Here is a 72089-nt window from a genome sequence, read left to right as displayed (position 1 = left end):
ACAACAATGGTGACGTGACTCTGTTTCATCCTACAGCGGTAATCAGTCTCGTGCGGAGATTCAGTGATCCATTGTTGTTCATGCAAGGTAGGGTTGCATATATTAGGGTTGGGCTCATGGACGTCCAAAGGAGCGGACCAGGTGTCATAAGGAGTCATGAGAGCATCCGCCCCAATAATATGTGGATGACCATAGGGTTAGGGAGTGGAGTATAACAGCGATAGCCAGTCCGTGAGGGTTCTCATTCCTAGGTTGTGAAGGATACTGAACCGAATTGGTTGGTACCATAGGGGAAGTATCTGGACTTCATATAGTGTGTTACCAATATGACCTTGCATTGGATTAGAAACCCCGACATGCGCTAGTACTCATGCTAATGGTCTTGGTGGGAGAGTGTTGACTAAAACCCCAGCCCTGGATTTGCCTAGTGTGGACTTACCCCTTTACCCAGGATCCCAACAGAGGTAGCCAATCCGTGAGGGATCAGAGTGACTAGACCTACCTAGAGGAGGGCTGGTGTTATATCTTAAAGCATGTCAGCTATCTAGAGACTTGCATGGTTAGATCTTAGTGGTATACATACTATTGGATATCATTCATTTCATATATGCATTGTGGATTGTGTTGACATATATATGAGAATTATGTTATCCTTACTGAGTTCCTCAAAACTCATTCCTTTCTTTTTATGTGTTATATAAACTATACAGATGGAAGCCTCTTGCGGATGCTTGGTGTGCGCTTATAGCACCCATTGATGCTTGAAGAAGACAGATCGTCAAGCATTTTGAGAAGTCTCTGGAGAAGAATTGGAGGACTCCCCATCTTATCAAACTAGAAGCACAGGGCTTAGTTTTAGAAAAGAAAATTGGAAAGTAGATTATTTAGTTTGCTTCCACTGAACTTGATATTATTTTGATTCATGATTCTTTCAGTTGATTCATTCTTTTGACATTTATTGAAGTATTTAGACTCTTGTAATCCTCTTTATTATTTATTAACCTTACTGTTGTTCATGATTATCTATACTTGAATTTATTATTATTGTGGATAAGACCGTGGATCCTGTGACTGATCGCACCCACGGGTTGTTGGGCGGGTAACCGAGACCGGCGGGTGGGGTATGACAGCAAATGTTTCCAAACTCAATGTATGTTCCATGCCGTTACATGGCTTGCGTGTGTTACACAACCCTAACATACATTCTCATTAAAAAACACAACTACCATCCCATATGCGTACATGGTCTAAGGTCAATAGGATGTTCCATGCCATTACATGGCTTGCGCACGTTACACAGCCCAACATCCATCTACCTTAACCAAATGTAAGGGTGTGAATTCGGTACCGAAACCGTATAAACTGAACCATTTAAACCACACCATACCTAACCGTTTCAAAATTCGGTACGGTTTCGGTATACAGCATCATACCGTTGGTATATACCGTATACCGTACCACCATACCGAATACTGCATACTGTTTTTTGTACCGAATTTGGTACCGTATACCATATAACTATAACCCTTAATTCTAATAACTTTAAACCCTAAAGGACCTAAACTGACAAACTTTCCCCTATTGTTCGTCACATTCAAAGAGAACAGAGAGCAGCAAGACTGTGAGAGCTCTCATCTTAATCCTGATGCCTCTTGATCTTCCTTCCTCTCGTTCTTCCTTCCTTCTTGTTTAGTTCCTTCTTCTACTCTATCCGCTTTTTCTTTTCTACAAATCTCGTTCTTTCTTCCTTCTTAAATCTTACTGTCTAGGTAAGGACTACGGGTAACTAGGTAAGAACCGGCACATTGCCTCTCATTCTTCCTTCTTCAAAGTTCCATCTGGTTGGGTAAGGCCGTAAGGTAAGCTGCAGCCTACAAGCAAGCCTGCAACTGCAAGTCTGCAACTACGTCGCCTCTCGAGGTTCTCGTTCTTCGTTCTTCCTTCTTCTATCTGAGCAAGTCTGCAAGTGCTCTGTTGGTCGAACTCAGGTGGAAAGCCCATCGTGCAAACCGGGTGTTGATTCTTTTGCATAGATTACAGTTGATTCCCAGATTATTATTTACTTTATTAGTTTGTCAACTGAGGTATTGTGAACTGTCCCTTTACTTACATTTTGTTTAGTGTCTATTTCCATAAATTCTCTTAGTTTGTTGTTGGTAAGAAAGCTCAACGGTGTCGATTGTTCTGCAATTTTTATTCTCTTCTATTTTATTTGTTGTTGATAAGCAAGCTCAACTATGCTAACTGTTCTGCAATTATTTTCATTCATTTTATGTTTCCTTTCAGAATCTATCCAAGAAAGAAGTAGATGGTTGGTGGGATACAACTCGGAATGGTATTTACTGCCTCGACAAATGCCAAGCAAGGTGTTGCTGCTTTTCACTTTAGTAGGCTTCAATGTTTCTAGGACATCTGTATCATTGAAAAACCCAGAGGAGCTGATACGATCAAAAGAAGAGGGGTAGAATGTCAAAAAGAAAGTTAATCAAGGAATGGCCACTGTTTTGGTAAACCCCAAACTCAAAATTATTTATTTTGTTAATTAAAACAATGAGTGTGTAATTTTTAAACACTTTATAATGATTAATCACCTTTTCCAAAAAAAAAAAAAGTAAGAATTAATTTTGTAATTTCCTTTTCATCATCAGATCAGTCACAAGGACTTGGGCCAAGGATCTTTCATAATTTTCTTTTTATCATTAGTCATAAAAACTTTGATTTTAAATGGACTTATTTTAATTTTCTTTGAATTGTTTTAGGGCCTGTTTGGTTACATGAGTCTGGAGATTTCAAATCTATAAAGTTATGATTTATAAAATTAGATGTTTGGTTGTGGAATGAAATCTGTGGATTCAACCTAAAAAACTATTTGATCGACGTGATTTTGTGAATGTGCAAATGTATAGCTTTTTTGAAATCTCTGGATTTCATCCCTTACCCATAAATCTACAGATTCACGTTTTTAGTATAAAAAGGTGAATCTCTAGATTTCACGAATCTAGAGATTTTTACAACCAAACGGGTATAATTCTCAGATTCATGAATCCAGAGATTTCAAATCTCTGGATTCATGTAACCAAATAGGCCCTTAGGTTTTTAGTGAAGCAAAGAACCCTGTGAATCCTTCAAAGCATTTCTCCCAATCTTTACCTAGGTAAGATTTCTAAATTGCTCCCTTTTCTAAATTAGGAATTTGAGTTCACTAATTAGAACCAATAGTTGTCTGATTCTCTACATAATGAACCGCTTTTCTTATGCCACTTGTGTAATGCAAATTGAAAATTCGATTTGGGTTTTTATCATAGTGGAAGCTTTAGGTTTAACAAATGGAAGACATGATTGGCTATTGTCTTTTGTTTTTCATTTCCTTTTGGTCTTCATTATTCTCTTTCTTAAACTTATATATTTGGCAAACCTATAAAGCCAAATATCCTCTAAAGTTTCTGTTGGTAATACTTCAAAAGTAATTCAATTCAATTAATTGATGGGGGAAAGATTCCTTACCTGGATTCGCTTTCCCTTACTTGAAGTTTTCGCAGCGGAAGTCTAGATCCACGTTCTCTTTCCACCACCAAAGCTTTACCGGGGAGATTCCACAATCACTGGGAAAGGGAATAATATCCACAACCCAAATGCCGTGGATTAATGGAATGAAGATCAAAAACTAGGAAAGGAAAAATTTCCAAGCCTGCGATTCTAAGAGAGAGGGAGAGAGAGATGGAGCCGCCGTTTCTCAGAGATAAATCTCGTGCGAATGAATCACTCAGCTACTCACTAATGTGGTGGTTACCAAAATATATAACCCTATTTTGGAACCGCCCTAATAGTGAGTTTCCAATATTGCCCTTGGGCATTTAATTTATTAATCATATTAATAAATTCCAACAGCTCCCACTTGCACAAGGGCAAGTGTTAATCTTTCAATGTGTCCCAGACACACTTGTATATCCCAGATATACACATTCAATCTCTCTGCTATGTATCCCAGATACATAGACCTCTTGTGTCCCAGACACACATGTATATCCCAGATATACATATATATTGATCTTTTCACTATGTATCCCAGATACATAGACCACCTGTGTCCCAGACACTAATATCCACAAGTCATACTGGCAAAATGGGTTGTGCGACCGGTGATATACCTGCACGCGTGAGCCCCAAACTAGAAACCTTCCCAGAAGGCCAGAATGGCACATCACTCATAGAAACAAATCAAATAAGCATTAGTATAACACAGGTGTCCTAGGTTTATTCAAACTCACCCGGACTAAAGGTATCTCGATCCCTTCGAGAGATCACCTTCTTGTCCTTAAAATGTTCACTACTTGTAACACATACGGTTGGCGCCAACAAACACTTTTTAGGGTGCGGTTGAATCAAACCTTTCCTTTCGCCCTGAGACCATCACTACACTTAGGATTGACTCCTTTCCCGGTAGTGCCCCTTTAGGTCGAATCTATCATGACCATAGGTAACACCCCAAAGTAGCCACATCAACCCTTCGTTTCATGATGTCGTCGAAAGTCACTAAGAACACTAATGGACCATAAGGTCCAGGACTCACACAATGAGAGGAGCAGGGATCCATCCTCTTATTTCCAATGATCGCTAAGCACACATAGTATGATATATGTGCAATGGTGGAGCATTCTATATACAATAGAACGTATGTCCATCTCAACACCATACAGGTCTTAGTCTAGTCGCAACCTCTTGCGCCTAACCCGAGTTTCTTTATTGTCGCCACCCTAGCGCCACATAAAGTACTAGCACCTGGCTCCTATAGGCAACATGAATAGTGGGAACATTCATGTCGATTCTCTTCACAATAGAGAAACTCATCTTGATTCCAAATCAAGGCGACATCACGATTATGAATTGATCTACACAAAGTCATTCACAATCTGTCTCATCTCTGCTCGCCTCTAAGGCGCCAGAGGCGAATGCTCGTGTGAGTGAGCCATTCTCTTGCCTATTGACATATCTTGTTTTATGCTAGCAAAACACAATCACACAGAAAGTGAATAAAAAAAATGCTGGAATGAACTCATATTACTCATTAATAAGAAAGTCTCAGTACAAAAATAAGTCACAATCTACGCAAGCCCAAGGATTTTACATGAGAAATAAAAACATCCTTGGCTATAGGTTTGGTAAGAGGGTCAGCTACCATCTGACTAGTAGATATGTGCTTAAGTACAACTTTCTTCCTTGATGTAATGTCTCTAACAAAGTGATATCTCAACTGTATATGTTTGGTCTTCCCATGATACTTGGGGTCCTTGACATAGCTAAGAGCTGCCGTACTATCACAGTAGACAAGGGCAGCCTCTTTGGATGTCATCACAATCCCAGTATGTCGAAGGAATCTCCTCAACCAAACAGCCTCTTGAACCGCAGCTGAGCATGCCACATACTCTGCTTCCATGGTCGAGAGGGATATACGAGCTTTGCTTCTTGCTACACCACGAAATGGCCCCGCCATTCAGCAAGAAAGCATATCCAAAGGTTGATTTGCGCTCATCGATGTCTCCAGCCCGGTCGGCATCACTATAGCCAACTAACCGCAAATCCGATCCTTGGTAACACAACATGTAGTTACTCGTTCCTCCGAGATATCTCAATATCCTCTTGCTTTGCTTTCCAATGCTCTATGCCCGGGTTTGATTGGTACCGACTAACCAAACCCATTGCATAACAAATATCCGGCCTAGTACACATCATAGCGTACATAAGGCTACCCACTGCACTGGAATATGGAACTCTTTCCATCTTGGTTTTCTCCTCTGGAGTCTTAGGACCCATATCAAGGCTCAAATGCAAACCCTTCTCCTTTGGAGTATCAATTGGTTTGCGGTTGTGCATCAGTATCTCGTCAAGACATTGTCAATATAGGTCTCTTGAGATAAACCCGGTAATCTCTTTTGCCTATTTCTGACAATCTTGACACCAAGCACATAGCTTGCTTCACCCATGTCCTTCATATCAAATACGGAGGACAACCATTTCTTAATGGTTTCCAATAGCTCCTTGCTATTGCTAGCCATAAGTATGTCATCTACGTACGGTGTCGTCGAATGACATAATTATTATCGGATCTCTTGGTGTAAACACGGTGGTCTTCCTCAAGCATGGAAAAACCATTTTCCATCATAGCTTGGTGGAAGCGCACATTCCACTGTCTAGATGCTTGCTTTAAGCCATATATGGACTTCTTAAGCTTGCACACTTTGCGCTCAAGTCCATGTGCTTCAAAGCCTTGAGGTTGATCCATATAGATCTCTTCCTCAAGTTCTCCATTGAGAAAAGCAATTTTTACATCCATCTGATAAAGCTCCAAGTCCAACTGAGCAACAATGGCTAGTATGAGGCGAATTGAGGCAAACCTAACCACAGGGGAAAAAGTTTCCTCATAATCAACGCCCTCTCGTTGGGTGTAGCCCTTAGCCACTAAACGAGCCTTGAATCTCTCAATAGATCCATCCACCTTTCTTTTGATCTTGAGAACCCACTTGTTCCCAATTGCCTTTCGGCCTGGCGGCAAGTCAACCAAGTCCCCAGACATGATTAACTTTCATCGACTCCAACTCTTCCTTTATTGCCTTTAACCATTCCTTTGAGCTTGACCCCGCAAGAGCTTCCTGCACGCTCTTTGGTTCATGCTCATCGACTGAAATCATCTCACAGTCGATCTCTTCAGGAGTTACCATGTAGGCTTCATCCTCTATGTCGAAACGTCGACGAGGAACTAGCCCGCGCCCACTACGGCGCAAGTGCATGTCAGATTGCTCACCGTCTAAGGTAGCTATCACATCTGCACTCCCACTCCCACTAGGATCTTCTGGATGAACCCCAGGTTCATTATCCAGAATCTGAATCCCTGGAGTGACAAGACCACTATCTTGTATCTCAAAGAATTCCGATGATTCTTTATTAACTCCTGAAAGAGATGGAAAATCATTCTCCAAGAATGTTGCATCCCTAGACTCAAGTTCCGTTCTCCTCTCACTCTCATCTAGTCCAATGAAGACATGGCCCTTTGAGGGTTCAGAATATCTCACAAAGATACACTTTCTTCCTCTGGGTCCAAGCTTTCCATATTGGTGAGAAGTAGAGTGAACATATGCTGCACATCCCCATGCGCGCAAGTAACTCAAATCTGGCTTCCTTCCGGTCCACAACTCATATGGTGTGGAAGGAACTGATTTGGTTGGAACTCTGTTGACGATATAGGCCGCAGTCAGCAAAGCATCTCCCCAATAAGAGATGGGTAGATTTGCCTGTGCCATCATGGATCTCACCATGTCTAGCAAGGTTCTATTCCTCCTCTCAAGCAACCCCATTTTCTTTGTGGAGTCCCTAGAATAGTAAGTTGTCTAGATATCCCCTTTTCATCACATAACCCTTTGAACATATCGGAGAGATACTCTTTACCTCTATCCGTTCTAAGAGTTTTAATCCTTTTATCTAACTGATTCTCAACCAAGCTCATGAATTTCTTAAAACATTCCAGAGCTTCTGACTTATGAGAAATTAGATAAATGTGACCATACCTTGTATAGTCATCTATGAATGTGATGAAATAAGATTGTCCTTTTCTAGTATGCACATTCATGGGTCCACACACATCTGAATGGATAAGTTCTAAAGGAAGAGAGGCTCTCAAAGCCTTTTTAAATGGTTTTCTAGTTGCTTTTTCTGCTAGACATGACTCACAGGTTGGCAAATCAGATAGTGAACCTTGGCCTAAGAGACCTTCTCTTGCCAACCTGTTCATCCTATCTAAGCCAATATGTCCTAGTCTAGCATGCCACAAATTAGAATCAATACACACAGTATTTTGGCAAACAAAAGCACTACTAGAATTAAATGAATAATCAATTGTATCCAATACAATGAAACCATTATCAAGAAAACCATAACCATAAACTGTATCACCCAGATACAAAACCAAAGAATTGTTTTCAAATACAACTCTAAAACCATGTCTTAAAAGATAAATAACAGAAACAAGATTTCGCCGAATGTCTGGAGCATACAGCACATCATGGAGTAACAGCGTCTAGCCACCTCGCAAAACTAATTTGCATGCGCCTATGCCATGAACCTCCACGCTTGAGCTGTTCCCCATCGTTATTCTTTTGCTTCCTCTTGGAATACGACGGTATTCCACGAAGCTCGAGCATTCCCTTGTTATGTGTTCTGTCGCACTTGAATCAACAATCCACAAAGGATTTAGTTCAGCAAGCATAGTAGAACTTGTTACATAACAAGATGAGGTATAACACACAGTACATACCTCTTGCTCAGTGCAATCACGAGCAAAATGACCAGGCTTTCGGAACTTGAAGCAAATCAAAGCTGATTTCTTCTTGCCAGCACTAGTCCCCCTTGAACGCTTGGGGCCACTCTTGTTTTTGTTCCCACCCTGGTTACTTTGCTTGGACCGCTGAGGTTGAGCTTTCTCTCTCTTGCGCTTGAAGCTTGCACCCTTACTAATGCTAGCTTCAGCAGCAAATACATCAGTTTGAGGGGCATCGGCCAACATCTGATCCTCATCAAGCTCAAGGTGCTTGGCAGCTTGATCGAAAGTCTTGACCTCATCAGCATGAGTCAAGAAGATCTTCATATGCTCCCAAGTCTTTGGCAATGACCTGATGACTGCGGAGACTTGCTCCTCATCAGTCTTCTGGCGCCCACATGCGCTCAACTCACTAATCATGTTAGACATGATGGTTATATGCTGCCTCATGGTGTGACCCTGGCGCATCTTATAACCGTCAAAGGTGAGTCCGAGCTGGCGGCCTCTTGTGGTGGAAGTCCCTCCATACTGGAACTTCATGAGCCTCCCACAAAGACTTTGCAGTCCTATGCTTCTCATAACGAAGCATCGGGTCATCCCTCATGGAGCTCAGGATTGTAATCCTGGCTACCCGGTCTTTCCTCTTCCAAGCATTGTATGTATCAAGGTCCCTGCGATGCTGTGCAGTGGTACCTTCCTCAGGTGGGTTCATGGTCTGGTTTATGGTCTCCAGCATATCCTGCTCTTCCAAGAGATATTGCACCTTTCGGTGCCAGAGGTCATAATTCCTCTCATTCAGCTTATCTCCTTTAGTGAGGTCAGCAACAATGCTCTTGGTAGCAGCCATTTTTTCTAGAGATATTACATACAAGAATGAGTTCAATAAATCTAGCATAAAACACAACTCATGCAACAACAAATCACACTAGCATAGTCAACCTATGGGATAAGCACTTAAACCAAAAGAGATGCTAAAAAACATTCAATCAAATTCTCATGCAAACCCACATAGACTTATACACTAGCTTCATTATGTGCAAGAAACATGATTGATAGACCCATAAATAAAAAATAGTTTTATTAAAATAAAACATGCAATCATGTTCAAGCTATGAGGTGGTTCACACGAACACTTCTACCTCATTAGCTCCCACTAGGCCCCATTAGGCCCTCAATGCCCAAACACCACACAGATTGTCGGGCCATTGGTGTCCAATAAGTTAGAAACACATTCTGAACTGGACAGACCAATATCCAAAAAATCCATCTCCCAGACGGATTGCCCGTCCGCCTTTATGCCCCAGACGGAATTCCGTGCGCCTTTTATGCCCAGACGGATGACCGTCGGCATTCGTGACGGACGGATGACCGTCGGATGACGCAGACGGACGAGGACGGCCGGCCCCAGACGGATGACCGTCTCCCAGACGGACCGTCTCCGTCTGGGTCAGACGGGTGACTACTCCGTCGATAATAGACGGACGACCGTCTAGTCAGACGGTCGTCCGTCTGGTCCACAGTGACCAAAAAACGATGATTTTTCAATTTTTCTTGAACGAAATTTTTTTCAAAAAAACGAAAAACACGTTTTTTCACCCAAAAAAAATCATCCAAAAAAAATACATGAAAAAATCCAGCATTAATTATTAAACAAAAATAATTATCATCATGGATTATCAATTCATGCAAATCTTCATTAGAGAAATTCACAAGGATCCTCCCACTCGGATCCGAATCAAAATTAAGGGTTTCCAAAAACCCTATCAATTCTCCCATGGGTTTCGTATTAAACCCTTGATCCTCCCATTGGATCCATACAATAAAATTAAACAATGGGGAGGAACAAAAAAAACGTGGGAACCAATGGCTCTGATGCCAATGTTGGTAATACTTCAAAAGTAATTCAATTCAATTAATTGATGGGGGAAAGATTCCTTACCTGGATTCGCTTTCCCTTACTTGAAGTATTCGCAGCGGAAGTCTAGATCCACGTTCTCTTTCCACCACCAAAGCTTTACCGGGGAGATTCCACAATCACTAGGAAAGGGAATAATATCCACAACCCAAATGCCGTGGATTAATGGAATGAAGATCAAAAACTAGGAAAGAAAAAATTTCCAAGCCTGCGATTCTAAGAGAGAGGGAGAGAGAGATGGAGCCGCCGTTTCTCAGAGATAAATCTCGTGCGAATGAATCACTCAGTTACTCACTAATGCGGTGGTTACCAAAATATATAACCCTATTTTGTAACCGCCCTAATAGTGAGTTTCCAATATTGCCCTTGGGCATTTAATTTATTAATCATATTAATAAATTCCAACAGTTTCCTAGATTATTGTCATGTCTTTTGATATTCTTCATGGAACATGAGTTACTTTTGTTTTTATTCTTATTGAATATAATATTTGCTTGCAGTCATACTTTCAGCATATCTTATAAAACTGACAGAAATTAATTTTGCTATCAACTGATTCTTTTGTGACTTCATGTTTATTGTTTTTGCTCTTGTTTCTATTTTTTATAAGAGTGTAAAGGTGAATTCCCTTGTTTTATCATTTTTTCAATTACTATTATCTTTGTTACTCCCACAAAATGAAAAGGGGTGTGTTTGAGATTGTCGAATCACATGATTTTTCTATTTTGAGTCCGGAACCTTCTCAGATTGAAAGACCTATTGAGCAATCTAATATCCAACAAGTAGAGACCCTTTCAGAACCAAATCAACCATCCAAAAGGGGCAAAGTTAAAACATCATTATGTTAGACAAGTAATTGGTTCAAAATAGTTGATCCTAATCCCAAGAAATATCAAGATGGAAGGCCTAGAGCAGAATGAACAAAATGTGGGAAGATATTTTTGGCTAATGAGACCACTAGTCTCAATAATCACATGAAAAAGTGTCCTAAGGTAGATAACAAGGACATAAATCAAATGATGTTGCAAAAAGTGATGGGAAGTTGGGGATGAGAAGCTTGAAAATTGACCTAAATGTAGTGCGTGATTTGGTCTTGGAGTTGATTGTTAAGAATGAACTCCCTCTAAGATTTGTAGAATATTCAGCATTTAGGAAATTGATGTTATATCTCTATCCTGAGTATTCTCCTATTAGTAGGAATACTCTTTTGAGTGATATTCATAGAATCTTTAAAAAGGAGAAAGTTGCTATTAAAGAGGTAGTGAAGATGTCATCTGGAAGAGTGTTAATCACAACATATTTGTGGACTTCAATAGCTAATGATGGGTGTATGACACTCACTGCTCATTATATTGATAACTCATGGGTTTTGCAGAAGATATTGATCAAGTTTTCTATATTAGCACCTCCACATTTGGGTGTTAATATATGTGAAGGCTGTTCACAAGATTTTGATTGAATGGGAGATTGAACAAAAATTATTTTTATTGACAGTTGATAATGCAAGTTCCAATGATTCTAGGATTAATTATTTGAGGACCACTTTGAATCCAAAGAATGCATTGATTTATAAAGGAGAATTTTTTTCATATCCTATGTTGTGCCCATATTTTGAACCTTATAGTTTAAGATGGCATCAAATTCATAGATGCATCTGTTCAAAAGGTTTGAGATAGTATCAAGTATGTGAAGAGCTCACAAGCTAGGAAACTAAAATTCAAGAATGTTGTGATCGCCTAGGAATGCCTTTTAATAGGGGCTTGCATGGAGATGTAACTACACGATGGAATTTGATATTTCAAATGCTTAGTGATGCTCTATTTTATAAACTAGTGTTTAAGACTTTCGGATATTCAGATCAATGTAATGCATTGAACCCTAACTCAGATGAATGGGAGAGGATTGAAAAATTTTAAAAATTGTTGAAGCCATTCAATGAGGTCACTAAGGTTTTATCGGGTTCTAAATATCCTACTTCAAATCTATACTTTATTTGTATGTTGGAAATTTATATAACTTTGAATAATGGATCATTGGTAGATGAGTTTATGGGAAATATGTTAATTGCCATGAAACAAAAGTTCAACAAATATTGGGATAAATACTCTTTGATTTTGTCAGTTGCCATTGTTTTGGATCCCTGATACAAAATGAGTATTGTTCAGGCTGCATTTGAATCAATCTATCATGGAAACTCTTTCTTAGTGGATGGTGAAATTCAACGTGTTAAAGGAGCTTTGGAAAAGCTCTATGGGAAATATGTGAGCATGCCAAAAGATCAAGAGTCGTCTTCTTCTTTTTCTTCTGTTATGACCTATGAGGCCTCTTCTAGTTTTCTTAAGGTATATTATTATATGTCTTTAATAATTTGTGTTATCATGTGATTGATATTTATTAGTTTTTATGTTATATAATACCTTGTATGTCTATTTTATAGAATTACCTTAGAAAAAATTTTGTGGAAAAAGTTGGAACAAATAAGACTGAAGTGGATCTATATCTTGAAGAGCCCTCCAAGCAATGGGCTAAGGATTTTGATATTCTTGCATATTAGAAGGTAGTTGAAGGACAGTACCTAATTTGGCACAGGTAGCCCATGATGTATTGACAATTCGAGAATCAACGGTGGCATCTGAGTCGGCATTTAGTGCTGGGGGTAGGGTGATTGATAAATATCGAAGTTACTCCCTAACAATGTTGAAGCCCTAGTATGCCTTTGAGATTGGATGTATGATGTGAACTTTGGAGATAATATTTTTTTTTCTTGTTATTACTATGCATATTTCCTAAAATATTATTATTTTTAACTCAAATTAGTTATTTTAACTATTGTTTTTCTCATTTTGTGTAGTTGAACCGGATCTAGATTAAGATACTGAAGAATTATCTCAAGCATTACAAGATGTTTTTACAATGTATCCGGTTTCTACTGAAGCGTCCACAACTCCTAGCAACATAGGGTAAGTCTATAAGATTGTTTTTGCATATGTTGTTGTTTTCATCTAAAAGTAATTGAAACTCAAGTTAATATCAATCCAAAGATGATATTCTAATTCCAAATTGCAGGGACTAATGTAGCATGGAAAGGAGGATGCATAACAACAAAACATAGAGTTTGTAATCTCATCTTGTTCTTTTTCATGCCTATGTTTTCATTAACTATGTTTTACATTTTTGAGTAAAATTGGGATATTCTCTTTTTAATGAAGCACATTTTGGGGTAAACATTTTTTAAATGTAAAGGATTATCTTGTATCAATTATCTTTTAAGTAAATTAAATAATTTCTTGCTGTCACTTTAGGATTCATAGGCTTAATATATGAATTCGACAAATATTTGAAACCTTTGATTTTATATTTTCTCCAAAAACCTTATAGTTACTATTTCCCTTAGATATTGGTTATATTTAAATTATGGCTTCTATATTTAAATTGTTTCTTGGTTTGGATTATGCCAACAAGCAATATGTCTTAGAAAATTATAGATTGCAAAACTAGGCATTATGGGTTGCTTGAATTTCTCCTCACTTAATCTCTTCATTATGCACTAACAAGATTGTGTTCTGCCCTTGCAGGGTCTTGACTTTGAGCTTGCATATACTTCGGCTTCTAAATGTTGGTTGGACCAGATCTTTAGTTTGCTTACTCATTGTTTCATGTAAAATCCCCCTGTTGGTTGAATCCTTAATCAAAGTGTATGTGCAGTACTTTTTAGGGGGTGGGAGTTTGTCTTAAAAGAACTTTTAATGAAAATGTTGAATTAGAATAACCATCTTAATTATTAACGATTTCATTTTTTTCAGTACTTGCTTATATTGATAAACTAATATGCTTTGTTTTTGTATAGAGAGAAATCATACTAGTTTGAGATAGTTTGCTTGTGAAATCCCACCTAACCCTAACCTGGATACCCTGTTTGTTTTGGATGAAGAAGTGACTTGATTGATGTTTGACTTGGAAGTTAGACTTTAAGTTCAGTATTGATAGCTTTGGAAGGTCCTAAGAAGTTAGGTCAAACATTTCCCTAAGTTGGTTGAAGGCCTAAGTGTTGGTTTTGACCCTGGAGATCCAAAATTCAGCAAGATGGAAAAGGGGGACCCTTTGGTCGATCCTCCCTTGGTCGATACCATCGACCAAAGCAACTCCGAAAACAAAATTGTCTAATTTTAGAAATTTTGGATTTTGGATTTTGGATCCCCTATATATTGTAACATCAGTCTAAACATAATATTTTGCCTCTTAATTGTTGGAGAAGTGGGAAGAACCCTAGAGCCTCCTCCTCAAGCCAAGGAAGATCCCCAAGCATTCAACTAAGGATTCCTTTTTTATCACTCTTCTTCAAGGTTAGTATTCAATCTCCTTCTTCTCTGATCTACTCTCTCTATTGTATTCTCTTGTGGTTTTGATTATGAGGAAGGTATTACACTACTGTAATGACCCAACCTCTGATCTCCTTGTCTTAGAGTGAATCCCCATTCACTCTATGTTCTCCCTTGAAGCCATATGGTGTTTCTCCATGTATTTGATCTAGAATTGATAGCATGATCTACTTTTACTATAGTTTTCTATTCTAATCTTTGTTAGACCTCTTCCTTTATTGTTTTCAATGCATGGTCTACTATTTTCTATCCTTTTGAATGAATCCCCTTTCATTCTAGCCTTTCTGTGATGATCCGTGGTTTTAACTTAATAGGTGTTTTATTAGAATTCTATTCCATTGACATTGTTTAATGTTTAGACCTTCATAAATAGTCTTAGTATGTTGTTTTAGAATTTTCCTATTAATTTTGAAGTGTTTCGATGTGTTTTAGCGAGTTTCCGAAAAAAAAAATTGGAGATTTTGTCCGTACACTGTTTGCTTGGTCGATGCATCAACCAAAGGACCATCGACCAAAGGAGTTGCTGACAACAACTTTTCCCTGTTTTGTCTTCATTTCGACTCCGATTTTTTGACTTTGTTTCTTATGGTCTATATGTGTTTAAGCTTGTTTAGGTGATTTTGGATTTGTTCTCTAATCTCTCACTTGAAGGTTATAGATTCAAAATTCGAGGTGAGTACATTCACTCACAATATGCATATTTATATGCATTGTCTTGAATGCATGATTTAGATACTTTTGTTTTACTTTCTTTACATTACATTACTTCTGTAATTACAGTAAGCATATTCATATTATGATTTACATACTCGAATGGATCATGAATGATGTGAATGTGATATTGACTTGATTGTGTGATGTATGGAATCATAATATGATGTGAATGCATAGGTTGTAGTTGTGGAATAGGGAATGCTCTTTTGGCATTTCTGTCTTTGACACCAGTGGAGGTGGTATAGGACGCTTTCCTATGGTGCCCTTTGGCGCTTTCCCTGACTACTGGTTGACATACCTAGGCGTGGTCTAGAAGTGTTTGTCTAGGGAAACCCTTGTCATATCTGACCCTATCGGAAGGGGAATTGAGACCAAGTGACCCATGGCAGCAATGGGGATTTGTGGGCGCTCAAGACTAGTAACCAACTCGTGAGAGGACATGAATCACATTGTAGGGGTCATTCATTGGTAAGGTTGTAGTAATAGAGTTTGGTTCATGGGCACTCAAGACCGGTAACCAACCCGTGAGAGGACATGAGAGCTTCCCGTTTAAGAGTCTACGTAGTCGGGAAGGAGACGGTGACTCTAGAGGGAAGGATACCGGAAAGGATCACGGGAAGCAAGGAATGGACGTATCTAACCCTAAGTAGATGTGACTCAGTAGTAGATGACTTGCATTGGGCTAATATTAACATTGAACATGCACCAATACTCAGGCCAATAGTGATGGAAGAGAGTAGTGACCTAAACCCCAGCCATGGAATGTTTGGGAAGGATGCAGGACCCAATTACCAACGGAGAACCCAAGATATCGGGAAGGTTGAGGGAGAGTGATTTGAGACCTACCCAGAGGAGTATGGTGTTATGACTTAAAGCATGTCTGCCAATAGAAACCAGCATATATAGAGTTAGAAACATACTTACATTCATTGTCTCATATCATTGCATTTATGTTTGCGATGGATTGTGTGAAGATGTTTAATGTGTTTGAACTACTTGCTAAGTTCTTTTGAGCTTACCTTTCAGGGAATATGTTTTTAGATGCTTTTGCACGAACGGAAGAGAACCCGTTTTTCGGTACGAAGGACCCTTCCTTACATGTTACAGGTTCGAAAATCAACAGATAAGATCATGACCAATGGGGTGACCAACACACAGGTTTGGACTACACTAACGACTCCTATTGATGGTAACCTGCATCGTCTTATTTGCCGATGGGATCATGAGCTAGCCGTCCCGAAGTTGCAAAAGCACAACCCTAAGGTGAAGAAGAAGAAGATCCAACGGAAGATTTTGACTAGTTTACTCTTGTTCTTCAAGACTTTTATTTTTATTGTAATAGCTTTAGACATTGCTTTAGATTTTCGATCTACCTTCCGCGTTTGTTTGTAGAATATATTTCTGCTATACTCTACAGTTATCTTTTGATTGGTATCTTGTTATCCGCACTCTAATATTCTTTTGTGATCTTTCTGAGATTATTTAATATTACTTGAATACAGTGATTTGTTCTTGCTTTTGATTATATTATTGTGCTATGTGGGATATGATTGCCCTAAACTTGATCTTCAAGGCTGTGGATCACACACTTGGGTATTCTAGATAGGGTATTGGTTGGATGGATGTGACATTGCTGATTGAAATGTTATGTAATTGCATCCAATTATAAATGAGTCTATGACTGCAAGTGATTAACATCCCCACCACATCAGAAGTGAAAGTTCATCCACCAAGTTTAAGTTCTTTTTGTCGGTGGAGATCCACCGGAGATATCAATACTTTCTCAAGCACCCTGAAAGTCCAGCTTTACCCCTTACTATACTTTGACACATCCATTTCAATGCCATTAAGAGATTTCCAGATTGTGTTGTCCTGACTCTTGAATGGACACTTAATAAGTGACCAGAGTAAAGAGGTAGCTATACTAGCTTAGGGGGGCATCTCCCTCCTGCTGGTTGACCTTGAGGCGAAGAAAACTTCAATGATGATCAAGCTCCAGGCATCGTGTTCTCCTTGCTCAATGCTTATTTGTTGATCAATATCTCCAAGATTTGTTGAGTAAAACCATAATGCTTATTTGAGGTGGAAGGTAGTGAACAAAATTATACCATATAGGTTTTATACCGATTTTCATATGGTAACAAAACCGAACTGTGCCATTTTTTCATACCGATTTATTACCATTTTCATACCGTATCATTTTTCAAAATACCATTTTCATTATGTATCGTGTTTCAAAGTACCATTTTCGTACTGCACCATATAAATTCGGTATGAGGTTTTCAAATTCAATACCGTTCCGTACCGAATTACCAATACCGTACCGAATCGACAACCTTATCTGAGAAGTTTCCTTATCGTCAAGTTTCACCACCACGTTGTCTACTCGATCACGACTGAAATTACAAACTAGTTATTCAATCTTTGTTCTATTTAATTTAAAGCCTCTTAATTCCAAAGTCACCATGATTCTAACTTAGTATTAATCTCAACTTGAGTCTTATCTACCAACACAATATAATCAGCAAAATACATCAAGGAACCTCGTCTAGAATGTCTTTGGTAAACGCTAGTTCGCAACCGACACTTCCACCGGAATCTAATTAAATTAAAATAAAGAAAGAAAGAAGCAGTAAAAAATCATAATTGTTGCTCTTGACCCCAAAAAAGAAAAATCTCAGAACAGTTTCTTCCAATACACCTCCCTCCCTGAGAGAAGAGTTTCAGGAATAGCTACAGGAAAAGGGATCAGCCTCCGTCACCATGTTTTTCATTAAGAGAAACTGTTCCAGATATTTTTACCCTTTCTCCCATGGGTACAGTATGATATAACTGGGGCTTGGGAAACACATGGAAAAAAATGATTTAAGCAAACTAACGATCTACTCCGGGCAACTTGTACAAGCAGAAATCGACCCAAGCTCAAAGTCATGACCTGCGCGAGGACAATACCATCATATTAGAGCATAATAAAGCAATTCAACTAGGGAAAATCAAACTACTGATGCTTCACACTGCAATCTATAATTGTTCAAATCATGCCAACCGTGGAAATTACAAACCAAAAAATTGCATAAATATTGATGCCCAGGAGCTAAAATATGTAAGAAAAAGAGAAAATATGAAGTCGAAGAATTTCCATACTAGGATCTTAGCCTGCAACATCTGAACAGCTGTGGAATGATTTAAATCCTGGTAAAGAACCATGTAAAGATGGAAATTACAATGTGTTACCTACGTTATAAGTTAAAGATTGGTATCTCAGTCAAGATGCGTGGGTAGCCAGGCAGATACCCAGATTGGCCTGAACAACTTCACAGTTCTCACACACACAGACACACTGAACACAGAGATAGAGGAGTGAGTTCTCACATTCTATTCTAATTACAAATATATTTTTATTTACCTTTTACTTCTGAAAATCAATGAAATATAAGGTATCCCCGAAATGGTCCATCTTTACAACAGACAACGTAAGAGCTCCTTTCATCTCACTCCATAATTTGAACTAGAATCATTTGAGCTACCAACGTCACTAAGAGAATTCACTTGGAAACAAAATAGGGACAGCTGATTTGTCTCAAAAAATTGCAATGTCCCAAAAGGCATGAGTCAGGACATCCAGTACAGCCACATGTTTAACATCCACATCGAAAAACACCCTGTGGACAAATCCATGCGGAACCAACAACAATTCAGATCATGTGGCTAGAATTGATTTTGATTAGTGTAAGATCAGAGTAGGTATGTCAGAGGCCAGACAGTCCTTGACTAAAAGTTGGGGAGAATATGTATTAGGGTTCTATGGCACTTTGTGGAGATGTTGCTTAACCATGGGTGTTTTGTTAACAGCAAAGTAGAGTCCTTAAACTTGATTAGAAAGTTTCTAACACACAACTTCAAGGAAATGCGGGATAATCAAATGGAATTCAGTTACAGTGGTAAGCTCGTTCAAGATGAAAAAAATCACCAAAGAAACAACATCTAATGCAATATTTGGATAACACTTTGTTAGATCTCTATAGGATCTCGTCAGTAAACAATTCATTACAGGAATATTACTTGACAGAATCCTATTTTTCATAGCCTATGAAATCGAACTTCTTTGTCTAAACAAAGAAAGATACTGAAACATATCAAAATCCCATTTTGCCCGGCATTTTGGTCATTTCTATGACCAAAACAACTTTTAAATCTCCAGAGTGGCTCGTGTAGATTTCTTTGCATGGTTTAGCCTTTGTAACTATGTCTTGACAATTAGTTTGCATTTCCACGAGTTTTCGATGCATATTTATATTTGTGCCTCAGCAGAGGCATTTCTAACTTTCACCATCTAACCTTTTTTTGAATTTTTATGCACTCATGTTGGTTTGAATGCATGTTGATACTACTGTTTATTCATGTCTTGATTGTTTACAATGTTCAAGTGTGATTCAGTGCCTTTTGAACATATTCTTAGTTTCTTACCCTTAAAAGAGAATTTTCATAACTTGGGCTCGTCCTTGTCTTGACCTTGCCTTTTACCACAGAGCCAGTTTTCCAAATACGTATAGTACACCAACTAGATTATCAAGGATGCATAATGTATATAATTACCTAACTTAGCATTAGTAATTAGGATTAGAATTTTAATCTTAATTAGCCTAACTATGTTCATTAAATTCGACAAACATAACTAAAATCTTCCCAAAAAAATTAGTTTAATCAACTGTATAATACAACCATATACAACAAAGTGTGGTTTACTACTGGGTTTGGCCGAGCAGTTGCTAGGTGCCTAATACCTTCCTAACCCGAACTTGACACCCACCCAGAAATATGGAGCAGACCATCTCCCAAAGGTCGGTGTGCAACTGTTCCCAATGCTTTCTGCCTATTGCACCTACACTAACCGTTGCCTTGCCCCCCCCCCGGTGGGAAAAAGAAAGAAAAAAAGTTCTCTTCCTGGACAAGTTAGTCACCTAGAGGCCATGAAAACTCTGGCCAACATGGAAATGACAGGCCGGAAGAACTAAGCTCATAGGTCCTTCATAAAGACACCAGGCCATATTTTATCTTTTCTCTGATGAAGTGTCAATCAACATGCTTGGTCCTATCATGTGGAACAGAATTATGAGCTCTAATGGTTGCAGCCTTGGTGTCACCAATAGAGCCTCCTAGTCCCTCAAGAATCAAGTTCAAGGTAAGGTCACCATTAAAAACATTTACCTTTACACATAACTGCTAAAGGCCCCACCAATTGTTGGATGGACATGATTACCTAACTTGGACATACCAACTTCCTTTAAGTAGGGCAAAGTTTTCTCAGTGTCATGCCATAGGTTTGAGGTAAATCCTATGTCAACAAGGACTGCTGGCTCTTTATTTAATCTGAAAGACAAGGATCCAGTGGGTGCCATAATAGAACTACCAATTGTATCAGTCATGGGGAACCACATTGTTTCCCACTAAATCCTCCTCATCTCCTTGGGATGACCATGATGCTTCAATGAAATACCATTGTTATGCTGATGCAACTAAATAGTCACAATCAAGTGATTCTTTACCAGGAACAGCTGGTTAATGGAGTAAACCTGAGTGGAAACAAAGGGCCAAGTAAGAACGAATAACAATTGGTATCACATTTCTTACGGCAGGGAACCTGGACATGAATCTGATCATATTCCGTTTTCAACTCTGTAAAGAAAACATACACGTGCTCCATCTCATGCTTGGTGAAAAACCTTGGTGGGTCAGTGGGATCAATAGATACTAGGCAGAAGCCCAAATATTGCCATACGATGTTTCAGCAGGGAGTACTAGACAGGGATTGATAACTCTTGTGTGATTTCTTGAACTTGTTGGCACAAGCTATAAACTTGAGCATTATTGTCAGACTGCATATATAAGTTTCACAGCATCCTAGAACTCCTTAGCCTAGTTCAATCGAACAAGACCAGGGTTGATGGTGGGTCCCAAGCTTCCAACGAATTCAGCAAAAAAGACATGACATGAGCATCACTCATCATTCACCAGCTGGCTATAAGCAGCCACAACATTCACATGTTTCGGAAGTGCAACCAATTACAACTTCTGATGGATCATGAGCCTACAAGCCTTAGAAGTCAGGTAGTTAGCTCTATTCAACTTGGTGGTTCAACAGGGTATTAGGGTTATGGCCACGGGTTCCAAGATGACAACCACACTACCTTGACTCCTCTGTAGGTAAAATTGAACTTTCTTGCATTTAAAGGGGGGGGGGGATAATAAAGAAATAGGGCCAAACAATACTCAAAACACTAGTAGAGAGCAGTCAATACACAGAAAGTAGCATAGAACTGCATTAATTAATCGATGGACAGTGAAAAAAAATCTAACATGAAGAAAGAGATCCAAGAGTAACTATATAAGGGAGTCGCAGTCTGTGACACGGAAAGGACAAGAGGGCCCAAGGGCAATGAGAAGAGGGGCAGGACGCAGTGTTTGAAGTATTGGTCAATATCATGTCGTATTGGTCAATACGTTTCGCTATCAATTGGTCACATACAATACCAACCTATATGTCTCAGGTTTTTTTTTTTTCTGAACGCCAAGTGCATTGACTGTCATTAAATGCACCATCCAACATGATCCGATACAATGCAATATGTATGCTGATACAATGAATACCCCCAATGACTTAATAAGTATAGAAACATATCGATGATGCACTATATAAATTCGAATACTGTTTATGCATAAAATTGATTGATACAATAAGGACACAAAATTCGAAAACTTTTAAAACATCAAAAAAATAGGTATGTATCAAAATGTATTCACCAATATGAATTGACACAATACTACTCAAAATATAGCCATTTTTTGCCTGGATTTTCCAGAATATGAAACAGAGGCACAAACAGCAATGCTGCCCTTGAATGTCTGGCAGATAATGAACAAGGGTCAGAGGCTGCAGGCAGAACCTGGAAGGCTGGAAACAGGGGGCAGAGGACCCTGGCAGAAGGACCAGGTAGACCTGAATTAAGGGATAGAGCCCAAGGGAGGCTTGGTGGAGCTGGAATAAGAAGGGCGAAGCCCTGGCAGGAACAGACAGCATCAGGTAGATGTCAGAAACTTAGCCGAGGCCTAGTGGCATTTAAAAAAAAATGAAGAGAGGCTCCTGGTGATAAAGGCAGGATCAATTAGAGGCACTTATGGGTGATGAGGTTAATGGAGTAAGCACCAACCAGAAACATGATGGTGCTAGTAGACAATGAAGAAGGCAGCATAATACTTGGGTAAAATGCCCAACCTTGGTAGGGTAAACCCTCTGTCATTGGATGACCTTTACAAGAGATCAAAGAAGGGGTAAAAAGAAATAACTCCAAAAAGAATTCGGCTCTGATACTAAAAAGTTTAGAGGAGGAGAATTGAATGAATAGAATGATTTGCAAAGACATTACAGGCCACCAATTTATTTATGATGTGAAATCACTACAAATATGGAATGATAGACTCAACCGATACAAAGCACGATTAGCAAGACCAACCTGCTCGGTGAAATATACCTGCGTACTATGCCGCAACTTGGCGATATTTCGGTGTTTCAGTAAGTGGTGACACGAAACTGGAGGTCAAAACCGACATTATAAAATGTCGCTGAAACAGGGATGCTATGTCGCCCAAAGATCAAAATATCGACCGTGGGGAGATATATAGCCTTTAAGTCAATTTCTCGCCAATTTATCAGCGATTTATCACCGACATATACCTATCAAGAGTCAAAGTTTCACCTCATTTGGGCAAAATTTCAACTCTGAAAACTAGAGCTTCTCTCTCTTGAAACCCTTAATTCTTGCACTTTTTTGCGTTGATCTTTCAAAATATGAGGGTTGTTCTTGCATGACTGACACCAACAAACACGTGCATCTCGTCGATCACGCAAGGTTTCACTTGAATCTTGGAGATTTTCATCTCAGAGGTAACCACAATTCTCAAAACTTCATTTTTACAAAATGCAAGATAGAATGTTGTTGGATTGCTCTCGCCTAAATATATGTTGAACATCGTGGGTCAATCTACAAACTCACGGTGTCCGAATTTTTTCACAAAATAATTTATTTGTTTATTTCCGAAAGTGAAAATTTGTATTTTCCTACATGAAAATGCAATAGATATACATGATATACATCTAGTATGATGATGGAATAAATATATGTTGAACTCCATGGGCCAATCTACAATCTCATAGAGTCTAAATATTTTCTCCACCCAATAAATATTATTTTATTTTCAAAAATAATTTAAATATTTAAAAATATATATATAATTAATTATGGAAAAAAGTGAAAAGGGGGAAAGAGGTTTTGAAAATTATAAAAAATTATGGAATAGCTCTCTATGTGTGTTTCAAGTGTTGTCCATGCAGTATCATCGCCGGTTTTGGTATGGACAGCTAATTTTCTTGCCAAAAGATCTTAAAAATTCATTTTATATTGGGAAAAAATTATATGGACACGGGAAAATTTACTAGCTAGGTAACATGATTGTTTCTTTGTTTGGGGAAAATTATTTTGTGTTCAGTGACTTATGCAATCACTTTATATGCAACAGTGATTATGTTTGCTAGTGGGAGTCAGAGGGAATGTGTTCACAAGTTGGACAGCAGGGACAACCACAGGGACAGGCATAGGGACAGCCACAGGGACAAGTACAAAGAGCAGTACGAGGAAGGGGTTGACCCTGCATGGCAATATTCTATGGCAATTGACAGAAACAAAAATAAAACACAATGTGGTAAGCAGTTACGATCAAGTGGCATCTACAAGTTCAAGGCACACATCACTGGGAGTTCAACAATGTGGCCACATGAACAGAGGCCAATGTGGAGGAAGTGAAGGCAATCAAGGAATCAGAGAAAGGGAAGGCGAAGAAGAAAGAGGAGAAGAGGAGAGTGGACAGAGCACTAGATGAGGCAATGTGGGGACCTTCAGCATACAGGGTTGATTTTGATTATGAGGAGGATGTTAACCTCGTTGATGTGGGTAGAGAGCAAGAGAGGAAGATGAGGCGTGCGATGGCAAAGAGTAGGACATCACACCAACAAGAGCAGGTGACGTAACCAAGGTTGGGCCCCCTAAAATTGGGCCCAAAAGCCAGACCCAAAAAAGACTTAAAGCCAATAGAATACCCCAAGGGTATCTTGGTCATTTTCCAAGCCCTCTTTTGGGGCTCAATATGGGTCTCGGCTGAATCCCCTTAATCCAAAGTTCATGGATCTACTTTTTGTTTTCTATTTGAGTTAGTAGTTTGAGAGTTATAGTCCTTTTAAAGTTGTGTTAAGTTAGTTAATTGTGGATAAGATTCCTTATCTAAGAGAGGATCTTATCTTTTAGAGTTTGTTTTTATTTGGAAGCTATTTAGTTAAGTGCTCTAACAAGATTCCAATCTAAGAATTGTGATCTTATAGTATTTGACTCCTTTTTAGGGGTGGCAGTCTAATGTTGGGTTCCTCATACATTAAGGATTCCCCACCCTAGTCAAAGTCTCTTATTTTAGGCTACAAGAAGCTTCTTCTTGCATTGCAATTTTCAATTTTGAGTTTACGAATGAAAATTTATTGAAGAATTGACTCTGAGAGTCATGGGAGCCGTAGAGATGACCTGCAGCTGCTTTTAAGCTATTGTTTCTGCAATTCTCAAGTTTTTTCTTCTTCAAGCATCAAGCAACAATTCCAGCAAACCTTCTCAACATACAAGTACAGACCTTCCCCCACCCCTTTCCTCTCCTGCACAACCATTCCCAGCCCCCGTCTCTGCTTAGGCAGCAAACCAGCAGCCCCTCTACCTCCTACAAGCCCAAGAGTCCCCTTCCGCTTTAGTTCTCTGTAATTCCAGCCCCTTCCCCTAGCCATCGTGACCTTCCCCCACTCCCACTCTCTCCCACGGCTTCCAAATCCCAACCCCTTTTAGGATTCCCCTATCCTCTACTCTGTTTCAGCCCATCCTAGCCTCACTAGAATCGCAGAAGCCTCTAGGTGTCATTCCTAACATCAGTTTCCCGAAAGCAGCCCTATTTTCTGGGTTTCAGAAAAGGCTGCACCTCATCTTCTTCCTTGAAATTGCAGGAATTTCAGAATTTTCTAGAAATCAGAATTTTATTGAGTTCTATCAATTAGATCCTAGTCTAGTTGAAGGAACCACGATAGAAGACAGTTCTGATCTGCAAAACCACCAAGCTTAAAACCCCCGTTCTACCCTAGCCGAAAAACCCTAGAAACCCTAGTTTTGTGCTGGTTCTTACCTAAGAAGATCCTGAAGATTTAACCCAGACCCTGGGTTACATCAGTGAGCCAGAGCTAGAGCTCCAGGAGCATTTGGATCTGGGGCTAAAGCATCTCGAGCAAGGGGAAGGGCAGTATTTATGGCATGCTCAGCAGATCATAGAGTCAAAGGGTCACTCCTCCAGTAGCATCTGATTATCCATGCCGTCAGGACCCAATCCTAGAGCAAGATCCTAAGGTTTCAGGGAGGGGGGGCCAAGGAGCCCAAGATATCAGGTGCATGGAAGAACATAAAGGACAAGCTTAAAAATGCAGTGGCAAAGTGGATGTTCTTCCACACCATTCCAACAAACACAGTTCAAGGACCATACTACAAGCATATGATAGACACCATTGCAAAAGCAGGTCCTAGATATGCTGGCCCCACCTCTAAGCAGCTGATGACTACCTTACACAAGATGAGGAGTTGCAGAAATATATGAAGGATATGAGACACTTTTGGGATACTTATGGATGCACCATTATGCCTGATGGATGGACCGGTCTGACGAAAAAGTACAACTTCATGGTGTATTATAATAGAATGACAGTATTACTGAGATCTATGGATGCTACCATTCATGTGAAAGACCACAGATATATCCTTAGTCTCCTAAAGGAGGTGGTGAGTGAAGTGGGGCTGAAGAATGTAGTGCAGATCGTCACCAACAATGGCTTTAACTTCAAGAAGGCGGGTCAAGTGTTGATGAGTTCACCTCAGTATCATCTTTTTGGATACCCTATGTAGCCCACTGTATCGACCTCATGTTAAAGGACATATGGAAAAATCAACATTATCTTTAGCATAGTGGAGAAGGCTAGATAGGTGACAAATTTCATTTATAATAATATATATGCTCTAATGAGGCGATCATGTAAAGGGGAGTTGATGCGACCCGATCAGACGAGATTTGCGATGAATTTGTCACCCGCAGCAGTATACAAGAAAAGAAGACGAGCCTGAGATTCATGTTTGCATCTCAGGAGTGGTTTGATTAGGTTGGATCTAGGTTAGATGAGTAAATTGTATACAATTATTTCATTTTACAAATTATTACACCAAGTACTAAATACTAACTTAATGTGTTTGTCATAATTCAGGACCCCGAATGGGCACGAGGCGCAGGCCACCATCTCATCTAATGATTTTTGGGAAATGTGGGGATTGTCTCACAAACCATGGAGCCCATCATAAAGGTCTTGCATATGTTGGACTCCTCCTTAAGGGGGCCACTATGCTCTACCTGTCTACAGCCATTCAACATATAAAGAGTACCATACAGAGAGCAAACCCTAGATGTTACCAGGGTTTCTTGAACATCTCGTTGATAAATGATGGACCACATATCTTATGCATCCGCTGCATAAGGCTAGTATGTAATTATCGTGGGTTGTTGCCTTGTTGGTATTGATAGTTCATTCAATCTTAAATCTTATTGTGAGTTTGCAAATTGTGCAACCTATTATTTCAACCCCAAATATCAGTACAACGAACATTTCAAGTTGGACACAGACTTGCTCAACATCACGATGAAGGCGATTACAAAGTTGGAGCTAGACCCGATGGTCCAATCATTTTGCAATAATGAGGTGAGATAATGAAGAATTCGGACTTAGGACTTGTATTTGATTTTTGAAAGAATTTAGCTAACCATCATTAGAACTGATTGTGGATAAAGTTGTGTAGGGACGGATTTAGGTCCTTTAGTTCGAAACTTGCTGTGAGGGAACGAGATGACGTTGATCCAGGTTAGATGGATTATTATTATTGTTACACTTTACAGATAAATAGCTTATATGTTTAACTATTAACTTAATGTTTTTGACATGATGCAGTTGAGTGGTGGGTTCTTTATGGTAAGAGTAGAGCGAACCTCAAGAGACTAGCGATCAGGATCCCCTCCCAGACTTGTTCCGCCTCTCGATGCGAGAGCAACTAGAGTACATTCAACGTGATCTTCTTCAAGAAGAGGATCAGATTGGGGAACCAACACCTGAACGATCTAGTCTTTTGCCAATACAACATGAGTTTTAAGTTGCAGCACGCCAAGGAGCAAGCTGAGGGTAGGCTGTTGGACATCGACCCTCACTGATATCTTCCAAGTTGAGGCAGAGGACCAAGATCCCCTCGCTCAATGGTGGATGGATAGAGGTGAACTAATGTTGGACCAGCCTAAAGGGAGGCTTGACCCAGGGATTGCTAGAGCTGCGGGGTTTGATGTGGATGAATTCATGGCATCTCAGGATGGGCAAGCACATACACAGGAGGAAGCCAGTACTGTGGATAAGGATTGGATGATGGCACCTAATGAGTTTGTGCCTTCGATGCTCAATCTACATGATATAGATGACACTCCCGCTCCCAATCTGGGCAAAGACACAATGAGCCACAAGACTGAAAGTGATAGGATGATGACAATAGTCATGGTGGTGGAGGAAGACTTCAAGAGCATTTACTAGTTCTATTATCAGAGACACAACTGCCCCCCCCCCCAAGAGATATAGCAAGGAATCTCACTTCACACATGTCACACAGGCTCAAGATCATGGTAGGGAAGCACATCGTGGTCATAATGCAATCTACAGCCGAAAGGGGAAGGGGAATGGGAAGCACCACAGACATTGTCATGAGGATGACACGCAATCATATGGAACGTACGGTTCTTTTGTGAATCCTTTGCATCCTTCAGATCCAACAGACAGCTAGACAGGCACGATGGGATCCATGAGCTCAGATGAGTCTATAGGCTCCACAGCTTACTTATGGGGCCTTATGGTCTTTATGGTGTCCCTCCCGCTTATGGACATTATGGTACGAGTAACCCTTCGAATAGTTTGTACTATGGTTATAGTGATGGACATTATGAGCATATTACCTCGAGGGCCAGACACAACTGCGAAGTCCATATTTGGATGGGTTATAGACTTATAGTACCACCATATCCACCAGCACCACCAAAGCCATAGGAGCAAATTCCTTGGCCCTATTCTCATTTCCCTCAGACAAAATTTTTTGAGGCGGTGGATGACGATCATTACAGAGCTACAATTCAAGACTATCTCAACAACCATCAACAGGGAATGTCATGGGTTCAGTATATCAATATGTTGGGGGAGAACATGATATATGGTACGATGGAGTATTAACAGGGCATGGAACCACCGAGGCACAATATTTGGTATTGAGATAATGGGATCCCTAATATGTACTTGCCTACACTTGTCTACTTGTGTATACTTATATAATAAATTTTAGTAATTCTCTTCTTTCTTGCAATTTAATGAAGATCTCTTTGTTCTCTTGCATCATTTGCATATTTACATTGTTTTATATTCATTTTCTAGACTTCCAGCTTTGCCCGCATATAGTTGGGCATGTGCTGATAAAAAACACCATTTTAGGTTAAATTTTAGGCCAAAACAACATTCCCAGTGTGTTTATTGGCCTAAAATTAGGCTAAACACCAAAAACCTGCCCAAAATAACCTCAAATAGCCCCCCGAACTAGCGACCAAACTCGCAAAAAAAAATTCCCAAATTTCAACAAGATTTTGCCAAAATGTCAAGGGTGCAACCCAACGAAATTTTGAACTATGGGCAAAATATAGAAAAGCTAAAAGTGACCAGATCAATGTTCAACATTAATTATCAAAAAAAAAGATATTTGAAGGTTGCTATTTCCTCATCTGTTCACAGCAGTGAACCAAGAACCCTGATAGGGCCTGCTAAGCATGCAAGACTTTCTACTTTTCTTTACCACACTTTCTAAAGTAAACTTTCTATTACATATATGTGGCACCTAATACTTGTGTGTTTCTGCTTGAGCTATGAATTCCCAAATAACAATCTAGGAAATTTGCTCCTCATATCAACATTTTTTCCCCCGATTGGGTTGTGGTTGGGATTAGGGTTGGTTATAACAAAAAGAAACACTAGGAACAAGTCACCTATTACTAGGTCAACGCAAGCTCCTTAATATGAAGTCAAAATGAATCAAATCTCCCCAACTAGGATCCGAACCTATGACCATTTTCAACCAAATGCATTGCTTTGTTAAAATTGTAAAAGCTTTTTAGTTAATGAACTATTTCTAGTGGAAATTCAAAAACTAACTATTGCAACAAATAAGTAGTCAAGCCTTGGGCATTCATCTTACCCCCCCCCCCTCTTGTTTCCTTTTTTTCCCCCTTCCTCTTTCTCACTTTCCATCTACCAAAACCCAAGAAAAATGTTCTACTTTTGAGTTGTGGGCAGATTTATCTTTTCCCCTAAAGCAAAATGCAAGAGAACAGGAAGAATTTTTTCAAGCAAAGATTAAAATTGGTAGGATAAATAACATTTCTCTTCATGATTAACATCCCCCATCACATGTTTTCTGCTTTTAAACAAATGTACTTTTGTGGATAAATTCATCACCCAAAAGAAAGAGAAGGGGGGGGGGGGGTTTGTACAAGGGATGCAAGGCAACCCCAGCCAAAGTAAAATAAGACAAAGCCTCCACGAGAGCCACCTAGGCTAAAAGCAAAAGAAACAACAATGAAAAGGGAGGGGGCTCAAAGGCAATAGGCAATGGCCCCTAGTTCTTCACTTTTTTCTTTTTCTTCTTCTTTCTTGAGGGCTTGAAATTGACTTGGTAGTGCCCCGTGGGGACACAGTTGCTTCTCCTACAGCCATCGCAATCAAAGGCTTAAGTCGGCTTAACAGTTTCAGCATCATTCTCATCATCTAATGTGTCAATGCCCCCACAGGAGGGAGGTGCCAGATTGAATGAGGCAAAGGGTGACAAAGGGACTGGCCAAGGACTTGATAGATTTAAGAGGGAGGGGGGAGAGGAGTAAGGGGAGGATAGCATAAAGGATGACCAACTTTTAGACTAAAAAAATCAGAAATTGGGATTAAACAAGGAAAGTTAATCTCAGATGGCTCAGCAACACACCAGGGAAAAAAGCCAATAAGGGCCAAAGTAAGGAGTTGTGCATCTCAATGCAAATTAAAAATCCAAAAGATAAGAAAGGCTAAAGATTGAAATTATTGTCATAGGCCAATGTAATGAGAACTGAAGATAATATCAATTGTTAAACATTTAAGAGAACAGACCAACGAATGGAAAAGCATTCAGGTTAAACAGCCAAAATAGTTAGGCTAAGCTAGGCAACAACTGTGACAAAAAAAAGCATTAAACTCAATAGTGAGGAGTTGTGTAGGTCAATGCTAACTCATGCTTGCCATCCCATTAATACAACTATCATATGCTTCAAATTCAACCTCACTACATTATTAGCTTCCTTTTCATACTCATTCTCGTTCTTTTCTCTAGCAAAGTTTTCAAGACAAGACCTAATAAACCCTGATGGAGAATCAGTAGGTTCGGTTAGGAAACTGTGAACAATAAGACCCACAAACTTTCAAAAGAATAGCAATTTACATGCTGCTGAGATGAGAGCAAAAGAGTTGGCCTTCTAGGAATAGCTTCCTCTCAGAAAACTACAGAACTTAAAAAGAATGAAGTGAGGTTAAGCATACAGGTGTGCCTGTCTCATTATTTTGTCCAAAAATGTAAAGCAGTAAATGAAGTTTCAAAGCAATAACGAATTACTTACTTTTCCCGTTTTATTTTTTTCAAACAAGAAGGGAAAAAAAGGGATTTTATTTGGTATCCGCATCCCCCTTCAACTCATCCTCTGTATCCGAATCGCTTGCATTATAACCTGGTGAAAACCAGAAACATAAATATCGAACAGAACCATAATTTGGGGGAGCCAAACGAAAGGAATAATCAAGCTCATGCGCAAGAAAGAGAGGGAAAACATCCCACCTGGATGTTTATCGCTGACCTTCCAAACTGAAGATCGACTTCTTGAAGCTCTCGAAATCCAAACTCTTCCCTATAACCCATCAAGCAATTAAAATTCCCAGAAACAAAACCAATCAAAATCAGAAAATAAACGTAAACAGCAATGCGCCAACAAAAACCCAAAGAAAAAGTTACCTTCTGGACATCTCTGGCAACTCCATATCCACTAAAATACATCTGGCCAACCAAGACCTGCATACCAGTATCACCTGCTTTGGCCTCCTTAAGCGTGTCTTGAAACCACCGCTTCACACAATCAGCAACTACTTCCTTCAGCGGCACACGATTCTGTCTCTCACTGCTCTCCATCTTCAGTTTTAATTGCTTGGATTCGCCCGATTTAACTGTTTCTGGGGCAATTTTGATATTTTTGGATGTGGGTTTTGCCTGCTTAGGATATCTAAGCTTATCTGATGTAAGCCTCGCGAATTCTTGTAACCTGGCTGCAGAAGGGAGTGATTTTCCCATAAAAGAAGTTTTTCCTCCAATGAATTAAGGGTTTATAGGGCTTCCATTCTACGTTGCGCAAGGAGAGTTGAAAACTTGCCCATATCTTAGTCGAGTTGATTAGGGTTTTAGACGGAGGAACATCAAACCCTTCTGCAAGAGAGAGAGAGCGGTAGAACAGTGACTGGAAAGGTGATGCTGAAAAGTGAATTGATTCAATTTATTCGGTGAGAAGATACGTTCGGTCCCAGCTGTGCAAGGTCATTCCAGCGTAAAATAATTTGAAATTCAATTATATTATGGTTAAAAGTGTAAATGAACGGACGTGTGAATATGTTAGCTCAACATCGTCAAATTTGTTAAACTAAATCTGAATTGTTCAATAAAATTCATATTTTTTCTTCCATTATTTATGGATTAGTTAAGTTTAACCTAATATCATAGGTTGTCGATTCTCGTTGGTGGTAACATCAGGGACGGAGCCTCGTTGGGGCCGGGGTCTGGAAATTCAATCAACATCATAACCGCTACTTCATCTTAAGCATACATAGCTAGGATTGTTTCCAAGAGTTCCACTGCTGTTAAAGTTTCGTAATTGATCAAACTTCCAAGAATTCTACTGCCATTAGAAATTTCACAGTCAACTTTTAAGAGTTCTATTGATGTTAGAAGTCCCATAGCTGATAAAAACATCAGTTATTACATACAAGAAGAACTCTATAATTGGTACTCACAAAGACAGTAACCCAAATGAGATACTGATTGGTACAAACTCCTAATCAAGGTTTTATGTAACTAGCAATGACTCACGTGCATATGCACGTGTAGTTTGTTCATGTTGATTTAGCATTCGTTCCTAAACGTAGTAATATTTTTTATTTTGGTTTTATTATATTTTTGGTAGGTTGGTATTGTTCATTTGTTTGCTAATGAATTTATGTATTTGAGGATAATTTAGTAAGGTTTTTTTTTTTTAAAGTAATACTCCTGTTTTGTTTGTTTTGTTTGAGCTTGGATTTATGCTGAGAATAAGTGATTTGTAGTTGATGCGTCCAAAATCTGTTCAGCCATTAGATCTCCTCATGATGACCTACAAAACGAAAGTGTCAGATGTGGCCCGACCGCGGGGGTCGGGAGTCCACCTCCGAAGGCTAAGTTAGTTGATGAACTTAATAACAAATGGCTCCGCTAGAAGCACAGAGCTAAGGAATAAAGAACTGGGAAAGGTGATTTAGATCGTAAGCCGCTGATAGTTTACGTCTATCAGTATGTATTTGAATCTGAGTATGAGTATCAGATTGTGTGTGTTTCAGATCCCCCTACCTCGTATGATAGTGAGGCTTATATAGAGTGTACCTTCGAATCTCCTTCGTTGGATGCACTTGAGCCTTCTTCGGGTAGTCGTTGGATCTTATCAGTTAGATCCGTTGAGCAATGGACTTCTACTAGTTTTGACTAGTAGAGGACTCCTGAGATAACCTTTAGGTTATGCGATGATTATCCCTTCGATGATGATTAGCCGCAACCGTCAATTCGAGTCTGCCATCATTAGGGTAATTAACCTAATCCATAAGTTGAATTAGGGCGTGCTTGTAGCTGAATAAGTTTTCTTCCTCAGCAAGCCATATTCTGGATCCGGTTCGCTCGGGAGCGAGTCGGTTCCCTCCGTCTCGACCGGGGTCGAGGGTCGAACCGGGTATGAACCCGGTCTGATCATAATTTCTCCATATCAGTAGTGAATTTGTTTAAATTTGAAAAACAGGGACAATGATGAAATGTTGTTTGAAATAATGTAGTTTTTATATAAAATATTAAAAACTAACTCACGATCCATGAATTTCTCTTTATATTCTTTCTTAGATTTTCATTCCAATTAACTCTCTCATTAATCTCCTCTTTTATTCCTTTTTTTTTTCTCACACGTCTCATAAAATATTTGAGTACTTAGCAGACATTGGAATTTTTCGAAATCTTCTCTACACTTATCAATATTCACTCTCTTTCTCAAATTATTCCTCTCTCTCTCGCACTCACAATTTTTCTAGTATTATTTTCATAAAGCATAATTTTTTTTTTTTTATTTAGTTGTTCTTTCTTTCTCCTAAAATTTGACTCTACTAATAGCAATTTAAATCTCGTTAGAATTTAGCTATTAATTTTATCAGATCTAATCATAGTCATTGATTTTATTTTTCAGTCCTTCAACTTTTTTCCTACAATTTCATTCCTATTAATGGAAATATAAATCTCGTTTAGAATTTCAGCTATCAATTTTATTATATCTAATCATAATCATTTAGTTTAATTTTTGAATCCCTAAACTTTTTCATAAAGCTTCCATTCCTATTAATAGCAATTTTAATTTTAAGTTTTATTAGTTAGATGTTTAAATTTTTGCCATTAATATTATTATTTATAATCATAATCACTGACTTTTTTTAATCAATTAATTATGATAAATTGAGTGTTTATCCCCGGATTTTTGGAATTTTAAAAATCCCTACATATTTGCCTAATTTTTCTCACTTTAAGTGTGAAATATCACTATTTGGTGAAATACTTGCAGCGTTTATGGAGCAAAAATGGCAAAGGAGAAATCCTTAAGAGGATCAAGCATATTTCCTCGTGTGTTTGTTCAAAGTTAGATTTTGAGTTTTGGTTCTTAAAGGAACTTTTGAATTTCGTGGTTCTACTTTGTCTTTCTAACTGCGTATTGGCGCTGGTCCGAATCTCAAATATTATGCTGGCGATGGTGATGTCCATGTTTATGGTGTAGATCCAAACAAAAAGATGGAAAAATATGCCTAAGAAGCATCAATGATGTAACATTTATTTGAGCCAAATGAATAGAGAATACAGAGGCGTCTTCTGTGTAAAATTTGGAATTCACCAAGACACTGTTAAATTTTCCTCAGTGAAAGGTGAAGTTTCCAATATTGAAATTAGAAACAGGAAGGAAAGCCCAGCTGGAGGTTGATAGGCAAAGAGAAAGTAGTGTGCAATGAAGAAAATATAGAAGAAGAATAGCTGAAGGGAGTTGGTTTGTAGTATTATAAAATCTAAACTTGACCGAATATTAAGTTTTTAGATACCATTAATAAATACAAATGAGAAGTAATTAAACTTGACAATGTTCATAACAATTTTAAGAGTTCTAGAAAAATGGAAGGTTCAATATCTATCTACAAACCTAAGTTTTAGAAAATGTGCAAATTTAAATTTTAACCACATACCTTTGAAGATAATGGGGGTAAACAAGCCTGTCAAATAGGTTTTCCAGACTCAGATCGCTGTGTAATCTGTGTTTTGCAATATTCTCCAAGAGCTGCAACTGTATTTTCTCCTTATCCTTGTGCTGCACAGAAAAACTCATGCTCCACAGAAAAATTCAGGAGGAAGAATTTGAGCGGACAATGGGGCAATAGGAGGAAGAAGAGGAAAATTGTTGGATGCCTAATTTATGATAAATTACGATTTGGGGTTTTGTCAGCACACAATTTAGTTAACTGTTTGGAAATTTAAATCTCGTTTAGTTATTTGGCAAATTAAATTTTTTGATATTCTTTTTTGATGACTTAAAGGTTTAGTAGTTTTAGAATGTAGGGGTGTTTTGGGAAGTGAAATGTATACTGCTTTTAGCGGAGTATTTTAACTACTTTTAGTGGAGTAGTGTAACCATATATATGTTAATTTACGACTATAGAATTTCAACTATCAATGGAAATTTAAATCTCGTTTAGAATTTCAACTATTAATTTTATTATATCTAATCATAATCATTTTATTTTATTTTTGAATCCCTAAACTTTCTCATAAAGTTTCCATTCCTATTAATAGCAATTTTAATTTTAAGTTTTATTAGTTGGATGTTTAAATTATTTCTAATCATGATCATTGACTTTTTTTAAATTAATTTATGATAAATCACGATTTTGGGTTTTGTCAGCAAACGATTTAGTTAACTGTTTAGAAATTTAAATCCCATTTAGTTATTTGGCAAATTACATTTTTGGATATTCTTTTTTGATGACTTAAAGGTTTAGTAGTTTTAGAAGGTAGGGGTGTTTTGGGAAGTGAAATGTATATATTTATATATCTATTTAGTGGTGTGTATTTAATATATATATATATATAGTGGAGTATATGTATATATATGTGTATATATATATATATATATATATTTAACTTCAACCTTTCGTAAAGTGTTTCACCAATTCTAGGTAGCACTGGAGTTGGGTCTCTTTCAACCTGTACTCAACTGCGCATACATCTAGTTTCGGTTATCACTGAAACTACTCATCTGGGATTATTAATGAGATATGCAGCTACATGTATGCAGTGGTGGTCGTCACCAAGAACAGAGGCACTACTGTAGGCATGTTCCACGGTTATCCACATCAAAAATGCATGCAGATGACATGAAATACATAATTACTACACTACTACAAGCCCATATCTTAAAGAAATTAAAAAAAGAAACTTACGGAAGAAGACGCAGTCTTTCTTCGCTTTGATCTTCTCAAGACAAGTGCAATATTTGAAAGTAGTACTTCATAAACATCTATTACAAACCTTACAACAGTTACTATTACAGAGATTCACTCCTCTCTCAAGCTCTCTCCATTTATTATTCTATTTAAAACAAGAAGTCCTATTTATAGACTTTGGACTTCAAAGTTTATACAACATAATTTAATAAAAGATAAAGTGGAATCCAAAAACTATAAAAGGTAGTTTAATAAAAGATAAAAGGACTCTTATTTAGTGGTTACATGACATCAGCATGACGTCAGCGGCATCTTTGTTGTGAGTGGAATCTTTTAGGCAATTACTATTCCTACTTCAAAATCTTCAGCTGCGAGGCTAATGATTTCTGCAATAGTCTCGTTGTATCTCAAGGGCTGATCATCCATCATTTCCATGATTTGGGATCTGCTCCTTCTATTGGCTTTCTTGGTCACCTTTTCATCATGCTTCTTTTCATATCTTTTCAGAAAATAGATGGCTTTCTTATTTTTCTTGAACCTTCGTCCAAGTATCTGGCCATATCTGTTTACCCATCTTAGAATAGAAATGTCTCCAAGTTGAGCAATGATTATTTTTCTGGATCTTCTATTATACTCATCTCTTCTGGAGGGCCTTCTACGAGCCATCTGATCCTGTAGAACTGGATGAACTGGGTCCACCATCTTCTGCTGATAGTAGCTTCTTGACCTGTACCAGCATTTCATCAATTGATTTTACATATTGTTGGATAGGAGGTTCTAAAGCTTCTACAATCTGTTTATCTGTAGAGGGTTTATCTTTGGAATCTTCATTTGATCTTTTCTTATGCTTTCTGACAAATGATGTCATAATCTCTGACTCATTCATGCCTAAGAAATCTTTGGCATGAAGTAGATGTGCTGTCAACTCTACTTTCTCGCTTTCAAGCTTACGGTTCGCAAGCCTTAAGCTGTTTACTTCTTCAACAAGGCGCAGTGCATACACCCTGTTTATTTCACATTGCTCAGTGAGATCTTTTATCTCCATCTTTGTGACAGAACACTCATCGCACGCCATAAGTGCTCCTTTAAAATCTTTTTGATCAACTTTTTCAATCTTCGGATCTTTGTAGAAGTTAATACAAGAGTCTTCCTGGCATCCCTCAATGCTTCAGATAAATCAACATAGCCTTTGTAAAGAGGCTTGTCAAAATTTCTGATGCAAATAGAGACATTTGACCATTGTGTATAAATTCCAGGCAGCTTTCCTTTAAACACAACGTAGTATCTATAACTGGATTTTGACTTGGAATAAGCCATGTTCATCTGATAATTTAAGCAATTCATGACTGAGCTAAAATAGTCACGCTTGCTTTTATCTGCTGGATCTTGGATACTCTGGTGATGAGAAATCCAAAGATTATCTAAAATTGTTTTATCTTGTTCTTCAACTTCAAGGAGAACCTTGAACTGAAATCTTTCATCTATGGTGTAGAGGTATCTCTGCCCATACATAATCTTCTTGGGTACATGCTTCTTTTTCAAGTTAGCACTTCCCATTTGAGGAACTTTATATTTGCTGCTTCGGGTATTAACCACAGAAGCTATAGTCTCTTCAATGGAAGTATCTTTTAACTGGGAATCAGTCGTATCTTCAGAATCTTTGGGCTGAGAATCAGCCATATCTTTGGGCCGGGAAACTGACCAAATCTAGTTCTTGCAAATTATTTTCCAAATAAGGATCTGGATAATCCATCTGCAAGAAAATTATCTTTTCCATTAATATGTTCAAAGGTTATATCAAAACCTTTGTTAATAATGGTATCTCTAAAAATCAACCATCTTCTTTGTGAGATCTTTTTCTCATTTAAATTTTTATAAAATCTGACTATGGCTTGGCAGTCAGTTCTAACAAGAATCTTTTTATTTTGAAGAAAAAGTTCAAAGGCTTCTAATCCTTTAATAACAGACTCAACATCAAAATCTATTGTTGCCAAATTTTTGTTCGGTGCAAACCGAGAGGCATATCTCAGATTTCTTCACTGGATTTAGGTGAATACTCATTTGGTCTAATTTTGAGTATTGCTCCCCATCCTTCTTGTGAACCGTCTGTTTCAACAATATGATAATAATTATCTTTGGGATATCTCATGGGTTTAACTTTTGAAATCAGCTGTTTTATTCTTTGGACCAACTTAATGTCTTGTTGGTTAAATCTTTTCTCAGCTTTTGTGGAAGTCTTAGCATATAGGGGGCCTAAGATTTTTCCCAAATCTTTTATAAAATTTCTGGCTTGGTTGACTAAGCCAACAAAAGATTTAATCTGGGTTGTTCCTTCAAGGACATCTCGGGAATTCCAAGATTTTTCTCGAAATATGATATTGTAAAGATATCAGGTCCTTTCCTAAGACTAAGCCCAGAAAGTTAATCTGTTCTTTGGCTATCTCTAATTTTTTCTTAGAAATGTCTAAACCATGTTTAGCAAATAGTCTAAAGGCAGTGAGCAAATGCTCAACATGTTCCTTTTTATTTCTACTGAATACTAAAATATCATCTATATAGACTGCAATAAATTCTCTGTAATCTAAGAATATCTGATCCATTCTGCGTTGGAACACAGAAGGGGCATTCTTTAGTCCAAAAGGCATTACGTTCCATTCGTAATGTCCTCTGCTTGTTGTAAAAGCAGTTCATGGAATTGAATATTTGTGGACCTTTATCTGGTGGAAACCAGATTTAAGATCAAACTTGCTGAATATCTTTGCTTTGTCTATTAGTGAGACAAGGAAATCCCTACTGGGGATGTTGTATGCATCATCTTCGATATTGTCATTCAATCTTTTGTAGTTTATTACCATTCTACTTTTACCTCTTTTCTTTCTTGATTCTTTCATTACAATGAAAGCAGCTGACCTATGGGGGCTATTTGAATATTGTACTAATCTAAGTTCTTTGAGCTCTTTAAGGTGCATATCGAACTCTTCATCATCTTTGGGATTATACTTAGGGTTTCCTATAATAATCCTCATATCCTGATTTTTTATCTTTAGCTCAATCATTGGCTTATCTATATGCTAGAATTCTAAGGGATTTTTATCCTGTATAATCTTTGATGTTTCTAGTTTTTCTAGAACCTTTTGAATTGTCAGTTCATGAAAATTAGATTCAAATCTTCTAAAATCTAAATAATCTGTTTCAACCTCATAACAAGAATTAAACTCATATTCTTCTTCTAATAATTCTTGTTCTATTCTGAACTCAAAATTTTCATCTTCTTCAATATCTAAGGCAATCTTACAAGAACCTGGTATTTTGCATTTGCAATCAGGAATTTTTCTTATCTTATCCACCACGTTTCGCTCGCTACTCTGAGGGCTGGAGTAGGGAAGAGTGGGAATCATAATACTCTGTCTATTTGTCACATCCTCCCAGCCGGTACCCTATCTGGCATACCCGAGAGTGTGATCCACAACCCGAAGATCAGGTATCGAGTAATCAACCTCCCACATAAACAATAACATAATCATGAACAATCATAATAAAAGTGCGGAAGATAAACCATAGATCCAATAAGGAAAGAATGAATCATAAATAAATCAGAATACTAGATATAATCAGAGTGTCAAACAGATAAGTAAAGTGAGGCAAAAATCCCACTCTACAACCAGCGGAAAAGTAGCTCTAAAAGATAATAAACTAGACAAAATCTAATCCCAGTAGCAAGTACAATGGGTAACTAAATTGTTCTCCACTTTATAGACAACATCCTTATAAGTGTAAATCTCATAAATGGCACAAGGACGCTTCCACTCAATGGTCGGACTTAGCATCGTACGGAGCATAACCACTCGCGAGATCTTCAGTGTAATTGTGGTAACCGCAATCACCTTCCTGGAGATATGCCTCTTCGCCTTGCGCTTCTTCATAGGAACCGTCATAGTACTCAAGACTGCAGGATAGTCTAACAAACATTGTACAATAAAGGAATGAGTTTCAAAGAAACTCAAGAAGGCGCTTAAATCCATAATAACATAAATGGCAAGATTTCGTAACAAACATAAATGCAATATGATATGAGACAAGCAATGAATGAACGAATCTAACTCTATATATGCTGGTCTCTATTGGCAGACATGCTTTAAGTCATAGCACCGTACTTCTTTAGGAAGGTCTCAATCACTCATCATCAGTTGGTAATGGGTCCGGCATCCCTCGGGACATTCCATGGCTGGGGGTTAAGTCACCATTCTCTCACATCACCATTGGTCTAAGTACCGGCGCATGTCAGGGTAAAACCTAGCCAAATGCAAGTCTTCTACTTAGTTACATCAAGTCGATCCGGATACGTCCATTCCTCATCCCTGACGATCCTTTCCGGTATCCTTCACACTAGAGTCCTCATAGTCCCTGACTACGGACTCATCAACCCTATTGATCATCCACATATGGTAAACGGGAAGCTCTCACGTCCTCTCACGGGTTGGTTACCGGTCTTAAGCGCCCATGAGCCCAAGTCTAACCATATGCAATCCTACTAATAAATGGCCCCCACAATGTGATTCCTGTCCTCTCACGGGTTGGTTACCGGTCTTGAGCGCCCATGAATCCCCATTGCTACCACGGGTCGTTCGGTCTCAATACCCCTCCGATTAGGGTCCGACATAACAGGACATCCTAGCCAAACACTACTAGACAATCCTAGATATGTCATCCAACAGCTTTAGGAAGGTGTCCATAGGGCATCTCCGGAAACATCCCATAATATTCCCGTAGTAGTCCAAGGAAAGAAGTGTCAAAAGGACACCTCTCCTTTCCAAACCATACTTAAGCATACACATGCATCAATTCAGATCATCACGTATATGGTAACTTCATATATGGAAAGAAATCAATAATTACAATCACTTTGTATATAATTGGTAAGTAAATCATACATGAATCAATTTAAGCAATGCTACCGTAATCAAGGTTATGCAACAGTAGTATATCGTTGTAAGAATCTAATTTAGGAAACATATCAATGATATTCAAATATAGAAACTAAATTCATGCTATCTATGTAATTAAGGAAATAACCATCCTTACCTTTTATAACTCGCAAAGGAATCCTAAGAAATCAAGTAAGATCTTGGCAAACTTGAGAAGAAGGTCCTAAACAAGTGTATACAACATATTAGGAAAGATCCCTAACGGAAAAGATACCAAAACATCCAACACAGACCAACTCGAGTTGCCGTACTCATTGGTGGAGTGGATTGGTCGATCGGTCCAGCCGACCAATCAACGACCAATGCAGAAAAGAGAGCCTAAAAAAAACAGAGTTTTAAGATATGAAATCCGAATTTGGTGGTTCAAAAGGGTACTAATCAAGGGGTAAACTACATCAGTAGTATTCTAACATATAGGGGACCTCAAAACACTAATCAAATCAAGACATCAAGATCCAAATTAGGAAACAAAAAGTTACCATAATTAGATCAACCATGGATCTTGATGAATTCGAAATAGAAATCAAAGACAAGAACAATAGGAGGATGGATCATTGCTTCAGGTAAAGGTATCATGAAAACATACTTAGATCTTCAAGGAAATAGGCTTAAAAGCATAAATCTAAATAAGGAAACAAAACCTACCATATATGTAACTACCATGATTCATGAAGAACACATAGTATGGTAGAAGAGAACAACTAGAGATTGATAGATCATGGATCATGAAAAGAAAACACAGCAATTAACTACTAACATGATCAATATAGAAGATCCAAGGAGATCGGAATTCAAATCAGAAGTTTAACAAAGATTAGATCATGGTTTGATCATGATTCCTTCAAAAGCTTGCAATGATCATGGTTAAGATCATTGTTCTAGCCTCTAATCCTTAGGATGATCATGAGAGACAAGTCCAGAGATGTTTGCAACAGAGAATGCAGCATCTCCTCTACTGCCTCAACTCAAAAAGGAAAGAAAATAAGAGATAGAGGAGAAGAAGAGAGTGTAGACATACCTTTTGATGAAAAGGAAGAGTTTCGACGAAGATCCGTCAAGAAAATCACCAAGGATGCAAGGGAGATGACTTGCAGAGGTCTTTGGTCCGCTCCAAAGAGTTTGGAGGCAGCAAATACGAAGTAGACTCGAGATTGGACTTAAATAGAGCAAGAAAAACCTAATTGCCAAAGACAAGACTCATTGGTCGAGTGGATTGGTCGACCGGTCCAGCCGACCAATCACCCACCAATGCCGACAAAGAAATCCAAAACAAGGAATTGAAGACCCCGTATCAAATCCAATCCTAAAGGGGTTTTGCACACATGTCAAGTGACTTACCTAATAGGTAGAAATGCCTTCAAACCAAGATAGAGAGCACTCCAAGTCCATCAACTAATCCGATCTTCATCAAGATTCAGTTTCCATAAATAGAACTTCATCATCAACTTTCATGGATTCAAAGCCGACACCAAGTCCTCCACCGGGATGGCCCAAAGCTGACTTCTTACTTTACTTCGGGTCATCGGACCTACAAATAACAAGGTTTCCGGGTCAAGGTTAGGGCTGGGTTTTACATCTCTCCCCCTTAAAGAAATTTCGCTCCTCGAAATTGAAAGCGCACTGTGCTTCCAAAGAGGTAAGGAAACTTCTCCTTCATGTCTTCTTCCTTCTCCCAAGAAGCTTCTTCAAGGGTATGGTTCTTCCACCGAATCTTCACCAAAGGGATGGTGCGATTCCAGCACCGCTTGTCCTTCCTATCCAAGATTTCGGCCGGTTCTTCATCGTAGGTCAAATCAGCACTAAGTCCTTCAGTGCTTGCCGCAAAATGTGTTCCGGATTCTCTATGTATTTTCGGAGCATCGAAATATGAAACACATTGTGAACACCAGCAAGAGGCGGAGGTAATGCTAATCGATACGCAACAGGTCCAACCTTTTCCAAAATCTCGAAAGGTCCAATGTAACGAGGGCTAAGCTTTCCCTTAACATTGAATCTCATCACACCCTTCATTGGTGAAACCTTCGAAATACTTTCTCTCCAACTTGAAATTCCAAATCGGTCCTTCTCTTATCAAGATAAGATTTCCGCCTTGATCGGCAGACTTAATCCTTTCTCTTATCATATCTACCATAGCACTCGTAGCTTCAATCATTTCAGACCTAAGACTTTTCTTTCACCTGCCTCTCACCAAGACAAAGGTGTCCTACAAGTACCGCCATACAAAGCCTTGAATGGAGCCATGCCTATTGTTGCTTGATAACCGTTGTTATAGGCAAACTCAACCAAAGCTAGGTGTTCATCCCAATTACCACCCATATCCACCACACAAGATCCGAGCATGTCTTCCAATGTCCGAATTGTCCGCTCGGATTGTCCATCGACCGTGGATGATGAGCTGTACTCAAGTTCAATTGGGTTCCCAAGGCCTTCTCGCAAACTATTCCAAAACCTTGAGGTGAACCTAGGATCACGATCCGAAACAATACTCAATGGCACACCATGCAGACGAACCACATTATCCACATAAAGCCTTGCTAGCTTATCCAGAGTATGAGTGATCTTCATAGGAATGAAGTGGGCTGATTTGGTCAACCTATCAACAATCACCCACACAAAGGTCATTGCCTTTACTTGTCCGAGGCAAGCTAGTCACAAAGTCCATAGAGATATCCTCCCACTTCCAACTAGGAATAGGAAGAGGCTGAAGTAATCCAGATGGAGGTTGTCGAACGGCTTTCACACGTTGGCAAGTCTCACACTTGGCAACAAAATCATCAACATCAGCCTTCGGACCAATCCACCAAAAATGTTCCTTCAAGTCCTTGTACATCTTGGTGCTTCCTGGTGTATAGTAAAGACCGACCGGTGTGCTTCCTTCAATATTTCTTTCTTAATTTCATCGTTTGAGTGTGCACGCACACCCTTCCTCTAAACAACAAAGCACCATCCATGGATATACCAAAGTCGGGGTCCGACTCAGATTCGAAGAAATCTTCTCAACTTTGATCAAAAGCTCTTGATCGAACTCCGCAGAGCAACAATCTTATCTCTAAGACCAGATCTTGCCGCCATGGCGGAAAGAATAAAATCAGAATTCTCGGGACGATTTCCAAATCAAAACTCTCAATAGAAGACCACAATGGTAAACTCAAAGCATTCAAATCCAAAGTCTTCTTCTGGTTCTTCCTACTAAGAGCATCAAGCAACAACGTTTGCTTTCCCAGTGGTGATACCGAATATCACAATCATAATCGGAGACTAGTTCCAACCATCTCCTTTGTCTCATGTTCAACTCCTTTTGGGTAAAGAAGTATTTCAAACTCTTATGATCCGTGAAAATGGCAATCTTCTCACCGTAAAGGTAATGTCTCCAAATCTTCAAAGCAAAGACAACGGCGGCAAGTTCTAGATCGTGAGTGGGGTAATTCCGCTCATAATCTTTCAATTGCCGAGAAGCATAGGCTACGACCTTGCCATGTTGCATCAAGACGCAACCCAATCCAATCTTTGACGCATCGGTATAAACCGTCATACCACCGGAACTATCGTATAGTCAAAACCGGGGCACTTGTCAATCTATCTTTCAACTCTTGGAAATTCTTCTCACAAGCGCCGACCAAACAAACTTTTCTTCTTTCCCGGTCAACTTAGTCATAGGAGCAGCCAACCGAGAAAAATTCTCAATAAACCTTCCGTAGTAACCCGCCAATCCAAGAAAACTTCTTATTTCCGTTATCGACTTCGGTCTTTCCCAATCAGCCACAGCCTTGAACCTTTTCAGGATCGACACGAATACCTTCGGCTGAAACTACATGACCAAGGAATACCACTCTCTTAAGCCGTAAATCACACTTGCTAAACTTAGCGAACAACTTCTTTTCTCGCAACCTTTGCAAAGTGAAACTTAGATGACTCGCATGCTCTTCTTCGCTCTTCGAATAGATCAAGATGTCATCAATGAAAACAATCACAAACTTATCAAGCACATCGTGAAATACTCGGTTCATGAGGTCCATGAACACCGCAGAGCATTGGTCAATCCGAAGGGCATGACTCTAAACTCGTAGTGACCATACCGTGTTCGGAAAGCCGTCTTGAAGATATCACTAGACTTCACTTTCAATTGGTGATATCCGGACCTTAAGTCAATCTTTGAGAACACAATCGCACCCTTCAACCGATCGAAGAGATCATCAATTCTAGGCACGGGTATCTATTCTTGATAGTCACCTTATTCAACTCACGGTAGTCGATGCACAAGCGCATACTACCGTCTTTCTTCTTGACAAACAAGACCGGAGCTCCCCAAGGTGACACACTAGGCTGTACGAAACCTCTATCAATGAGCTCATTCAACTGATTTTGCAACTCTTTCAACTCAGTAGGAGCCATCCTATACGGAGCTTTAGATACCGGAGCGGCACCAGGGACGAGATCAATAGAAAACTCGACATCCCCGTCTCGGAGGCACTCCCGATAGATCATCGTGGAAGACATCAACAAAGTCGCAGCACAACTCGACTTCATCGACTCTTTTCTCCACTTTACCCTTGCCTTCAGATGAAGCATCATCCACTAGGGCATAGACTTGCATCAGTGCGGACAGCACCTTCTTACAAACCCTTCTCTTTCCCCCCCGAAATTCCAAGACCGGACTTCCACAAATATGGAACCGAATCTTCTTTGAGGAACAAAGGAACACAGCTTTGTGGGCCGTTAACCAATCAATTCCCAAAATAACATCAAAGTCCTTCATGTCAAGAATTACAAAATTGGCTTCCAAGTTCTTCTCACCAATCAACACAGACATTTAGATAACCCCTTATCTAGTTTCACAACAGACCAGTAGGTGTACTAATCAATAAACAACTAGACAACTTCTCGGGATTAGGTTAGTCTTCTTGATGAATGCAGATGACATGAACGAATGAGATGCACCCGTATCAAATAAGACAAATGCAGAAATAGAAGCAACTAACAATGTACCCGTAATCACTTCATGGCTTGGATCCCGCTCAAGACCGGAAATACCGAAAACTCTACCGAGGGAGGAGCAGGAGCACTCTTCACCACCGGAGAGATCGCTGGGTGCCGCTTCCGGACAGCACGAGCAAAATGACCAGCTTGCTTGCAAGAGAAGCAAACAGATTGCCGGGTCCAACAGGGTGGCTGCAACAGAGGGCTTCGAACAAAAGGCCTTGCACTTGCACTTGCACTTGCCGGTGGTCGGTTTCCGCCATACCGTCTAAACCGGCCGGGCTGCTGAAAACCCGTGTTCGACCTACACTCTTAGCCCGAAAGGTAGGAGTGGGGTAGGGTGTAGGTCTCACAAACGACGGCATACGATCCACCAAACCGATCCTTGATCGCAGTGGCTTTTGCACACGAGCACTTTCCTTCTCTGTTTCTTCCAACTTCTTCGAGTTCTCGCACCACTTGAGCATAGCTCACTATAGGCCGGACCGTGAGGTAAGCTTTAATGGCAGTGGCGCAGTCCTTTGAAGAACTTCTTTGCTTTGGCGAGGTCATCCTTCGGAGAATCTGGAGCAAAGAAATGAAGCTCCTCGAACTTCGTTGGTACTCCAACACAGACAGAGATCCTTGAGTAAGAACCATGAACTCAGCTTCCTTCGCATCTTTCACCGCCTCGGGAAAGTAATTCATACAAAAAGCCTCTTTAAACAACTCCCAAGTTACAACTCCCGCATGCAAACCTTCCAAGACAAAGCCGAGTGGAGATCCACCATGCATCGCCTTCTTGTTGCAACTTCGCTCAAGAACAGAATCTTTCGAGCTCCGAGCATTGCGATGTCGGAAAGCCTTCTCCAACTCACGAAGCCACTTGTTAGGAAACAAGGGGTCCTTGGTAACTCCAAGGAAAGTGGGTACTTGCATCTTCGTAAAACTCTCCATCAAAGTAGTATGAGGAGTTCCAGCTAAACCTCCCGCATTCAGGATCGCGGCATGAGGATTCACATTAGCACCAGCTCGGGTCTCATTATGCGAGTCATGAAACCCACCAACATCCGGTTGAACCGAGCCGCTTGTCGCCGCATCATATTGCCCATAATATTGGCAATATCTCGGAAACTTCCAACATTCGGGGCACGTGTATCTCATGGGTACCCCGATCAACATTAGGTATCTCACCACCTCCATGAGGTATTTCACCACCTCCCCGAGGTATTTCACCACCTCCTTGACCACCGGATTCACCACGCCCACTTCTCGAGTAACCATTCTCGCAAAACCGAGAACATCAAAATACCGAATTTCAAGTTTCAACATAAACCACAAGTCCAAATGATTTGAAAACTTAAATCATGCTTAAATATATCCATATAGTCATCAAACAATAATCCATAAGGCAAAAATCACATTTTCCAAAAATTCAACAGAAATGAGGTCTCGTGACCATTGGTCGAGTGATTGGTCGATCGACCCGACCAATGAGTCGACCAATGAGTCGACCAATGCAGCATGTAATGCGAAAATTCGCATTATAAGCCTCATTTCCACATTCCAACCTCATTCTAACTTCTTCCAAAGGTGAGAGAGCTCTAGGGAAAGTCTCCAAAGGTTCTCACAAGTGTTCTTGAGGTGATTTGGTGCTTCAACAACAACACAACAACCCACAATCATCACAAACAAGGTAAATCTCTCATTCTTTCTTCCATTTTCATCTTCTCATGCTTGCATTTCAATCAAAACCATGCTTTGCTTGTATCCAATGCTAGAAATCATGCTTAGGAATGCTTAGAAACATATTCCCTAGGTTTTAAACACAATGCCATGCATAGACAACAAGTTTTAACATATTGGTGTTCATCTCGCAACGTTTTCATACCGAAATCGATATCTTTAGAAAAATTCCGTTTTCTCTCAAACCGCTTGAAATTTTCGCACGAGATCAAATGCTACATGCTCAAGATGACATTGTAAATAGGTCCATACAATTTGATTTAACCAATTTCAACTTTTCAAAAATCCAATTTTGACCTAAATTGCAAAATCCCCAAATTTCCTTCTTGCTGAATTTTCCGCTTTAATCCAAGTTTTCGATCGATCTTCATCAAACAAACATCATAGACATGAAATTCCAAGTATTGCGCACATGCTAGTATGTTCAAATCAAATTTCCCCCAAATTTGAAATTTTCTGAAAAATTACGAAAATACCCTTTTGGCTCAAATCTTAAGGTAGCACTAACCGGAATTGTCTCTTGTTTCGGATATCCACTATGCGGAGGGGAGGGCGAGGACGAGGTAGAGGTCGTGGTCGCATTGTAGGTGCTCTTAGGGGTAGAGGTCAGGTTCCTTCGGTAGCCTAGACAGGAGGTTAGGAGACCAGACATGTTTGACACACCCTCAGCCGAGTTCTTGTACGAGGCCTACTTCGGCCATCGCAATATCGAGATGGGACGTCTACTTCACTTACGCCAGCTCGTAGCCTTTAGGATTCGGCAGAGATTCGACACATTGTGCATGGACTCATCTCTTCACCGAGGATTTGCCGGTATACCCGGAACTAGTGAGGTTGTTCTTCAAAGCACCCTTACCTACACAGAGGAGGCTCGAGGCCAAGGACATCCACTTAGACTTGTCCCTAGGAGCAGTGGTCTTCCGGACTCGCATTCGCTTCTCCACCCGGACACCGGGCCGAGATCTTGCAGGTTCCTTACTATCCACAAGCAAGTGTGTGTGGATACCGCAGGAGCGGATCCGGACAGCCATCCGATGCCGTACGAGCTCGCGAGATATGCTCTACGCTATGGGATAGCCGTCGGTGCTTCACCCGTGGACCAGCGGACGGATGACGGATTCTCGCACGGATTATCGGTCGCATAGTCGGCCGAAACATTATGCCGAAAGCCGGACATCACCATCGGGTCACGTGATGGAGGCCTTAGTCATCTACCGCATCTACATGGGCTTCGAGATCGATCTCTCCTACATCATTCAGCAGGTCATGCCGGACTTAGTTCTCGCGGCCTAGCATGCGGAACCTTTGCTATGGGAGGCTACCGACCTTGATCTTCGGGCATTTCGGGGTGAGTTTCGAGGATACACCAATGGACACCGGTTCACGTGGATACTCTATTGGGACTCGGACCATTCGTCGATGAGACCGCAGCACCGGAGAGATCTCCCGGTCCGGAGGGTGAGGATGATGAGGAATCGAGGATGAGGATCAGGGGTCGAGGATGGAGGAGAGGATATCGGTCCCGATAGTGATGATCAGGCCGGAGATGATGCAGATATGCACGAGGCCGAGCTGCATCACGAGTTTCCTTCATCACACTTCGAGGCGGGTGGCCCTTCACATGCGCTCCCGGAGACTTCGGATCTTGGGGCACGGATGAGACCGATGACTTCCATGCTAGAGAGGATGGAGGTCGACAGAGCAGATGTATGAGAGGATGGAGTCACGACAGATAGGATAGAGCATCGGTGACTCGGCTAGCGGAGGAGTTCAGAGCATACAGAGATCGGAGAAGATCACCTAGATAGACTGTACCCTAGGATTTCCATTTATGCATTTCGGATGTAATCGTTGTAAAAACTTTTGAAATTAATGAAGTTCATTTTGACAATAGTATATAGACCGCATTAGTGACATTTGTTCAAGTATAATTATGGTATGTTATTCGGAAATGTTCGTTATGCCTCAAAGGTTAAGTTTCTAATTCAAGTGTTCTATTATTCACTTCTAAGAGTAGAAGAGTCATTTCGGATCAATGACTCAGAATGTTCGGTTATTGTCTTTTGTGGTTAGGATTTCCTCGAACCTTGGGCTCGATACCAACCACATCCTCCCAGCCGGCACCCTATCCGGCATACCCGAGAGTGTGATCCACAGCCCAAGATCGGTATCGAGTAATCAACCTCCCACATAAACAATAACATAATCATGAACAATCATAATAAAAGTGCGGAAGATAAACCATAGATCCAATAAGGAAAGAATGAATCATAAATAAATCGAATACTAGATATAATCGAGTGTCAAACAGATAAGTAAAGTGAGGCAAAAATCCCACTCTACAACCAGCGGAAAAGTAGCTCTAAAAGATAATAAACTAGACAAAATCTAATCCCAGTAGCAAGTACAATGGGTAACTAAATTGTTCTCCACTTTATAGACAACATCCTTATAAGTGTAAATCTCATAAATGGCACAAGGACGCTTCCACTCAATGGTCGGACTAAGCATCGTACGGAGCATAACCACTGCGGGATCTTCGGAGTAATTGTGGTAACCGCAATCACCTTCCCGGAGATATGCCTCTTCGCCTTGCGCTTCTTCATAGGAACCGTCATAGTACTCAGACTGCAGGATAGTCTAACAAACATTGTACAATAAAGGAATGAGTTTCAAAGAAACTCAAGAAGGCGTTAAATCCATAATAACATAAATGGCAAGATTTCGTAACAAACATAAATGCAATATGATATGAGACAAGCAATGAATGAACGAATCTAACTCTATATATGCTGGTCTCTATTGGTAGACATGCTTTAAGTCGTAGCACCGTACTTCTTTAGGAAGGTCTCAATCACTCATCATCAGTTGGTAATGGGTCCGGCATCCCTCGGGACATTCCATGGCTGGGGGTTAAGTCACCACTCTCTCACATCACCATTGGTCTAAGTACCGGCGCATGTCGTGGTAAAACCTAGCCAAATGCAAGTCTTCTACTTAGTTACATCAAGTCAGATCCGGATACGTCCATTCCTCGTCCCCGACGATCCTTTCCGGTATCCTTCACACTAGAGTCCTCATAGTCCCTGACTACGGACTCATCAACCCTATTGATCATCCACATATGGTAAACGTGAAGCTCTCACGTCCTCTCACGGGTTGGTTACCAGTCTTAAGCGCCCGTGAGCCCAAGTCTAACCATATGCAATCCTACTAATAAATGGCCCCCACAATGTGATTCCTGTCCTCTCACGGGTTGGTTACCGGTCTTGAGCGCCCATGAATCCCCATTGCTACCACGGGTCGTTGGTCTCAATACCCCTCCGATTAGGGTCGACATAACAGACATCCTAGCCAAACACTACTAGACAATCCTAGATATGTCATCCAACAGTTTAGGAAGGTGTCCATAGGGCATCTTCGGAAACATCCCATAATATTCCCGTAGTAGTCCATGGACAGAAGTGTCAAAAGGACACCTCTCCTTTCCAAACCATACTTAAGCATACACATGCATCAATTCAGATCATCACGTATATGGTAACTTCATATATGGAAAGAAATCAATAATTACAATCACTTTGTATATAATTGGTAAGTAAATCATACATGAATCAATTTAAGCAATGCTACTGTAATCAAGGTTATGCAACAGTAGTATATCGTTGTAAGAATCTAATTTAGGAAACATATCAATGATATTCAAATATAGAAACTAAATTCATGCTATCTATGTAATTAAGGAAATAACCATCCTTACCTTTTATAACTTGCAAAGGAATCCTAAGAAATCAAGTAAGATCTTGGCAAACTTGAGAAGAAGGTCCTAAACAAGTGTATACAACATATTAGGAAAGATCCCTAACAGAAAAGATACCAAAACATCCAACACAGACCAATTCTGGAGTTGCTGTACTCATTGGTGGAGTGGATTGGTCGACTGGTCCAGTCGACCAATCAGTCGACCAATGCAGAAAGCAGCCTAAAAAAAACAGAGTTTTAAGATATGAAATCCGAATTTGGTGGTTCAAAAGGGTACTAATCAAGGGGTAAACTACATCAGTAGTATTCTAACATATAGGGGACCTCAAAACACTAATCAAATCAAGACATCAAGATCCAAATTAGGAAACAAAAAGTTACCATAATTAGATCAACCATGGATCTTGATGAATTCGAAATAGAAAGCAAAGACAAGAACAATAGGAGGATGGATCATTGCTTCAGGTAAAGGTATCATGAAAACATACTTAGATCTTCAAGGAAATAGGCTTAAAAGCATAAATCTAAATAAGGAAACAAAACCTACCATATATGTAACTACCATGATTCATGAAGAACACATAGTATGGTAGAAGAGAACAACTAGAGATTGATAGATCATGGATCTTGAAAAGAAAACACAGCAATTAACTACTAACATGATCAATATAGAAGATCCAAGGAGATCAGAATTCAAATCAGAAGTTTAACAAAGATTAGATCATGGTTTGATCATGATTCCTTCAAAAGCTTGCAATGATCATGGTTAAGATCATTGTTCTAGCCTCTAATCCTTAGGATGATCATGAGAGACAAGTCCAGAGATGTTTGCAACAGAGAATGCAGCATCTCCTCTACTGTCTCAACTCAAAAAGGAAAGAAAATAAGAGATAGAGGAGAAGAAGAGAGTGTAGACATACCTTTTGATGAAAAGGAAGAGTTTCGACGAAGATCCGTCAAGAAAATCACCAAGGATGCAAGGGAGATGACTTGCAGAGGTCTTTGGTTCGTTCCAAAAAGTTTGGAGGCAGCAAATACGAAGTAGACTCGAGATTGGACTTAAATAGAGCAAGAAAAACCTAATTGCCAAAGACAGCACTCATTGGTCGAGTGGATTGGTCAACTGGTCCACGACCAATCAGCCACCAATGCCGAGAACAGGATGACCCGAAACAACAAGGGTTTCACATGTTTCCTAGTGAAACTTAAAAAAAAAGAGAAAACAAGTCCATCAACTAATCCGATCTTCATCAAGATTTAGTTTCCATAAATAGAACTTCATCATCAACTTTCATGGATTCAAAGCCAGACACCAAGTCCTCTACTGGGATGGCCAAAAGCTGACTTCTTACTTTACTTCGGGTCATCGGACCTACAAATAACAAGGTTTCCGGGTCAAGGTCAGGGCTGGGTTTTACATTATTAATCTGAACATAGTGCTTGTTAATTTGTAAGGCACCATTAAAGCTTAAAATAAAGTTTAGTCCTATTAGGAGGTTATCCCACGGAGTTGGTCTTGGACAAACTTTACCCATCCGGAACCACATCGACTTTGGCCACAATTAGTTTTGAAACTAATTAATGGATTTTTCAGCATCTTATCTATTGTATGGGGTATACCATCTATTCCTCTAATGATAGTGGGTGGTATATCTACTAAAAACTTAGGATCATTGAACCATTTAGGGTTCAATGTACTAATTGTACAACCCGTATCTATTATTCCGGTTAAAGAAACTATCTTAGTACCAACTTTGACTTGACATTCTACCTCAATAGATTTCAAATCATCTTTTGTTTGGCAAAGGGGTATTTGTACTTCTTCGAAAATCTGAGCTGAGGTGCTTGGTAGAACCAAAACCTCCTCTCCTCTTAATTTTAGGACCAATACCATAATTTGGTATAATTATGATGTGGGCAATCTTTTCTCCTTCGGAGATAACTATCTCTTTGTCATTGTGGTTCATCATACAAATCTTTATGGAATCTGTATAATCTGCATCTAACACACCTCCAAGGATTTGCAAACCTTGTGATGCGTAATAAGATCTATCTTTGACTATCATTCCGAACTTATTACTGATTGTATAAGTAACGAACGTATCAATGATAGTTAGCTTTTGAGACTCAAGGATACAATCATATGGGATAAATATGTCGTACCCTAAACTGTATTTTGTAGATTTCCGAGGGTGCAAAGCTACCTCTGAAAACCATTTAATATATGGGTCTGGATCACTATCTATCTTAGCATTGAGAAGTGCCAGTTCATCTTGTAATAATTCTATCTTAGTAGAATCTCTTTTTTCTTGCAATTCTGGGATAGTAATTTTACTTTCCCTTTCTTCAACAAGAATTACTGATTTATCTAGACAGAATGCACATCTTTCATCAAGACAATTTCTGCACTGGTATCTTAAATCTAATCCAGGGTATTTTCTACAACCTGAACAAGCTATATGGTATCTTCCACCTTTGTGTTTCCAAAGATGCTTATCTTTCTCGCACTGGGTTTTAACCATTCTAATATACAAATCTGTAGGGTTAACCAACTGGTTAATCAAATCTGGGTATGGTTCAGTATCTTCTTCTTGGATATCTGGTATTTCTACTGATATATCACTATAAACTGATTCTTGGTCTGACATTTCTTGATCTACTGCAATCAAGCATTCATTGGTATTTTGTACCACCATTGCTCTTTTGCTATCTGTATTGACTAATTTGGGACATTCTTTTACTAGATGACTGGTATCTCCACAATTATAACATGCCAATCTAGTCTTATAATTCCTATTTGGTTTATATCTCCTAGCATGTTTCTGGGGATCTAAGAAGGGCTTCCTCCTAGTGGATCTTCTTAAATACCAATTTCTCCTTTCCTGGTAGGATCTTTTTTTAGGTCTTTCATAATAACCTATCTGAGGTTTCCTAGGTGCTTGGATGTATCTAGGTTTTCTCCTTGGTTTGTGATCTTGATTTCTTTCACCAAATGCTTGTGTGGTGAAAATATCTTTACAAAATCCAAAATCTGTACTTTGAAACTGTCTTTGTATCTGTATAAAAGTACATTCTTCAACTAATTTTGTAATTATATGTGTGATTCGTATACACACATTATCTTTTGCAGGGTCACCTTCTACTGGGATCCAGCTATCTTTAATTTTTGTTCCAAGGGGTCCTGGTAACTTCTTAAATAACTTGTCCATTATCTCCTTAGTAAAAATATTACCACTTATACTAGTATAATAGTAATACAACTTAAGGAATGGTTTTATGTATCTGTAACTCTGAAGGCTTAACTGTTCAAGATTAGTTAAAGCCATAGCTTGAACCTTTGTTTGTGCACTATTGGGATCTTGTCCAAGACATAACATATGAATAAAACTTGTAAAATTATAGGGATTTACTCCTAGACTTACAAGTCCAAGATATGATTTGTGGGTATTCTGTTTTATACCTTTCCCAATTAGCTTTCATGGATTCCCCTAAAAAGGTTTCCAAATATCTCGTACATCTCTCTCGCCGTCCAATTACTAGTTTCTTTAAAGAATTCGTTAACGACATTTTGTTTCCAGGACATCTATGACACTTGTCCCACCTTTGAGGATCATGGTGTCCTAGGTTCAATAATCTTCCCTGTTCTCGTGATAGTATCTAATCCTAATCTAACTGGAGGCTCTACAGGCATTTCTCTTCCTCGAGGCCTGATTATATCTCCTGGTCCAATTTGTTCAACATCATAATCTAATTTTTCTATCTTTAATCTAGGTCTGTCTCCAAACCTCATATCTGAATTACCTGGTCCATATGGCTTACTAGGGTCATATGGAGCTCCTTGCATGTTCATTCCTACAAAATTTTCTTTGTCTAATTCTTCCCCAACATCTTCCAAATCAGAAGGAATCTGATTCAAGTCTTCATCCTGCTTATCCATTCTAATTCTTATGCTGTCATTGGTCGATTCAGGGATTGACCTTATCTCATCTTTTTCGGTAGGCTCATCATCTATTTTTGCCAAAAATTTGGATTCAATCTCAGCAGCTTCTGTATGGGTATTATCTTCAAATATGATTCCTCGTCTTCTGAGAACATCTTCTGCCATCAACCTCATTCTTTCATCTCCTCTTTTTATAGCTCTTTCTCTAATTTCACAGAGTTTTCTGGTTTCTCTGTCCATCAAAGTCTACTCAAATTCTGATCTTATGCTACTACTATCTTCATCTCTCCTATCTGTAGATACTCTTTGTTGAGTTTCTAAATAATTATGGAATCTAAGCAAAGTATTACCTTGCGAATCTTGGTATAAGGTATTCTCTGTTGGAGTAATTACCTTATTATCCTTTTGGTGGATGAGTTGTGTGATATCCCATTCTAATCCTGCCAATCTTATCGGGTCAATCATGGCTGGTTTTTGTAAAGCTATATGTTTTGATGCTATTCCTTGGATAACATCGTCTATTTGCACATTAAACTTGATTGTAGAATTATTGGAGGTTTTCCCCATAAATCCTACGCATGCCAAAAGGTTATGTCCAACGTAACTCTCATAGCTTTTTGTCATAATCTTTAATCTTATCTGACGAGCATCCTTTATATCTTTCATAAAATCTGGAGCAATATAGAACAATCCTATATTGTTATTCATATCTACTTCTGTAACAGCTATAATCGATTCTGTGGGATTTTGCCATCCGTCATCTGTCAGGGCTACCAACACTTTGGTACCTAAATTCTTTCTTGTTAGTCCTTTGATGCCAATAACTATAACACCAAGGTGTAACAAATTCATTCTTTTGTTTATCCTTAACTTACCCAAGGTTTCATCTGACAAGACTTGGATCACTCCGGTCTGTCTTGCAGTAACATTCATGGGCTGTTCTTGATAAGCTCTTACTAAGCCAGTATCTTTAAGAAAACCATTACGAGCATATAATGCTTCTGGTTTTAACAAACTTAATCTATTATTTCTAAAGTTTTCTATGTTTTGATCTATATCTATTATTTATTCTAATGCAAGATTTTGACTACTAGAAGGCTTAAATCTTCTGAAAATTCTTCCTATGGTAGACTCAGAACTGTTTGAACCACTTGATTCATATCCACCTGATCTATTTACAGAATTGGATCTTCTAGTAAATGGTCTAATACTCATTTTGAAAAATATGGACCAAATTTGAATGTCTTATCCTGGGAATACTTAATGAAGTCTCCTTTGGGTTTTACAATATTCTCAGTAACCTTTAACCTATCCAAGGACGAATTCAAGTTGTCAATTTCAGCACTTGAAACAGTACTTGGTTGGCTAATCTTGGATTCTATCCTATCAAGCTTTTCCATGATAGTCTTGAGCATCTCTAGTTCAATATTATTCTAAACTATGATAACTGTATCTGGAACTCCTGGAGCTTTGTATTTGGTTATTCCTACATTTTCTTCTGGTAGGTCTCCCCAATATAATTCTTTCAATCTTTCTTTGGTTCTCATATAGTCTATACTGCAAGATAAACTCATATTCTAAATAATTTTTTGGTTAAACTTTCAAGGTTATCTATCTTTGTATCTATTAAGGACATTCTCTTTCTAAACTCTTCTGAATCTTGTTGCCTTTGGAGGCTTATCTTTTGGGCTTCAACTTCTAAATTTTCTAGATTTGCTAGAGTCTGTCTTTCTATATCTTTAGGTTCTTTTAACCTTAATTGGTGGATTAACTCTCGTATTTCATCTTTGGAGGGAATCTTAGATAAATCAATGTTGAGGATTATTTTTCTATAATCTTCAATCTTATGATTTATGTAATCTAGATTTTTAAGAATCTGGGTGTTATCTTTTCCTAAATCAAGAGTCTGATTTATCTGTTTTAATATCTTATTTTTATCTCCTATGATATCGGCTATCCTATCTATAGTGTTTTGGATTTTACTCCAATTATCTTCTAGACTTATACTCATGCTTATAACTAAATCCATGAGAGAATTAATTATTTCATGGGTATCATCTAAATCTTCCAGATGCAGCCTATGCCTGAAGTGAATAGACTGAAAATAACATTTGATCTTATATCTATTTATAGTAGTGGTAATCTGTCCTATCTTATCCGAAACTTCGAAACCAAGATAATCTAATCTTTTTAAATCAATCATAATTGTACCAATTTTCGGTATCTATAATTTCATTATCTTCTCCATATTCCAAGGGATAATAATCTGAACCTTCTTCACTGAAATAAAAATCTTCACGACTTATTTCATGTTTAAAACATATCTCATCAGCAATCTCTTCTAATATCTTTAACATAGGAAACTGTTTTAGCATGACAATAATTATGAAAGAAATAGGATCAATCATTTCTTCCAAATAAATGTCCTAGACATCTTTCAGGAGTTGGTAAGTTATACTTCCATCCTGCAGATATATATCTTTTTACGTAAGGATCTAAATCAAAATGAATATTTTGATAATTATCTAGACATTTCTCAAAAATGATATCTTTTACTTCATTAGGAAGCTGATGTAAATCTGATTCTTTGTTGTAAACTATAAATCTAACAAAAGACTTATAATAATCTTTCATAAAAGTTGTCTATAAGCCAAATTCACCATAAATGGCTAATCTATCTATCAGCATGAAAAACATCTGATAAATGTAATACATTAAAGAAACTAAGGGCTTGTTTCATGTCATAATTATGCAATGCAAAACTACTACTTACACAGTCACAGAGAAAGTAACTGCTCTGATACCACTAATAGGGGGTAGGAGGTATTCCAGAAAGTTTTAAGTTCGCTGGGTCGAACTATGCAAAGCTATATGCAAATATGACCTATACTCTCAGAGTATTTTGACCAGTATATCTGAGACAAACAGACGCAGGACACAAGGCCTACAGGGCTCCTGCATACTTACATCGTACCCACCGAGACTTATAGCCAAGCTCGCTCTGGAAGTGGCACTGCAAAGCAGGGATGCTTTCTGCATTTCCTTTTGGGCCAAGGGATACATTTCTGTCTGCTTTCAATCAGATCTCAACTCTTATTGAGTTCTATATGAGTTGATGCAAAGTCTAAATGATATGCAAAGTCAAGTGTGAAATTTTTAATTTTCAAGGAGTAACCCAACCAAATTAATGGTACTTGTCTCCTTAGGTCAAGAGAGGCTTCCATAAACAGACTCATCTGGCACCTCTACAACCTCGCCGGCATAACGGGACTTACACTTACTGCCCTATATATATATATATATATGTTAATTTACGATTATAGAATTTCAACTATCAATGGAAATTTAAATCTTGTTTAGAATTTCAACTATCAATTTTATTATACCTAATCATAATCATTTAATTTTATTTTTGAATCCCTAAACTTTCTCATAAAGTTTCCATTCCTATTAATAGCAATTTTAATTTTAAGTTTTATTAGTTGGATGTTTAAATATGTTTTAAAATTTATGCCATTAATATTATTATTTCTAATCATGATCATTGATTTTTTTAAAATTAATTTATGATAAATCACGATTTGGGGTTTTGTCAATGTTGCGTCTAGAACTTCTTCGAGGGCCGGATACTGAGATGACCACCTTAAGAGCTCTTCAGCCAAGTTGGAATAGTTTAGATGCCTGCACTCACAAAGAAAACAAGAACGGATCGGCCAAGTTTTGGCCGGGGAACCGCCTCCAACGCCCAAGTCAGCCTAGGTAACAATAAGAATTCTTGATAGAGTTCTCAAGACGTAATGAATAACTAGTAAGATGAATCTCATACCTTTCTCCATGTAGGATGTGGGTTTATATAGAAGATACTTGGAGGCGGCGCTTCCTCGGATCTCGCACAGTTAGTTGAAGAGTGGGTGAGATATCTTCGGAATAGTGACTCCTTCTTTGGCGGGCCAAATAGAGCCATTACTTGCTAGTTTATCTCCCCAATTCTCGAAACGGATATGTTGAGTAGTTATTTGTAACTAACTCTTTTGACATAGTCAAGAAGGTCTTCTGGGACTTGCTTCAAGCATGGCTCTCCAGAGAAGAGTACGCAACTTCCCAAGTGGGGGTGTGTATCTCTCCCGAGGAGGTCCTTTGGGACCTTATGAGGGAAGGGATACACCAGCCCGAGTGGGGGTGTGTATCTCTCCCGAGGAGGTCCTTCGGGACCTTAGGAGGGAAGTAATACACCAGCCCGAGTGGGGGTGTGTATCTCTCCCGAGGGGGTTCTGCGGGTCCTTAGGAGGGAAGGGATACACCAGCCTGAGTGGGGTGTGCATCTCTCCCCCCGAGGGGGTCCCTCGGGATTCATGCTCTCCACAACAGAGCCCCCCATTCCGTGCGATTGACTTCTCGGACGTATGGAATGTTATTCTCATGCTTCTTCGAAAGTCTTCTCTTTTTGAAGAAATCCAATGCGTCGTCTTGAATGATAGTCATCATTTTTCTAAAGTCTTGTTAAAAGCTGTGGTTTTAACTCCCAATTATTGCATTAATTCTCCTTTATTGCAACTTCTGATATGCCAACGGTTATGTAATCCTAGCCGTTGAGATACCCGATCATGGGCCATTCGATTGAGATCTTGAGCCTTCTCAATCTCAACCGTTGTGTTAGTTCACCATCGGTCGTTGGATCGTGACCTTTCATATACTTGATCTTAACCGTTGCCTTATTTGATTTATAACCGTTGGATAGTGTCTTTTCATTTCCTCCTCCTCACTATAAGTAGAGGTTTAACCTCATTTTCATCCTTTTGCTTGCAATCACTTTCTCTCTGAGGTCCTTTTCACTGCGTCGCTAGCTTCATTTTTCTCTTCAATCCTTCATCCAGTAAGTTTCTTCTAACTTTTCTCCATTTCTTTTACCATTTCTGTAATTCATGGATAAGTTGAAAAAAGGCAAGGGATTAGCCCGAGCCACTTCCCGAATGGTGGTCCCGACCACTAAAGTTTCAAGTCCCGAGGCTTCTTCCCGAACTCAATCTATGTTTTATTCTAGAACGATGATCTCCTTGAATATGCTGACTCTCAAGACGTTGTGAGAGCAGTGGCCGACTTAGCTAGGGATGACCCTATTAACCAAGAACCCCTGTGCTCCAACTTTGGGCCTGACTTAGTCAATTTTGAGCTCTCTGTGAATTCTTCTCCTGAGCAAGAAGTTGACAGAGTTAGTCAACCTCTTCCTGCTCAACTTCGAATTGTCGTCAGAGGCATTCTTCGCCTCATCCACCCCTTTCTCGTCCTCAAGATTCCAGGAATCGCTGGCCACCATTTCTTCATGCTGAGTTGCTTTCAAAAGAGGAAATTCTTGAGGAAAGGAGCAAACCAAAAACCCCTTCCCACATTGACTATGACCTTAAGCTCTCGGGTCCCGAATTCTATCCCGGTGATCTTAAGCAGCTCCATCTTAAATGTTTGAGATATTTCTGTGAAATTCCCAAGGATTATTCCTTCCTCCTCCCATCTGCGTCCAGTCGGGTTGGAGAGCCCCCTGAGGAGGCCTTTTGCCTCTACTTTGATGCTTTCTTGGGTGGTCTGCGTCTTCCCGAAGAAGCGGCCTTAGAAAAGATTATCCAGGTTGAAGGAGATTCAGCCGTAGTTCATGGATACTCACCTGAGTATCCTTCTATCCTACAGTTGTGGGGTCTCTCTCTGGGTGAGCCCCCTATTCTTTGACGCTCTTCAATTTTACCGATTTTCTTATCTTGTTTCTTCAAATCTCCTTTGTTTGTTATCGCAGTGACTAACAAGTTGGATATCGATGCTCTTCGTGCTATTGCGAGTGGGAATACCAATGAAGCCTTTGCTTGAAAGCCAGCGAAGAAGAGTGCAGTCAAAGAAACCGGTCCCGTTATTCAAGCTCTCAGTGCTCCCGACTTGTCCAAACCCTTTGGTTACTTGAAGAAAGGTTCAAGGAAAAGTTCCTCTGCTAGTCTTGGAGGGGGTCCTCCTGAGGTTTGTATTCCTCAGGCCTTCCTATCCAGCCGCTCGGGCAAACCAAACAAGACACCGAGAGGTGCCGAGGATACTCCCGAGGAGCGTGACTGTAACACCCCGTATTTCTAACCAAGGATCCTTATTTGTAGGTCCGAGAACCCGAAGGTCTAGTCGGGTAAATTTGTGGAGTGTTCGGATAGAAGTCCATGATCCATACCCTGAACCCATGGATCTAGATTCTCTGATTGAAGAGCCTGCCTTGCTTGTTAGTTGGACTTCTGGAAGGCAAGTGATGTCTGGAGATGTCCAGAATGAAGGTAAGATCTCCCCCATCTCTTCTTTAGGGCTAGGTTGTACTTGGACATCAACCCCCTGGCAAAAGCACCCTTGTATAGCAAAATACATGGGGGCAGTTGCTAGTGGCGGTCGATTGAACCAAGCAACCGCCTGGTTTTGGTTGTGGGGTTTTGTCCTATTTTGCCCTCTGACTTCTATAAATAGCAACCCTCGCCTAATTTACGAATAATTTATTCGTGGTTACCGTTTTTGGAGGTTAGACGGCTGCGGAGAAGTGCCGCAAGCAGATATGAAGTGTTGTTGGAGTCCTAGAAGGTTCTACTGACTTCCATAGTTGATCTGGTGGAGGTAAGTGATACCCTGTTCACTTATGTTTCACCACTTGCTATGATTAAAGTAGATTAGTATTCATCTTTGGTTGTTCTTGATCTTTCCATTGCATTGTCTATTCTTTTGATGATCTTGGTTAGATCAGATCCGAAAACGAAACCCTGCTTTCATAAAAAGGGCTAATTTGATCAAGGGAAGGTCTCTGGATAATCCAATTATGATGATTGTTAGGTTTCCTTTCACCCATTGGCTATAGGAGTGTTAGATTCGAGATTCAGACTATGATCACTCGAAATCCGGATTGAAAACGGATGATCAAAAGCTTGAGTTTCGGATTTGAAACTTGCTGTTTTTGGGGCGGTCACTAGTGGTGGTCGCTCAACTTAAGCAACTGGCCCAAGCAACCGGCTGGTACACAGTGACCAAATGGCTTTTGGTTTTGATCCGATTTGATTCAATTGACTTATACCTTATTGTAACCCTGTGTATAGGTGTCCTCTGTTTGAAGAGAAAGTTTTATAATTGTTTACGGGTTTCTTTTTACGGATGAATTCCTTATATGCAGGTAAGGGCATACAATCCTATCTTTATGAATAGACTTGAACATGGTAGTCCAGTGTCTGTTAGTATTAACCATTCATTTTATACGCTGCTGTAATCATGTTTCACATGTTGATCTTGTTATATTACTGTTGTTTATCTTATTTATATATACACTTTGTTGGTTATGAATGTGATACATTGATGATGGTTAGTATGTGGTTCTAATGGATGAGGTATTCCTTTGGGATATCTTAGCTTGGGATATCAGAAGGCTGTGGTATGGGACACATGCCTGTTGATGTCTCTAGCACTGTCATAACTATTGGATGACATTCTTAGGTAGAGTCTAGAGTTGCATGGCTAGGTACCCCACATGCTACTACCCTTTCGGTAGGGGGATTGAAACCGGATGACCCGTGATGACAATGATGTGACGTTGGTCCACTGTTAGTCATATAAATGGTAGGGTTGCATATGTTAGGGTTGTGCTCATGGACATCTAAGGAACGGACCGGGTGTCTTGAGGAGTCATTAGAGCATTCCGCCCCAACAATATGTGGATGACCATAGGGTTATGGAATGAAGTCCAATAGCGGTAGCCAGTCCGTGAGGATTCTCATTCCTAGGTTGCGAAGGATACTGAACCGAGTTGGTTGGTGCCATAGGGGATGTATCTGGACTTCATGTAGACATGTTACCTGTATGACCTTGCATTGGATTAGAAACCCCGACATGCGCTAGTACTCATTGCCAATGGTCGTGGTGAGAGAGTGTTGACTTAACCCCAACAATGGTTTGAGAGCCAGGTGTGGACTTTCCATTTTACCCAGGATCCCTACAGAGGTAACTAGTCCCTGCCGGATCAGAGTGACTAGACCTACCCAGAGGAGGGCTGGTGTTATATCTTAAAGCATGTCAAATGTTAGAGACTTGCACGGTTAGATCTAGCAGCATTCATACTTTGCACTCATACATATCATATATGCATTTATGATTTGTTGGACATATGGATGGGAATTGTAATTGTTCTTACTGAGTTCTCCAGAACTCACTCTTTTATTTGTATATGTTTTATTAGTTTGCGCAGATGGAGGAAATGTGTCGGAAGATGGATTGGTTTCCTACGAAGGAACCTTCCTGTATGAAGAAGATGTGGCACCGACAATGGGAAATGGAGATAGCCTGTGCGGGAGCTCTTGTGAGTGCATGGAATGCGCTTATCGCACCCATTGATGGGCAAGAGAAGAAAAATGGTTAGACAGTTCGCTCAACGAATGGAGAAGAACTGGAGGACCCCCTTTCTAGAGATTCATGGAAAACATTATTTAACCTTAGAAAAGGAAACTGGAAAGAAAATAATTTAACTCTTTTTGATTTCTTCTGCTGAAATTGTATTCATTTTGATTTATTATTCTTTCATTGATTATTTTATTGGAGTATTTGGACTCTTGTAATCATTTAATTCATTAATTGAACTATTATTGCTTTTGATTGTCTTTTTTTGTATTTATTATTGTTGATAGACTAAAACCGTAGATCCTGTGACGGATCACTCCCACGGGTTGTCGGGCGAGTAACCGAGACCGCCGGGTGGGGTGTGACAGAGTAGTGTCAGAGCCATGGTTTTATGAAGTCAATAATACTTAATACTAGTGTTAGATGAACAATTTGAGTCATAGATCCAGAAGTGACTCAAAAGAACTAGAGTGAATAATAGAACATCTTTCGTTTGAAACAAACTAAGAAACTAAGTGAATCTTTCTTTTGCATAACTTACTATAAGTCAAGTGAAACACATTCTCACATTATGAACATCAAAGAAAGTGCATCAGAGATAATAATATAAATGCAACAAACATAACTGTACTTCATTAAAAAGATAATGCTTTACATAATTTGGAGCGTACTCTACGCTTTACAAAATGATAGGGAATGAACATGTGCTGAATAAAAAAAAAAAAAAACTACAATAAACATATCTAAACCCTAAAGTCAGTCTGTACTGAATCAAAAAGGATAAAAGCCTAAGTCTACTACTACTGCTGTGGTGGTGGTGGTGGTGCTAGTCTCATCTGGCGGAGTATATTGAGGCACTCTGCTATCTGGCCCCTCATCATTGCCTGCCCCTGCTCGAACTGGTCCATCCGAGTGAATAGACCTCTAGCCCAAGGTGGTGTGACCTCCGAAGTATCCTGAGTCCCGGATGTGCCCCCTGTCTCAAACTGAGAAAGTGGTGGTGAGTCTGCATGATCAGCATGATCAGCCTCTACATCCATGTCCTTTGGCTCGGCTGGCATCTCTGGTGAGTTTGGTCAGCCCAGTAAGTGCATCTGAGCGACCAATCTGTGACCTATCGTGCCGCCATGTCCGACCGGAATAACCTCCTCTCCCTCGAAGTCGACCCCGAAGTGCTCGAAGATCCGTGTCAGAAGTCGCTCGTATCCAAGGTTCGCTCCCCTCGGATATGTCACTCGATAGATAATGGCATTCTGGATTATGTATGCCAAGTCTATTTGGTAGCGGGTGTACACGGAGAAGGTCATCATAGCCTGCATAAGTGAAATCTCACTCTGATGACCTGCCTTAAGCAGTAGGTTCCGTGCTATGATCCATGAGATGAGCCGGCATGAGGGAAGTAGCTCAACCACTGACTCTACCCCACTGCACTCCTGCATGCAAATGCTTGAGTAGATGAGAGCTCTCTCCTCCCAGTGGATGACATCATCTGACTCTGGCCTCGGCTCGAACCATCTCCTGTCGCTGTGGATGTATGGCACGTCAAGGATGTGAGCCAGCTCCTCAGTGGTGAAGCATATGTCTGTAGTCTTCACCCGGCTCTCTATCACTAGCCTAGTGTCATGCTCTCCCACTCTCTCCCTATGGAAGGTTAGGTTGCTGTAGAATAACCTGACTAGCTTTGGATAGGCATCCTCGTTCAAGAACAAGGTACCTCTCTAGCCCACTGCCGCAAACCTGTCCTCGATCTGGAACTGCTCTAACTTTGAAGTCAGTACCGGTCGACCATACTCAATCAGACGCTGACTAAAGTGGCCAAAGTACAGCTCCTGTGCCTCCGGTGACCTGAAGTAGTCTGGATGGATTGGGTCATGTGCGTCACCTCTACCTGGACCACGACCTCGGCTGCGAATCGGTACTCTCCTACCTCTGCGAGCAGCCATCTAGTGTGAAAAATATGTCTTTAGGCGAAAAAGATGCAAAATGAGAGTTATGACATGTCCAGTAATTACCTGTTAGTGTAAAAATGCATGGTGAATAGTAGATCTATGCCTATACATGTTTTGGGAAGAAAAAGAAACTTTTTGCATCAAAGAAAACCTAGAAATAGTTGCACATTGTAGTTTCTTACATGCAAACCATGGAAATGAAGGGTTTTGTGAGAAGATTACCTGTGTAGCGTGTAGAAGTTGCGTGGGAAGTAGATCTGAAGCCAACAGAGTCTCCAAAATACTTTCCTAGGCCAAAGCACGAAATCCCCGGAGCCCAAAGTCTGATTTGAGAAGTGTAGAAGTGAAATGAGACCCAAAACCGAATTTGTAGCATTTCTGTCGCGCGAATTTTGGGGCGGTCGCTACTGGCGGTCGATTGACTTAAGCAACCGGCCTAGTTGCTGTTGCCCAAAATTTTGGATTTTGGCTCTGTTTTGATTCTTTTTGGAATTTGTGCTTATTGTTGCCTCAATTTATGAATGTTGGCATTGTTGTGAAGTTGTTTTGACTTGAAGAATCTTTTCTGGATTTGATCATATAGTGTTGCTAATTTCTGGAGTTCTTTTCGCAGAATGGTTCAATTAAGGAATCGTGCTATACTTAATGGTCAAGAAGGTGAAGATGGTCGGGAAGATCAGAACCGTGTTGAGATACCTGTCGGAAACACTGGAACTGAGCCCCCGAGAGTTGAAATTCCTCTTCTTGGTGGAAATCCTCCACAAGCACCACAAGTAATCTCTATTCAGGATGTGATGAACATTTTGGGAAACATGTTGCATCAGCAGCAGAATCAGTTTACTACTATGATGCAAGGTTTCGTGACTACTCAATAGAATGCCCAAGCAGCTCTTAATCCTAATGGAACTGGTACTTCTGCAGCCGGTACTTCTGTGGACGGTTTTGCCCCTGGACCTCATGCAAGACTGATGGAGCATTTCTTGAAGCTTCAGATCCTTGCTTTACTTGGTATTTCGTCGGATACATTGTTCCCTAACAAGTAGATCCGAGAGATAGAAAAAGATTTTCACAACCTCCATTGCAATGAAGCTCAGAAGATTCTGTGTGCAGAACAAAGACTGCAGCATGAAGTTGATGCAAGGTGGAATGCTACCAGACCTATTTTGGAAGCTTTGCACCCGGTTCTTACTTGGGAAATTTTCAAGGAAGCATTTTGCAAGAATTACTTTCCTGAGTCTGTGAGAGATGCTAAAGAAGCTGAGTTTATGGCACTCACACAAGGACCTAGTTCTTTCTTGGAGTATCAAAAGAAGTTTGAAGAATTGTTTTACTTTGCCCCCTACAACATTCAAAGGTGATAGAGAGAAGGCAAAGAAGTTCCTCAGAGGTTTGAGGCCGTCACTGAAAACGTATCTGGCGATTCATCCGATTGTGGACTATGCTGAGATGGTTCAGAATGTGAAGAAGGTAGAAGATAATGAAAGAGAGAATTATTTGCTCCAGCGTTCTGTTGCGAACATGAATCATTTGGTTGACCGTAACCGGAGATTCTCTAGGCCTGCTCCTTATTCTGCCCATTCATTTCAACCTAGAGGAGCTAGTCCCAGTTTTAGCTCTACCTCGAGCTATGGTTCTAGCAGTGCACCGGTGGGTCCTTTTTGCAGGTAGTTAGGGTATTGGACCGATCTATGCTAACCCCTGTCCAGTGGTTAATAACCAGAGACCTACATATCCTTCTTCAGCAGCTCCTGTGGGTAGTAGGGATTTGACTTGCTTTAATTGTGGAAAGCTGGGTCATTATTCTCGTAACTGCACTCAGAAGCCGAATCCTCAGATGTCAGCTTTGAAGCCTGCTTCGAATGTTGCCTCTGGGAAAGTGTTCAGTGTGGTTGGTTTAGAATCTGAGATAAATCACGATGTTGTGACAGGTATTATTTCAGTATCATCTATCTCTGCTTTCGTACTATTTGATACTGGTGCATCTCATTCATTAATAGCATCTTCTTTTGTGAGTCGTATTCCTGTTACAATTGTGAAGTTGGAAAGAGGACTAGTTATTAGTACTCCTACCAGATTTGTTGTTATATTAGATGAAGTGGTTGAGTCCTGTTCAGTTGTTATTGCTGGTAGAACCCTAGAAGCCCGTTTGATCAAGTTGGATATGTCTGATTTTGATGTGATACTTGGAATGGATTGGTTATCTAAGTATGGCGCAGTTATCCTTTGTTCTTTAAGGAAGGTACTATTTCATTCTAAAGATGATAGTCCGTTTGAGTATCAAGGTAGTCAAGGGAAGTTGAGCAAGAAGATAGTGGCTGCGACTATGAAAGTCAGGCAGTGGACCAAAGATGTTGGACTTCTTTCGTCTTCTGTGGATGTCTTGGAAGGTGTGAAACAGTTGTCTGAAATTGAAGTTGTTAAGGACTTTCCTGATGTTTTCCCTGATGATTTGTCTGGTTTGCCTCCAGAGAGGGAGTTAGAGTTTTCAATTGATCTAATTCCTGGAGCAGCCCTTGTGTCAAAAGCTGCGTATCGGATGGCTCCGACTGAGTTGAAGAAACTTCAGACTCAGTTAAATGATTTGACAAGCAAAGGGTTTATCCAACCTAGTGTTTCGCCTTGGGGAGCCCTGGTGTTGTTTGTGAAGAAGAAGGACGTATGCGAATGTGGATAGACTATCAGGAATTGAACAAGTTGACAATTAAAAATAAATATCCTCTTCCTAGGATCGACAACTTGTTTGATCAGTTGAAAGGTACCTCTGTGTTCTCGAAGATTGATTTGAGATCTAGGTACAATTAGTGGCGGTTTCATACGTATTGGCACTAAGTAGAACACAGTTAGTGGTGGATTATTATATTCTGCCACTAAATATCAGAATTAGTGGCAGGTTTAGTATGTTCTGCCACTAAATATGACACTATCAGTGGCGGTTTTTCACTTACCACCACTAAATAGGCTTAAATTAATTTCCCTCCCCAACTTTGCAAAAACGATTAGTGGCGGTATTATCTACCAGTGATTATTCATACTATTAATGGTGGTTGTTTTTTTCGCCGGTGTATATTCATATGATTAGTGCCACTATTTGCAAGTTACATGTCTGGTACCAAAAAATGCCACCATTAAATGGTTGCGGTGCCTTTGGTGGCAGATTTGTGGCTATTTAAAAAACCGCCACCAATCAAATGGTGACAAATTTTGGCACTTTTAGTGGCGGAAAAAACCGTCACTAATAGCGATTTTTTTGTAGTGACATTGGATCATTTTAATCACTATACTTCGCAGTATATCATATATGCATACTCCCAACCAACCAAACACCTCGTAATGGAATATTTTCCGTCATGGACACTTGAAAACCAAGCGCATCAATCTCGGCCCTGAAAATCGAGTCTTCATCCATGTCTTTCTAATAACCATTAGATTTGCACCATTCAATCTTTAAAATTACACATTCCTCCTTGAGACATAAAATTTCCTTCAAAGAGACTCCAAAACTCTTTAAAAAATTATTTTTGACTTGAATATAGATAACATCACAGAGAGAAAATTTTATCAGATGTCTACACTGCCCATATTTGCTTCTATATCACACACTCTCATAAGAAACATCATAATTCCTCGTTTGATATTAGAGTCATAATCTGAAAAATGCGTTGGAAAGAAGACTTCACGAACTACTTTTTTTCTTCTCTTTTCCAGTAGAAGATGAACCCAAAAACAATTGCATAATGTTATGATCATGGTGGGCCAGGGGTAATTTAGTAGTAGTTGAATGTGATTATCTTTAACATGGGTAATTTAGTAGTAGTTGTATGTGATTATTTTTAATGTTGGCTTAGTAGATATCTATAAATTGTTAAATAGTAAGTTGTAACCACTTTGTGTAGTTATTCTCCTTTATTTAAGGAGATGGTTGAACGAAGGAGTTACCTTTTTCTTTTATTATTATTATTTTTATTATTTTTATTTTTTTAACTCAAATTACAATTTGATTGTAGAGGAGGATGCCTCAATCCATCCAAGTTCCCTGAAACTAATTATGCTCTCTCAGGATAGGTACCCAAAGAAAGAATTCACCTTCATACATACCAACTTGGTATTAGAGCCTGACTATGGATCAATGAGCTGAAAAATTAGAAGGTGAGTTAAGCTCTCTGAATGAAGTGCAACAACAAATACTCACCAAAATCAATGAATTGTTCCAACGTTTACCTTCATCCTATAATAATGCGGGACCCGAAGTTGGAGAGGATTTAAGGCCTTCATCTAATGAAAAATATTCCCATTCCAATTCATCACATCAATCCAGAACACCTAAACTTGTTAAGCTTGAGTTCCTAGGCTTCAATGGCAATGAAGATACTACTAGTTGGATTTGCCGCGTAGAACAATTCTTCCAATTCTATAGAACACCAGAAGAGGAAAAAGTTGCTCTTGCATCTTTCCACCTTGAAGGAGATGATCAACTTTGGTATCGATTATTCAAACAGGGAGAAGACCTTGTTACTTGATCGATGTTTTGCGAAGGAATTCATTCAAGATTTGGACCCAACCAATTCCAAGATTTCTTTGGTGAACTTACCAAATTACAACAATTGGGCAGTCTTTGATATTACCAATTGCAGTTTGAAAAACTTATTTCGAAGGTGGGTCCGTGTTGCTTGTGTCTAAAAATGCTACGCAAGTGCACGTGTCGCAATTAAGTAGTAAATAATTAGTCGAGTGTCGATCCCACGGAGAATTTTATCTTTAACTTTCAATGTAAAAGTAAAACTAATTTAAACACGATTAACAAGATTGATTTGTGATTGATGAACTAAATAAACAAATGACATGTAATTAAACTTGAGAACCTAGATGGAAAATATGCAATAGAAGGACCTTTAATGAATGATATGAGTGTTGGGAATCAATTTCCCCTCCCTTGAATTTATAATGTAGATACTATAGCAATACTACATCACAAATTATATCAAGAACCTAAAACGAAATGACATAATGACATTTTCCAATCCACATATGCATTAGTATCCTTATTCAAATCCTCATTCCTATAGAGAAATGAAATGAGAATGCAACTTATACCCAATTCCAATCATGGCAACGTGAGGCAAGTGAGTATTCCTACCCAACCTACTAATTAGCTAAATCCAAATACAGGTTAAGCCAACCCATGCCATTCAGCAATCATCTAGACTCAATTAACTTTCTAGTTAACTAAAATCACAACATTCATTCATAGATGATTAGTCAATAAATGAAATTAATTAATAACTAACACGTTGAATTCATTGATAATAGATTGTACTTGTCACATCCACCCAGCCAGTACCCTATCTAGCATACCCGGGATGTGATCCACAGCCCCGAAGATCCATAGTTCAGGGACCACATAATCCACATCTACGAAAAAACAGAACAGATAAAACAAAACAACAATGAAGACAGGAACAAAAATAAGGGCAAACATAACGAGCGGAAAAAAACAAACGAAACAAGGAAGGCGGAACACCCCACCAAACGGAAGGAGGCAAAAAGTAAGACACGCCCAAGTAAAAGGAAGTAAAGAACAACCAAGCACCGGCAAAGAAGGGAACACCAAAGCCCCAAAAAAAACCCAAAGGAGGACAGGAGACCAGCCCCAACAACCGGCAACCGACGCCGGAACCCGGAGGCACCGAAGCTCAACCCCCGGAGGAGAGAGGACGGGCCGCGGGAGGGGCCACGAGAACACCCGAGAAAGCCTAACAAAAAGCAACGAGAAAGGAAGAGCAAAGAACCAAGGAAGACCCACCACACAAAACCACAAGATAACATAAAGATGCAGAGAAGAGGCAAAAGCAAAGACACAAGAAGGGCACATGGTAGACAGCAAGCAAGCACCAACCAGGAGCCCACCACACCGGGGAAAGGGCCGACCCCGGACAAACAGGGGGGGGGCACCGCCCCACATCACCGGGTCAAGAGGGCAGCG

The 72089-nt window shown here is 39.5% G+C and overlaps 1 protein-coding gene across 1 annotated transcript; it reads right to left on the bottom strand.

Moving 5' to 3' along the window:
* Positions 1-17567: 17567 nt before the first annotated feature.
* LOC149022469 (uncharacterized) lies at positions 17568-32131 on the bottom strand. The gene is made up of 4 exons (XM_089150549.1): positions 31588-32131; positions 31414-31483; positions 31199-31306; positions 17568-18251 (listed from the first exon to the last, which is right to left on the bottom strand). Exons 1-3 carry the CDS (start codon positions 31918-31920, stop codon positions 31245-31247), a joined length of 465 nt encoding a protein of 154 aa, XP_089006675.1. The 5' UTR covers positions 31921-32131; the 3' UTR covers positions 17568-18251; positions 31199-31244.
* Positions 32132-72089: the final 39958 nt, after the last annotated feature.

This window comes from Hakea prostrata, chromosome 3, assembly GCF_041222555.1.
Source record: "Hakea prostrata isolate BN-2017 chromosome 3, UWA_Hpros_2, whole genome shotgun sequence".
Classification (NCBI taxonomy): Eukaryota; Viridiplantae; Streptophyta; class Magnoliopsida; order Proteales; family Proteaceae; genus Hakea; species Hakea prostrata.
The sequence above is the reverse complement of the archived record's forward strand: the minus strand, read 5'-3'. Positions and strand labels throughout refer to the sequence as shown.

Excerpts from the sequence above, each read along its gene's own strand:
- LOC149022469 (XM_089150549.1), bottom strand. The coding sequence starts at position 31,920 with ATGGGAAAATCACTCCCTTCTGCAGCCAGGTTACAAGAATTCGCGAGG. Across the intron at positions 31,484-31,587 it reads TTGCCAGAGATGTCCAGAAG|GGAAGAGTTTGGATTTCGAG; the intron begins GTAACTTTTTCT and ends GATGGGTTATAG. Across the intron at positions 31,307-31,413 it reads GGTCAGCGATAAACATCCAG|GTTATAATGCAAGCGATTCG; the intron begins GTGGGATGTTTT and ends GGTTTTCACCAG.